A 72,089-nucleotide genomic window follows, 5' to 3' on the forward strand; every position below is an offset into this window, starting at 1 on the left:
CCCTCTAATAACAGTCATGCTGTATAGCTGAGAGGCATTGAAATAAATAAACAAATACTTTAAAAAGATGCCAGCCTGACCATGAACCTGGCCCCGCCCCCTTTTATATTGCACTATGAAGCGGTGAGCAACAGACAGACTGTAGGCTACAATCAATGATTGATCTTTGGGTTATCACATAACCTACCAGTATTATTCATCAAAATACCAGAGTGTTTAGGTGGCGTGGGGACAATAAACAGCAATAAACTTATAATGCTCTGACTTTACTACCTTTAATGCTATGGTGGTGTGCCACCACGACATGCTCTCATAGTAAATAGTGTGCCACAAGAGAAAAAAATACTGCTATAATGTACAGAATCATGGCAGAAGTAGTGTTAAATGCTAGCATAGAAGTTATGCTATCATGGTAGAGGTTATGCTTCTAGATCACTGTAATAATACAATCACAATAAACAGTAGATCTGAGGCATTTTTGCATTTATTTACTTTGCTCTGTTTTATGTAACATTTAAATGTACAGTACAGTCTCAAGAAGGGCCGTCTTTGCATTGCTTTGCTATATAGACTCGCTTGCTAGGGACACTTACATTACATTACATTACATTACATTTGGCTGACACTTTTTTACCATAGCGACTTACAACATGGTTAACATTTTAAGCTTTTTAAAGAAATTTGAATAACAATTCTAGGAAAATGTAAAAAGATAGAGTGCAGTAAGAGTGAAGAAAATAGAAGGTGACAAAAATGGCGAAATGTAAAAAGGTACAGTGCAGTAGGAATGTGCAATTATCCGGAGGAGGAATGTGGCTGGGAATGACTGCGTCCTTCTTGTCCCTGTCAAGGTTGGACACCTCAACAGGCACAATTAGGAGGTGAGTCAAGAATCAGCAAGGCTAGTTTTAAGTAGTGCTATGAAAGGAAATGTTCTCTGAAGAGCTGAGTCTTCAGAAGTGTTTTGAAGATAGGGAGCGATGTCCCTACTCTAGTTGGAACTGGAAGTACGTTCCACCAACAAGGAACAACAGATGTAAAAAGTTTGGATTGGCCTGAGCGTGCTGGTGGAAGAGCTAGACGTTGCTCGCCTGAGGAGTATGGTAGCGTATGCCTGTATGAGGGCATTCAAGTGGGAGCAGAGCCAGAGAGTACTTTGTAGGCAAGCGTTAGAGTCTCGAATTTGACTTTTTTTGGAAAGACCAGGAGCTATCAATCTTATGTGCTTGGTAATGCACTCTCTAAATAGCACTGTTAAAAATGTGAATAACCGAATAACTGTTAGTTGGCTTTTCAATATTAAGTTATTCAAATGCACATCTTTAATATTAAACTTTGTAACTAGAGTAGTATTAGGACATGAGGGTAGAACTGTGTTGTATACTTCCAGAATGTAGAATGTTGTATGCTTCCGGAATGGCCCTGGCCTGATCCTAATCGAACCCAGATTCAGTGCAGATTGCTGCCATCCGGGCTGTCTCTACCAACAGTGAACTCTCTGTCAGTGCCAGTGGCAGAGATTTGTTACAGATGTATATTTCCTGTGCTTTTGTTATACCCCAACTATAACACTGACAATGGGTGGCGATCAGATGTTTGTTTCTTGTTTGTTTTAACAATTCTTGCTACTTAACCCGTGTCTCAAGGACTAAGCATATTTCAGTGTGTTTGATATCTTTCTGACCAAATGCCCTGTCCTTCCATCCATCTATCTTATTCATATCTATGACTATTCTCAGTGATATCCATTTAACCTACCATTGCGAATTTGCGTAAAGGGGGAATCAAGCAAAAATATATATTTTCATTTGAGTAATAATGTTGTCTTTGATGCAGAAACAACAGAGGTATGGTTCAAGAAGTTATAAACACACCAGATGTAGCCCCAGACTTTAGGAATAGCATTTAAGTCTGTCTTTACCTAAAAGTTTCACATAAAGGCATGTCGAGCTGCTTGACGCAAGCCCATCAAGGTGGACTAAGAAATCAGTTGCCAGAGCTCTGTAACAATCTGGAGGCTGTTTGAAGTTTTATTTGACAAACTGCACTTTCTCATAACGCTCAATATGGGACACATTTGGGGCCCTATAAAATGTACTGTATATAAAAGAATTCATGTGCTCGGAGATCATTAAAAGTAATTGATTTGGCCTGTTTGAAAAGAAAGGCTTTAGAGATCTAGCCCTTGTCAATCTAAACTGTGCGGTATTTATTCCTGGACACATGCTTTCAATGGAGCTCCGGCCTGATTGTTGCCAAATGGTCGAAATGGAGCCTGAGTTGAATGTAAGTGAATAATGTAACATTTTGACTCTATAACTAAGGCTTGTCAGTTACGGTTAAACGTGTGACTGCAGCGCATGCAAACAGGCCAGAGCTGACTCTCAGTGCCTTGGCCTCTTCTTCTTAATCTCCGCATCTTAAATAAAGCAGAAATCATTGAGTTGTGATCTCAAAAGAACTGCTTCTGAATCCCCCCCCTACTTAATCTCTCCCCTCCCCGAAAAGCCCAAAGAAAATCACCAGGGCTCCACTCTTTTGCCTGCTTTGCCTGGCTTTCTCTTTTCAAAATCATTTGTCATTTGTTGTGCGATTAGCGTTTAAAAAAAAAAAAAAACTAGTGAGTGACCTGGTTAGCGGTCAGGGGGAAACATGGCTTGTCTCTCTGAATATGGGTAAGGGAGCAGTGGAGGTGCAGAAAGAGAGAGAGATAGAGAGAAAGAGAGAGAGAGAGTAAGAGAGAGAGAGAAAGAGGGAATAAGAGAGAGGGAGAGAGAGAGAGAAAGAGGGAATAAGAGAGAGAGAGAGAGAGAGACCCATCAGGCCGCAGACAATGGGCCCCATCGCTGCTGATGCAGCTTGACATGTGAATGACATGGTGAATGGTTGCCATGGGAACAAATGTGTAGAATTTATGCATGCGTTTTTTTCTCTCTCTCTCCCCCCCTCTCCCCCTCTTTCTCTCCCTCCACCCCCTCCCCCCCTTTTCTCTGTGCAATGGGGAGATTTGACTAATGATGTGGTGTCTAAACATTGTGCTGAACAGCGCTGCGCAGAGGGAGATCCTTTAGCAGGACTTACTGGACATTATACTTCTGGCAAAAAGCTAATGCATCAGACCGGTGCAGTTAGCGCCTCCGTGTGTATGAGAATCAGGAGATTCTGGAGGTTCCCTGGGTGGGGGGAAATATGATGATGTGTGGCCACAACAATACAACACAGGTCAACAATGCTCCAATTACCGAGTGTGATCACTTGCTGAAATGAACGGCTGTGCATGCGGCACAAGGCGAGGAATGTTTTTGTTATTTTCCCAAAGTAATTTACTCATCTCATTGAACAGTGTGGTTTACTCTGATCTCTGCTTCGCGCTGTAATAAAGGTTAGATGGCACACAGATCCTCTGTAGTCTGTAGATGTGTATTTGAGCTCGCTGGAGCCCGATTTGAGCATACACAACACCTCACACTGAGACACAGTCACTGTACTGGAATACATGAATATTGGGCTGTGGGTTAGCGAAGCTCCCCCCCCCCACTATGCACCGTGCAGCCACTACTGACTGAGAACTGAACCAGCCGCAGGGCAGATCATGTGCTGTGTCGTCCCCCCACAAAAACCTGCTGATGAGGGGGTAGAAACTACACTCCAAGAATCTCTTTTCTCTCTCTTCTTTCTCTCTTGCTCTCTCTCTCTCTCTGTGTGTGTGTGTGTGTGTGTGTGCGCACGCGTGTGTGTGTGTGCGCGTGTGTGTGCATGCGTGCGTGTGTGCATGCATGAGTTTGTGCGTGTGTGTGTGCATTCACGCATTTGCATGTTAAGACAACAATAGATCTGTCAGCTCTGCATAGATCTCTCTCTCTCTCTTTCTCTCTCTCTCTAGTTTTTTTTTTCACTCTCGCATGATAGACAGCAATTTTCATATGCTTGATTACACTATTCAAAATCATTGTCAGCTGTTATCGAGACTACTGGAAGGACGCTAGATGTGTTTTCTTTTCTAAACATAAAGTATGATAAGATGTTTCCAGACTTAACAAATGCATCTAAGGGCTGTATCATTCGAAATTGAATGAGTGATGGCATTTATGTCATCATTATGACAATTTAGTATGCAGATATATTAACCATTTATCAAGACATGGAAGTTGTTAATGGTTATTAAACCTAAGAAAAATAACGATCGTGTCACTATTTTAAAATAATCTAGTACAATTTGATCAATTTTACATTTTCATTGTAATTGAACCATTAGTCTCGTTAAAGCTTGGCTTTTGTATAATGGATATTTCCAGCCAACATGAGACTTTTGTCCTCTGTTTCATTTATCTGCTTCATTTGGGGCTCTTGTATTGATTTTTCAGCTCTGTTGAGAACAGGGTGTTGTGTTGTTATTATCATATTCTATAGCTATAACTATTGTTTACTTTAACACATGCAGTGAAATGGAGACAGAAAGAGAGAGAGAGGGGGAGAGATAAAGAGAGAGAGAGAAAAATAGAGAGAGAGAGAGAGAGAGAGGAGAGAGAGAGAGAGAGAGAGAGAGAGAGAGAGAGAGAGAGAGAGAGAGAGAAAGCACGCCATTGGATGTCCCAAGCCATTAGAACAAGGGATATTTCTGGTTGACTGAGCAATTCATTCTCAACATGTCACATTGAATTTCTTCCATTATAAAACACTGCTGCCTTCTCCACTCTTCAGGCAGATTGCCTGCACCTATTTCACTCAGTGAAATATTGCCTCGCTCTCCAATATCTTTTTTTCATCTTAAAGTTACAAGGACTTTCAAAACATAAATTTGGTTGTTTGTGGGATTTCATGCTTTTTTGCTTCGGCAAGGAATTGGAAAATACTGTTGATACGTCAAATATGGTCTTAATTTGCATAAACACAAATCATAGTTGATTAGGGTCTACTGAACAAAAAATAACAGACATACTGTGTGACGTTAGTTGTTTCAACATTGCTTTTCAGTGCACTCTCCAACATATTCATACAGTAGTAACAGAATGTAGTAGCCTACAAAATAAATGTAACCCATCTGCCACCAATGCATGCTGTGCATTTGTGGGGCTTTTTGCAGGCTGGTATGTTTTATATGTTTTACCCCAAAAAGCTCTCGTCCTGACACGGCGTGTAAAGAGGTGGACGGGGTCTCCTCCATCACCCAGTGGTGCGATCTCCCCTCTCTCATCCCCAGCGCTCTATAGCTGGTGGTTAGCTCCACCACTTCACAGAGCCCCGTGCGAGCAGCTCTCTACCCGGTCTCTGGCCCGCGCCGAGCCTCAGACAGTTCTGACAGCCCCTGCTACTCAGATTGATGTTGCCCAGATAGACACGGCAGAAAGAATGGCAATTATGTCGGGGCCGGGAGAAACATGTGTCTGTGTGTGACTAGCGAAGGCTCCCCTCTCTGTGTTGTTATCACTCCCAATAACCTAAACTGGGCCTGGGAGTAAATTGAGCATCTGCAGAAACAGAGAGACTAAGAGAGAGAGAGAGTGAGTGAGAGAGAGTGAGCAAGAGAGGAATAGAAAGAGAGAGAGAGAAGGAGAGAAAGAGTAGAAGAGTGTTTGTGAGTGAAGGATCTTTCTCTTGGCTTTGTTCTCCTCCTTGCCCCTTTCTCTTTCCTCTGCTGAACCTCATACTATCACTGCAAATAACTTGAAGCCCTTTCTCCCACGGTGAGAATGGAGGGATTAACAATAAACAGTAGAGCAGCAGAAGCATGACTGTGCTGATTGAGTTTCACTGTTACACACACCGAGCAGAACAAAAAAGGAAAGAAATCTCCAGGCGTTTGGACACACATTCGCTAACATTCGAGAATAGAAACATACAAATACGTAGTTACACGCTGACCACAAAATAGGCCTGTTGAGAAAATAAGAGACTCCGGAGTTCCTTGTATGATTATTTTTGTGCAGAGAAATAGTAACTGGGACAGAGGAAAGATGATTTATGTTTAATGTGGTGGGAGACTTTTTTTTTTTTCTTCCTTTGAGGTGCAAGTGCGCACACTATTGTGGGTTAGCTGCCAGCTTTGCACCATATGTGAGCTGCATGGTAGATCCATATTCACAAAACAGAGGAGTAGCAATTATCACAGATCCAGATTGCATGGCCCAGTGGTGGATTCTATGAATCTGGCTTGTGTCAGAGTTAATATTCACATCATCTACTTTGGCCAACAATAGCAGTGCAACCAAGGAAGGTAATTGACTGACATGGCCACTTTTTCAATGTCAGCGGTTAAGACAACACAGGACCCAAACTTGGTAAACAATGGGGGAACAAGGCAATAAAAGAGTTGGGATCTGGTCGCGGGCAGAGCTGACTATATCTAGGCCTGTGTGTGTGCGCTGGAGGAAATGGCCGTTGAAAGGGAGGGCCTGGCAGAATGTTGGCCTCGTGCCAGGCGTTCCTCTGTTTCTTTTCTCTTCGGGTTGGCCACCTTCCCTGGGCCCTTTCTCTCACACACTCTCCCTCTTTCACTCTCTCTCTCTCTGTCTCTCTCTCTCTCTCTTTTTCTCTCTCTCTACCTCTCTCTCTCCCTCTTTCTCTCTCTCTCTCTCTCTTTCACTCTCTCTCTCTACCTCTCTCTCTCCCTCTTTCCCTCTCTCTCTCTCTTTCACTCTCTCTTTCACTCTCTCTCTTTCTCCCTCTCTCTCTCTCTCTCTTTTTCTGAGCTGAACATGACACACAAGCAGTTGTGGCAGCTCCTGTGCCACATTTACCCAGGGGGTTGGGAGACTATAGAATGCTGACATTAACAATGTTGCAATAATGACGCACAAGATAACAAGCAAGCTGATTCTTGATACCTCACTTAGGTCTGTTCCTGATAGAGTTGTACAGATGCATGCATTCCATCGACACAACACTGCTACGGTATATCAAGTTCAAGGTTTCTCCTCCAATAGAGGCAAGCCTATATGAGGCACAACGCAATGATGAAATCTATATCTACACCCTACAGTATCTGCTTAAGTGATTACACTGTACAATGTGTTTCCAGGGCGATATGACTTTCAATGTTTGTGGATCTTTTTTTTTCACTCACCTCAGCTCACTGTTTATTCACCGTCCTGACAGAAAGGGCACATGAAACTAACCCTCAGCTGTCTTCCCTGTCAGAGTGGGTAATGGGAAAAGCTGACATAAATGATAGCCAACCAGATTAGAGAAATAATTAAATACTCTCTACAAATCAAAGCTCAACAACGTGTCAGTCAAAGGTGGGACAGATCTCACTTAATTTATTACTCTAAGAAATCACTATTTCTCCCACCAGAACCCATCCATATCGGTAAAGGACACATTTACATTCCAGGGAATATGGGATAACATTGGGTTTTACTGTCATGTTGACATTTGATTAAAAAGACAACGACCAAGGGGCCAACACCATTTTCAGGCCCTGGTTAATGTGTTTGAGCTCCCTGCAGTCATAATGGCCAGTCAAGATTTCATTGCAGATAGTGTTGAGTAAAGTAGATATGAGGAAGGGGGCGGGAAATAGAGCTATGTAGCCCGTATTGAGTTTATGTAAGATATCTTTGTTAACTTTATCTGTGTAGCCAACTTTAGACAAATGGTGATCAAACAGTTTATAAACTATCAAACAACTAGCCACCTTACACTTAAATCTTCAACTAAACAAAACCATAATTAAGTCTATAACCAAAACCATAACTACACCTTTCAATGCAACTCAAATTTAACCCTTGCTCTAATGCCACCCCTACATTGTAACATAACTCTAATTCCATTAGAGTTATGTTACAAGTACGTTCCATACTATTTCAACATTTTAATCAAGATTTAATCAGTTAATGTGAGCATAATTGTTATTTGTAGATTGTACAAAGTCATGAGGTTTCTTAAAGTGTCTTCTTGTTTCTATTACATCTTATTCACATGGGTAAATGAAAGATCCAAACCAGGATAGTCATTCTCAACTGTAGATAATCAACGTTAAGTAAACATGTAGCCATTTCCTTGTATTTATGACACATTTAAGCAGCAGGCCTGACCCTCTGTTTCCTGTTCTCTCTGTTGTTTATGCTCTCCTCCATTTTACAGTCACCCCTGTCACATGTTCCATTTCCCATGTTATCAGATGATATTTCCATGACGACGTGGGATCTGGACTGCTGTGGTTAGTTACTGTATACTCCAAAGGCAAGTCCCACTGTAACAGCACATATAAGTCTAAAAGAGGGAGTAGTCTGCAGTGGACAAATGATGTTTTGTCTTTCCCCCCCCAAATTCAAAGTGTAAACTCAAGGATGAAGCCCAACAATAGGAATGCACTAGAAAGGTTTTGTAGCCAATGAGGAGGATTTGTTAGCTACAACAGCAGCAGAATTGTAGGTCTTTTTCTCTGCTCTTAAAGCATTGGACTGAATGTTTGCATGGAGGAGCTGCATTAATATGCATGAGCGTTCACCAACAGCCAGTACATAAACATCAGAATATGGCTACTGACAGCCATTAGAGAGTGGCCTGACTCAAACAGAATAATCTGTCTTTGATGCCACAGGGTTATCAGCGGTACCATTACCACTGCCATTAGTGACTTGCTGTAGGACAGTGCCGGACTTCAGCAAAGTTTCTCAGCTCACTGAATCATGTTTCTGTCACCATGCACAAATCTGACGATCACCCCAGCAACATGTATGTACATGTTTACTGTTAAAGTGTGTACAGTAAGTGTGACTGTGCACTGTGCATCGCATCAACTGAATTTCCCATCTCTTGACTGCTGAAAACAAATGCCTCCATTTGGAGACAATAAAAGCCAATCTGATCTGATCTGAACCTTTGTGTGCAGAGCTCTTCGCTAGATATCTCGAGCAGGACAAAGCGGTTAAGATTGCATTTAGTTTTGTTTTGAAAAGGGACTCTCTCTTTCTCTCTTAGATGCCACTATGTGTGACTTGGTTGGTGTAGTTCTGTAGTAAAACTTCCAGCTCAAAGCAGAATAGAAACTCTGATGTTTAAGTTACAAAGAAATGTATACGTCCTTACATAAGCATATAGCTCCTGCCCACAAAGGGTTAAAATGCCACATGTGTAGGAGAAGTGGGTTATAGTGAGATGCATAAGTAATGAATACCAGCACAGTGGCACAAGGAGGGTTGACAGACAGGCTCAAATTAAAGCGTGAGTTGGGAACGATTCAGTTCTGTTTGAGAAAAAAGTCATTCAAAGTGTTGAGCATAAATCTAGCGGCAAAAGAAGGAATATTATGACAATGTAATTGATTGCAAATAGAAACTCCAATGATCTATTAAACAGACTATGAAAGGAATTGCAAATCTCTGCTAGGAAAATTGGATATTGTTTGCAATTTCGCTCCCACTATCACCATAACCACTGTATTTTATTAGACTGTGGGGCACGTTCTAAACTGTTCCCTTACAGTAGTATCACCACAAGCTTAATGTAAAACTGTGATTGCAATGCAAAAGAGATTAAACAGTTTCAGAGCATATTAAAAATCTGATCGCTCATCAGCTAATTGTGCTGAAATATTTGAAGATTTTATGGATCCAGTTAATTCATTTGCTGAATCTGAGCTTTGATGTCTGACAAGCATGCCCACACAAAAGTTCAGAGACAATTATGTGTGACATGTTGTTTGGCAAATGTTGCTAATATCCATGAGTGTTATGCCTACCTTAGAGCCAGCATAAGCTCATGTTAAATGAATAATTAATAAAGCCTTTGCTCTGAGCTTCATGGTAAACAACTGACATAACTAGGGGAGACAGTTTTATTCACCAGAGTTCATCAACACACCATCAAGAAGCCTTTTTTTTGTCAAGACCGGCTCTATCATCACAATAATTAGGTTGATAAATATTCCGAAATGCATCTGATCATCTGTTTTATGTTGATCGTAGCCTACAACCCTCTCTCTGGTACACCCAGTGAAATCTCAGCCAGAGTTTTTGCTTTGTGCACATAGGCTCAGCTGCAGATAGGACATCTTGAAAAATGAAATTATAAGGTGGCAGAACACACTGGAGCATGTAATGTAATTACTTCCCTAAGTTTCACAGAATGTCAATCACCGACATATCGCTGCATCGTTTAATGGGATATTGAAATATCCTCTTCCAGAAAGATGCAATGACGGCTCCCCCTAATTAGTATGAATTATGAGGACTGAGGTGACTAATGCTGTGGTGGACAGGTTTTAATTGAGAATAATAAAATGGAGTATCCAGTGAATTCATCGGAGCAGTGCAAAGATTTTTCATAGCCCCGTTGACATTTTTGAAAGGTGATTCATGGTAACAACATTCATCCCATTTGGACTGTGAAAGACCTCCGCTTTGTCATAGATGTATTACTTTATTGTAGAGCTAGTGTAGTTATTGGTGTACAGAGTATAATAGCAATAGCTGTTTATATTTTCCCATTTGTATCTCAGCTGTTGTGCCGAGAAACCGAGAGCCAACTTTTCTTGTGAAGTAAACTCATCAGGAAAACAGGCTGCCTCTCGTTAGCATAAAAACAAGCTGTTTAGAGGAAGTCTGATTTGAGCGCTATTGAAGCAAATAAACACTGAATCTGAGTGCAAATATTCTCAAAGAGCTTTGCCCTCCACAGTCAAGTCTCCAGCATAAACGTTTAACCGAAAATTGAGGGCTGTGTGCAGATGTTATTATTCAGCAGTGAGGATTCTGGCCAATTATGCACAGTATCAAGCCACTGCAGTGTAACAGAGAGAGAGAGAGAGAGAGAGTGTGTGTGTGTGTGTGTGTGTGTGTGTGTGTGTGTGTGTGTGTGTGTGTGTGTGTGTGTGTGTGTGTACATGAGAGAGAAAGAGAAAGGGGGGGGGGGGGGGTTAAGAAAGAGAGTGAAAGCAGAGGAGGAGAGAAGGGTTATGGCTTTAATCTTTAATCTTGCTCATCATTACTGAGTAGTGTAATAGAGGCAATGGGCCCCAAGGGCACAGCATAAATGCAAACACAGAAGACTAGAGCCTCCAAATATCCTGCAGGAAAAGGCCTGCTATGTACTTCGAGTACCACACACACACACACACACACACATACACACATATGCACACTCACACTCACACTTACACACACACACACACACACACACACACACACACACACACACACACACACACACACACACACACACACACACACACACACACACACACACACACACACACACACACACACACACACACACACACACACACACACACACACACTTACACACATAGTCCTTAGGTTTGCTTTTCAAAAACACATAATCAGCTTGGGGAAATGTTCGTGTTAGAGGAAATCAGTGAGGATACTTGCTCTAGTCTAGATGATGAGGTCTGAATCATGAACCTCATCCCTCTCTCTCTCATGTGCTGTTACGGTTGCTTATTTCTCCCTTATTGCCGGGAACGGCATATTACTGTATTGCAGAACTAAAAATACCTAGAGATTGAAATGTACATGTGAACACACATCGAGATATTCATCATTTTTTTTTTCTGGGTTACGGATGTAAGCAGCGTAGAAGAAAATAGCCTGCCGGTGTTCTCTGCTGAGCAGAGCAAAGTGGTATAAGACCCAGAAATTAGCAGCTTTTAAATGACTTTGTCTAGGACTGAGTCTCTGTGGAGTTTGGAGCTTCCTCTTGTGCAGTCGAGTTGACTCGCAGTGGCTGAGTCAGAATTCTCATTTATTTGCTTGGGATGGAACATTCTGCACTGCTTTAGAGGGAGTCTGGTGTTCAAAACTCTAGCCTATAAAAAATCATGAGAATGTTATAATTATTAGAAATCATGTTGTTGATGTTTCACGAAAGCATATTCACAGATGATAATAAACTACGGTAGGCCACTAAACTGAAAGACCAATAGCTTAGCAAAGGGTATTTTTTTACTAATTGAAAATATGCCTTTTATAATCAGCGTCCTGTTGCTTATGGCAGAGCCTGATGAAATATGTTCTTTTTTTCTGATACTGAGTGCACAATTAAGCGTTCGCCAAATCTTGTTCCAATATCTCATTTAGGCCATTTCATGCAGCAACCCATTGCCCAACAAATGTGTGGTTCATTAGCGATCAACTAATGCCCATGATTGCCATGTTTCCTGGCCACATATTCTTTTTTATTCTCTTGTATGCTCATTCAGATCCTTTTTAGTTATAAATCATACTTGTGGTATGCATTGCATAGGATCCCTACAACAGGCCCTAAACGCTCCTGATGGGTTTCATCTGGCACATAATAAATACTATAGCTGTAGAAACGCTCCAGCAATAACATGCTGATGTCTGCCACTAAGGAAAATCACCTCCTTAATTTGAATGGAGCATAAATAAAGATTATTAGGTTAATTAATTATTTTGCATTTATTATTCTCTTATACCTCCACATAATTACTCTACGCGGATATAATTGAATTTGAACCGGAGCCAGTAGAGGATAATTTGTTTTCAGGTTACCAAATGGTGACAATGTTGCTTGGCTGAGAGGAAATGACACATGGTAGCTAGACATAATTCATCTGGCTGCCACACTGACACCAAACCAACAAAAGGAAATTAATTCAGCTCCCCAGCCACACTGGCAAACAACATTAAACACAGAAATGAATAACAATTGGGAATCAAAGACCAACACAGGGACTGAGGTAGTTGATATCCAGACATATCAAATACAACAACTCCAACCAGGTGAATATGAGATACGGAGAAGCGTATTTCTGGGGGAATAATATGATGCATGATGGTCTTTTTGCATAACCTATTTAATGTGTGAGCAAGGGAGGGAAATAGAGGGAAAAGGGAAAAGTAGAACAGAGAGAGAATACACAGAGAGAGAGAGAAAGAGTGAAAGAGGGGGACAGAGAGGGAGGGAGAGCGTGAGGAAGAGAGACAGAGAGAATGTGTTTGCTTTTTTATCATGCAACCACATGTGTACACATGCCTTTGGTTAGTGTGACAAAATGTATTTGTTGGCTGAGTTTTTTCTGTCGCAATTCATGCCATATGGAATCTCTCTCCATGTATGGGTGCAACCCAGCACAAAGAAAGCAGTGGCGCACTGGAGCAAGCACAGCCATGAGGATTATCGCTTATCTTACAGCATGGCAACTGTGGTCTGGCTGGAATGTGAGTGCATTTTATACCTCTTTGATTCACTCTTTGGGGAGCACGGTACATGCAAAATGCATTCTGCGCTCACATCCACGTAATTCAATAGCACCATTTGCTTCCCACTCACCCCCGGCCTGCTTCGAGCACCGACACCGGGCTGCCGAGGCGCTGCTGAGACTGCTGTGATACAGAAACATACATCTAGTAAACACGTGTCCCACTTTCTCTCCCCGCGCTTCCAACATTCCTGCGTTCATTACGCCGGCGTGTTGTTCGCTGTTACAACCAAGCAATGGATTGGTTAGATGTTGATGCCTCTATAAATAAAAAAAATAAATAAAAAAACAATGTCATACGAGCTCTTAGAACGCTGTATGTTCTACATCAGCTGATGTTTGACCTTATTCAGCAAAATCTTACTGAGGCTACAGATCTCCTCCCAGACATTAAATCTTTCAGCAATATGTTTGACAAACACGGCATGTGCATATACTGTAAACAAACATGGACACGGAAAATGCTGGAAATGGAAAATGTATTACCTTTCCACTAAATACACATAACACACACACGCACACACATATACAGTACATACACATATATATACACAACCACACACACACACACACACACACACACACACACACATCCAACACACATATACACATGTGTATATACACAACCACACACACACACACACACACAAATTTACCTTAAAGTTGCCAAACATTTGAAGGAATATACTTAACCTTGTGATCAGAGGGCACTCAGTAGGTGGGAGTTGAAATGTGTGTCTTTGTATCAAGGACAGCATAATCTGATCAAAGCATTGTGTTAACCCCTGGTTGTAGGTTAGAGACTCAGGGACATCTGTTTTTCAGGCAACAGGCGAAATGTGGTACCATTACTGGCCCCGATGAAGCATATTAAATAATCAAAAACTGTTTTCATTTAATGGTTTGTGCCCACACTAACACACACTGTGTACCTATTTTGACTTTCCTAGCCCAGTGTATTTCTCTTGGTATTTCTCCTAGTTTATTTATCCTCGTCACTATAGTTATATATGAAATGAACCACAATGTGTGCCCTTTCCTACTGTAGCTCTCATATGTATACCAGTACAAAATAAAACGAAAGAAATCTGAGTGTGGGTAAACCAGCCCCGTTGATTTATCTGACCCTAGATTCTATAGGGTGCTGCACCTCCTGCCAGTGGACCTTAATGAGCAAAACCACAATAGTCAGAATACAGTTAATGATCCCAGGGGCTTCACAAAGTCATAAAGTGTAAAGACATCCTTTTACTTTTTAATTCCTCTGCCCCCTGTGGTCATTCTGCGGAAGGCCAGTATGCTATTTCAATAGAGAGAGCTGTTTGGCTTGGCTTGCTGAACACATGCGGCTTTGAGCTCATTTTTTCCCTGTGGCAGCTCGACTCGCTGCATATGTAGTTTTATGTAAAATTTTGTTCAGACATGTTTTCTGTGGTGAACAAAGAAAATGTCAAGCTTTGTGCAAGTATTGAACACACGTTCACTCTGTGTAGAACAAAACCGAAGAGTCTCAGGCTTATTAAATTGTCTTTATGACTTTAGATGCCGTAAACATAAAGTCTTTAATGTTTATCATTTAGATCTGTGCTGCATTCTAGGACTGTGTTTCTACTGAATACAGGTTCTGCCACTGTGCACAAACCTAAACAGATGACTAAATGAATGACTCAGTGTCCCTGTGTCATGCATTTCTATGCTTCCCTCAGTTCAATATGCACAGTGGTGTTCTTCAATATGCACAGTGGTGTTCTTCTTTAGTAGTCTTAATTATTCGTTAATTAGTTAATAATTGATTAATTATTAGTATTAGCACGGATAAATATGCAATAACATAGGTAACTGTGTGGCATCATCAATATTTGACGTGTCTCATCTTTTAGATGGATCTACTACGGTGAATTTAGAATAAAAGAACATCATAAAAGGACATCACATGCGCTATAGCCCCTTGGTGGGTCGAGATTGTTTGTCTAAACTTATCTCTGTGTTCTGAGTCTTCCTGTATGTCCAGTCATCGGAAGTGTCGCATTGTGCTTTGTAAAGGTGCATTTAGAACTTATTAAAGTTTCTTAATGAGAACAAAATTAAGTAGTCTACTGTGAAGGAAGTAATAGTGAAAACAACTTTTAGTTGTTCTGCTTACACATGTTTTGTAGAACCAATGCAGATGCTGTGTATTCAAGAGTAAGTGTCTCATTCACATGTAAATTCCACCTGCAGAGCTGGAGTCTGGTGAAGTCAACCATGTGATTACTTGTGCATCAGTACACACAATATCTTGGTGTATAACTACCTCTACTACTCTACTTACATATTTTATCACTCACCTCAAGAAGGTATAAATCTGAAATAAAACAGTGACACATTTATGTAACATGTGTTTCTTTCTTAGTTATGTGCTTTTTACGCAGGGCAGTTTTCCCAAAAGAACAAGGTTGATGTAAAAGATCTTGACGCCGTTTGTGATTTCATGCCAGTCCAGTTAAAACGACCGAGGCGAGGGTATCAAAGTCTGAAACCTCTGTATCACAGCACACTAGTGCTACACGAAGTGTCACAGTTGTGTATCTCCCAGAACGGGGAGTGGCGAGCGGTGCCCGGGGAGTGGTCCTACTTCTCCGCATGTTCCCCTTGTTCATTATGCTTACAAACTGAGCGCGTCAAGAAGTGGTACGGAGCTGATTGTGAAGGTTACCTCCAGATCAGTGTAAAACTCCAATTTGAAAGCTAAGAAGGGACAAAAACTAGCGGCATAACCACAATCCGAACCGTGGGACCTCCACAGAGGGAATGAATTTAATAGAAACTGGTGCAACCATAGGACAAACTTCTCCAAGTTTTAAAAAACTTTAAACAAACAAGATACGCATGGACCTTAACGGGCAGAAGACAGTGCTATCACTATGGGAATAGTTTGAATGAGTCTACGTTTCAGCGAAAAGTGGTTATTTTTGTAGATTCGTAATAGTCATCGTGTATTTTTCCATTTTGTTTTGTGGCACACCAGCAGGCAGGACTGTGGAGTCTCTTTTGCCGGTCGCGTGGCTTCTTTGTGTACAGCTGCTGCTTCTATGTGCATGCTGAAACACCGTGGCCTGGAACAGAATCCCCAACCCACTAGGAAAAGGTCTAACATCACACAACTGCTTTTAGGCTTTAAATCAGGAGCACCAACAAACGCCAGTGAAAGAGGATTACCTAAACTTCACACTTCGTCCCTTTCCCTTTCCCCGAGCTGTCCCGCACCGTCCCGACTACAGCCTTCTCGTCTCTCTCCATTGCTTACTGCGCGTGGATTGTAAAAAGAGAAAACAAATTGAGCTCAGTTCATTGTACAGCTGCGCTCTACACAGAAACATCATGGATGTACGCTTTTACCCGGCTGCCGGAGGGAATTCTATTCCTGGAGAGCCACCGAACCTGGATTTTTCCCACTGTTTGGGCTATTACAACTATAATAAGGTGAGATAGCTATATTTTCAGTTTGCACAGTGGACTGTGAGTATTTGTGGCACTAGCACAGCGCGTCTTTGCTGGGTTGAAGTTGATTCGTGCTCCGTCCGATAAACCGCCGTGCTCGCGGATGCTGGGATAAGGTTTGATATTTGACACGCAGACCAGTTTGGGTTGTTCATTCGTTATTACTGTAGTGATACAACAGTTCCGTTTTAGAGTGCATAGATGTCCGATAACCTGGAGGCTCAGCTTAGCCTATCTTTCGGCCATACAAACTTCATTGGCAGTTCATTATGTCATTGTTATAATGACTTAGGTCAGAAGGACTTCGTTAGGGTAGGTGGAAGTGTAAGTATTAGCTTATGATGTCACTATTATAACATGGTCGGATGCAGTGTAATAAACTGACATGTAAGGAGACACACAAGTGGTTTAAATAATTGGTTCGGGAGTAGCCTATGTTGTATCAAAGTAAAACCTCTAACCCAATCTATTGTTGTAATGGAGGGGCGCATTTGAAACTTACTGCGTGATGGAACATAGACTAATTTTCATTTCATGGCTAGTATAGGTGTACAGATCTAAAAGGTCCTCTCAACTTGGAGTGGGTTTAGGCTACGATGTGTTTGAAATCGATAGTTTGAAAAGACCCATAACAAAGACTTGTCAATAGGAGAGCTCATATTACAAGATTGATAAAAGGGCTGTGTAGACTAAATAACGATGTTCTTCGTCAATGGTAATTACTTATAAACACGTTATAATAATTAGCAATAGTCTTGCCGTTAAAGTATATTAGAATAGTGTTAAACTCGATGAAGTTTACAGATGAACAATATGCAGTAACTTCGCGCCAGCAGTTCGATACTTTGTTGGATTCGCTTGCACTTGTCGGCAGCGTCACATGCCATTTTCAATGTGAAATTGTAATAGGCATAAATGAGTGCACACGAGTTGCCTGTGCAGGCCATTGCCTCTAGAACCTGCTCGGTTGATATGCTAGTAAGATGTCAAACCCCATGTAAAAAGTCTCTGTTATCAGTGAAACACACCACTTGCTATCTTCAGTAGCCTATTTATACCGAATTAGTTGATCATGTCTGTCATTCTGGTTTATTGTTCTTTGTTTCCTGATACATTATGTATTAGTCATATCCCTTACGGGTTTGTAAAAGTTATTCAACTATGTGGTAATGTGGAAGTTATAATGGTTTTATTATGCTCGCATAATGAGGCCATGTGTAAAGCTTTTGTGAGTCGTAAACAAGTTTGTTTCTTCGAGTATCTCAATGTGAACATTTATGTTTATGTTGGCATATGCATGCAAATCTGAATTCACTCGTCATAGCCGTCAGATCTCTTAAAAATAATCATAAATCAATTTGTGTCATCATTATATAGCCTAGTTAATATATGCCTGACCTCATGTTTCAAACATGTATTGTGCCAATATACTTTCAGCCTGCATGTGATCTCAAATCTGTCCACAGTGTGTCTGATGTAAAAACAGTTCAGATTCTCTCAGGGTATGTGTTGAGTTAGCACATATAAATGGTGTGCTGTGTGTTTGTATGTGTGTGTGTGTGTGTGTGTGTGTGTGTGTGTGTGTGTGTGGTGATGGTGGTTGGGGAGGGGGGGGGGGGCTCAATCATAACACAACTGAAACTGATCAAAAGGTCGTGTTGAGTCATCACATCATCAGCATACCTTCCAGAGACCACTACATTAATTACCCCAAACTGTCTAATCAATCTTACTGCCTCATAAGGGATTTGGGGGGTTGAAAGGGATGAAGACAGTGAGGAAGTCAAACCAAAGCAATTAGTTACCCGCATTATGTGTCTAGTTAGCATTGTCTTTGTGTGCGTTTGTTGTCTTTCCCATGCAAGATGGAGTCTATCTGACAGATATGCTTATACTGGGATGCCAACAGTTGAGCTTATCACAAACAATCTTACATCATTCCCTAAAGGCTATGATGTAGACTATTTGACAGAAAAATAAAGTAGCTGTGCAGTCAGCGTTTCAAAACATTTGAGATTTTGTTGCAAATCCAGTCACAACGAGTAATTCAAACTTAATGAGGTTCTACATCCAAGGATACCAACTGCAAATAAACGTATGTGGTTGTAAGTCAAATCGACTTTCTTTGTATGGATATTATTACATTCTGGATCTAGTCATTGAATAAATGTTAGTTTAGCTCATTTTTATAACTTCTAAGCAAGCTGAGGTCATTCATTCTGATACATGAAAGCTAATTATATTTCAGGTAAGAAAGGCCTGTCCTTCTACATTATTCTCTACGCAGGCCACAACACAAAAAGAGCAATGTTCAGGAGCATTCAAACAGAAAACCCCTTTCATTCAGTGATTAGTTTGGTGTTTTTTTTTTATTTTAATTGTGCGCAGTCTTACATTCTACCAGAACTCAATTTATCTGCGTAATGGCTGTGGTTTTTACTGGCTCTTTGGTTTATACAGAGAACATGTGGTTGTAGTCAGAGAAATTTACAAGAGAATAGCTTCACTTCTGAGATACTTAAAGGAATACTTGCCCATATTATCCTGGTCGTGCCATGGGTTGATGTTAAATTACCTCACCTCACTGGGATAAAATAATGTATATGTTACATTACTTATTTTGAACGTGTATAGTTTGGATCCACCAAATGGCACTTGTATATTTTCTTAAAACAGTTCAGTTCAAATACTAGTGAAAGGTTTAGAAAGCTTAGACTTTTCTTGCTGCATCGACTGGCCCTTTCACATGAACAGGCACATTTATTTTCTTCAGTTTGAGATACTCTTAAGTGCTGCACTGCTGAATCAGTCGAGGCAGGATTCAATCAAGATAGTTGTCCAAGAGCTATTAAAGACTCCATTAGTTTACCCAGACCACTTGCTTGTATCTTTAGTTAGTGAACTGCAGTGCACTCTACTCATTTATGAAGATGCTTTGCATGTGAGTTAGACTGTTAAAAGACATATGCGCAAACACATCAATATTTTGATAACTAATTTTTTAAAACTCCAGTTCAGTCAGTCAAAAGCCAGTATGAGACAAATTAGCAGGTGGAAAGTCATCTCTCTCTCTCTCTCTCTCTCTCTCTCTTTCTCTCTCTCTCTCTCTCTCTCCCTCTCTCTCTAATGATCACCGTCATTTAGTTACACAAGCATAGATGATTCTCTTTGTGGAGTTTTCTCCATGACAACCTCTTTGGACTTTGTGTCAGAAAGTGTGTACCATGGAGGATTTATCAGAGCAGATGGTGCCTGTAAAAATATGACAAATTGCCTCTGAAATTCTGCACAGTGCATGCACTAATTTCCTTTGCTTTCACTGGGTTAGAGTAGACCAAATAAATAAAGCAGGCAAAAAAAAAAAAAAAAAGATATTAAAAAACGTACTTGATGTCAATGTGGAGCTGTACCAACTGTTAAAGTAAAACAATCCAGCCCCCTCCATTGTTGGGAGATTTGTGGATAGTGTAACATGCAAGGATGGAGCAAGCAGCTGTGGTTATCAAGAGATGTCAGAGGGGCCCCCTGTATACGCTGCTCTGGCACAGACAAAAGCTTGATTGTGAGGACTTTGGTTGGCATTGTTTCACGCCTCAGCATGGAAAACAAAGCTAAAAGGAAATGCGGAGGAGACATCAGAGATGTTAAATTACAGCCTCTTCCACTGTAAACCCACCCCAGGCAAAACTCACAGTGCATACATACCCCCTCTATCCAAACCCCCAATTCCCTTCTTCTTCTTCCACCTTCCCCCCCATTCACCCGTTGTTCTAGGCCTACTTGGTCTTCTCATTCCTTTTGTGAGATGAGAATTGAAAGGGTTAAAGTCCTCTCCAAACACTGAGCTGCATGTGCAATGTCGACAGTGTACGCAGCTGGTGCCATTTCATCACACACATTCTAAACATATCCAAACACAACTTTAAATGGAGGTACCTTGAGAAGCTGCTTACTTAGTTATTTTTGAGGCCTGATTGATGAAACCAAAGCTCCTTGCTGAAGCCCTTTTTTTTCCATGGTGGAAATGAATACCTGTTTTGTATGCTCTGAACCTTTTGAATCACCCCTTGTATGAAGACTGTTTCATCATATTTATTAAACGTGCTTTCTCATTGGAAAAAAAGGTGAACTCCTTACAGCCCTTTCTGGTTTTCCAGCCTTTCAACTATGTTAGGTTACACTTCTAGTCAAGCAGAACTTACAAAACACAGATGTGTGTGCCACCAAACATGTATTTTTCACACTCATTAGTGTTATTTTCCTTATTCTTTGACCACACCCCTTAGCTTCTTTTTCCTGTGAAGGAAGAGCTTCCTTGACAACCCTTGAACAACAGCAGTGACGTTGCCATGGGAGCCGTGCTCAGACACTTGAGTGATAGTGTATATTTGCCTTTGTAATGGTGTAAAGATATTGGTGGCCCTGAAGCAAAGGAACAATGGGATACTTGCAGGACTGAAATGACATTTCAGGCTTTCATAAACAACAAGAGAGTACACCAGATGCAGGGGCTGATTAATCATGAAATGGGTTCCTATTTTTGAGCAGACAGCACTTGTTGTTTTTTTTTTTTTGAAAGCCCAGCTATTGTATAATGTTTTTCGGCCTTCATGTCATCAGCGGTATCATGTTCCATAAAGATGAACAGATATAGAAATTGTTGACATCAAGACTTGTGGCCGTGACACCCGGAGTGGGGTCTGTTTTCACTGGATCTGCAGTACACACAGTCCACTAAGCTGACCTTCATATCGAATCACACACTGATAAACGCTGGCATGATACTGCTGCAGTCCACCACATCTGCGCAAAAAGCACTGAAATAAAATCCAATGAAGTTGCTTCTGCCGTTGTTCGTATTGATCCATTTTTTTTGTCTTGTAAGATCAACTTGTGTTCTAATGTGATTGTACCCCTCAGGACAAAGGACTCAGTCTTCCCTGAAACAGCTGAAGCCAAGCAGGCTTATTTTACCGACAGGCCATGAGAGATGTTATGCTGAACAAATTGGTAGATGATACTTAATCCTCCTGTGGTTGTAGATGACCAAGGCCATTTCGCATGCAGCAGTTGTATTAATAAATCTAACAACAAACTACCCCATAGCATAGCTGCCAACGTGTGTATCCATCCCTGAATGATCATTTTTAGAACATTACTAAAAGATACCAGTATACCTCTAAATATAGTGACACACATGTAAATGCACTTGCCAAAACAAATTGTCTCCCCCCCTCCACTGTTGAGAAGCGGTGATATGGCCCCTCGGTGTAATCTCGATAATGTGGATCAGGGATGCTGCTGAATATGTAAATCTTGAGCTGACACAGCCCATTAGCTTGATCAGATCTCATAAAGAGCATGTTTAATCTCATGGCAGGCCATAAATTGAATAGGCGTCGTCTTTTCCTCAAACAACATCCCAGAGGCCTAAACAGCGTAAAAAGAGAATTTGGAGACATGTGGAAACCCATGTTATGATATCTTCTGGAATCTTCTGACAAGCCTCCTGCAGTACAGTGCATGGTGCCAACACGTGTGACTGCAGTTTAGATAAGGCGACTGTAGTGCTGAAGAATCGGTGTCAGGCTAGGTGTCGTATTACAGCCATTTATCATGACACACCATCAGTTCTGCAGTCCTCTATTTATTATACCACTCTAACACATCTGTGTGTGTGTTAGAGACAAGAGCATGAAAGACAAGAAACATTCATCTGGAACAGCTGAAATAGTCACCATGCAATCTCTCCTTGTGAACATGTGAAACAAAAATAGACTGAGTTCTCTCTACACATGGATTGGCAATGCCACTGGTATTAGCAGTATTGCACTGTGCCTCTTTCATTTGGAAGGGCTATACATCTATTGATAAATTCTATTTGACACCCAAGGTATTCCATCCTTAGATACAGAAAGAAATACGTAAGCTTGGCGATTGCTATGATTTGACAAACTACTGTCCTAGTTTCCATAAATATATTAAATTACAATTGGATTCTCTCTCTCTCTCTCTCTCTCTCTCTTTCATAAGTGACCTTCATGTTTCTTTGCTTTAAGATACAGTTACACCTGGTATAGCAATCACATTATTGCCATATGTTAGGCAGTGTTTCAAGACCTGCACATATTTCTAAACACATGTTGAGTTAATTGAACTCTACAACAAAATGGTTAACTGAAATGTTTTTTTTTTGGCAACTCCGTTACACTAGGCTCTGCTTTCATTAAAGTCTTAATGGCCTGAGAAAGTAGAATTTTATTGTTCTCAACAGGAAGTAACCTGAGATTTAAGAGCTTTCGTTAAGACAAAGCCATGATAATGGAAACCCTTCCCAGCCCCCGGGTTGCAAACCCAAATTTGCCCCAAACCCTCACTCAGCACACAGGGGGGAAATATTTTCCTTCTGAAACCCAAGAGCCAAATGTTGTCTTGCCGTTATTGGCATCTAGATCTTTTCTTTCACCTCAGCTATGCTTGTGACCCGTACTGCCGACGTCGTGAACAGCCTTTTCCTTCGCCCAAGCTATAGTCATTACTCACTGTTTTGGTATTCATTTGCAAATGGGCAGACCGCTGACCCCAGTGCATAATCAGCTTTCATTTGCGTGCAGCATTCAACAGGGAAATATGGAGGGTCTCACATATTACATGTCAGATGAAAGAGAATCATACTGTGGTGATTATTTCATTAGTTCTTTGTTAGGGGGCTGGCTGTGGCTGAGGCACACATTCCCATAATGCTTTGTGCCACCAGGTTGTCCTTTAGGGAGTGACAATGGCAGCAGGTGTGCAAATATTCATAAGGCTCACTGAGCAAAGAGCCCAGATAATGGGAGTAAATATAAGGCTTATTTGAATGTTCAAATAGAGGGCATATTGAAATGAACCACAGCAGCAACACCATACTGTTCCTCAATAACAGTGCTACTTTATGGTTAAATCACCTCGCTGTTGGTGGACCAGGAACAGGGGGAGAAAAAAAAGCTCATTATTTAAAGGCACTTGGCCATTAGTAAACAGCTCCTGTTTCATGTTTATCATCCCTTCTCCAGCCCATCACACAGATTTGCCTATCTGGGAGGTGGAGCATTCCAGCTGGAGTCAGTGTTATGGAAATTGGACAACCATGTGTGTTCACTATTGGTTTGAAAGGTCACAGCCTAAAGATATTATAGATTTGCCCCCCCTCCCCCCCCCACACACACACATACACATATTTCCACCTCAAAGATCATAATATTCTCTAAAGCAACAGCGCAGTGCATGGTTCAAAAATCTGCTAATCCTGTACCACTAAAGAATTAACACCATGGCATTCAAAGTCATCCTCGCCCAATAAATAAAGTTTAATAGTCTTCACAAAAGCTAATATAAATGGGAAAAGCACCATCACACTGTGCCAGATTTTAATTGGATCTTTTATAGAAGTGCATTAGGCTGATAAGACTGAGGTCCTTTGTTTTCCCCAGGATTGTAATTCGACATAATTTATGTTAAATTAAGTGGTAGATCTTTCTCACTGAGGCTGCTGCCGTTGCTTTCGGCTCCCCAGCTTGTAGCTATAATACTGTGTCATTAAGAGAGACTTTTAGCTTTATGCCGCGCTGTACGAAGACGTTTGGACTTGAGCCGTATTTTGTTTACAATATGTTCTCCCTTGAAGCCCATTTGTTTGAACCACAAACGCTGATCTGTCTGACAAGGAAGTTTGATCTTTTAAGAAAGTAAACAGTGTTGTAGTTGCTCACTTTAAGCCTGGCTTGGCCTCAACTGCTGGCAAGAGTGGGATCAAATTATCTAAATCAACTCTAGGTGACTTGGGTAAATACATGGAGAGCTGTGATGTTACAGAAGAGGTACTGGAAGACCAAAGCATGTCCTCATGGGTACCACAACCTTAATATTGAATGTACATTTAGCATTGGATGACATTTTCCATTCATCCCGCAGAAAAGTAGCTCAGAGTATTCATTTTCAGTCCACTGCCAGTAATTTTAGATTCGATAGCACATTGTTTTGGGCTCCATTTATAGATTATTTTCATTAGTGAGCAAAAATATAGACAAGACATTCAAAAAACGTAAAATCAACAGAGGGAAAGAGAGAGAGGATAAAAAGTTGCACAGCTCTTGTCTCTCGGCCCGGAGACATATGGTTTCTCTCATACCGGGCCCGACTCTGATATTTATTTCATACGCACATTAAAACCGTGGAGTGGTTGCTTTGTAGACAGTTTCCAAAAATTGTCCAGTGATTGCTTCATTGCTGATGTGATTTTTACTGGCCTCAAAAGTATCTTCAACAAAAAAAGGAGTGAGTGAGTGAGCCCGCCCTTTCCCTCTGGATGTAATTGAATGTTACGTTTAGGATGTTCTAATAAAGGCCCAATTAGAGCCACATTGCAGCTGGCTTCCATCTGCTCTCTCTCTCTCTCTCTCTCTCTTTCTCTCTCTCTCTCTCTCCCTCTCTCTCTCAATGCCGTATTGATGTCGAGGGAGGAGACGCAGAAAGTCACCCTGTAGTTGGCTCCACTCCTCTTTCATTCATCCGCTCTTGATTTGAGGCCATTCAGGTGGGCTTTGGAGGTGACCGCCCCTCGGTTGTTTGCTGAAATGATGAAAGCAATAAGCAAGCAACGTGTTGATTTGGGGTGTTGTCGTTCGGCTGTCTATTTTCCACTTACAATGGTCTGAGTGTCAGAGTGAATGATCAGGTCCGCCGTTTTTTATTCGACTGGTATTCAGGACATGGCGCCACTTTGTTGGTGATATCAGAGGGAGGCAGGGACTGTGGGTTTCAGTAATTCTCCATGTAGAGACTTTTGCCGGATCTACAGTTAAGCGCAGGATTCTGACTGTCCTATATTCAGTATCAGAATAAGTGTATTCTGTTGCATTACAGAATGTCTGCGGTTACAGACCACTACAGATGGAGATGGATATTCTTTTATAGGATATTTGGTGGGAGATTTCCTGTAACAAGTGCTTTGATATCCCTTACTATAAAACTGATGTGAATTTCCTGTCAATCAACAGTGACCATTTGCTCTGCTTGCACCATATTTCATCTTTTGATATCCTCGCAAAACACAACCCCCCCCCCCCCCCCATGAAAGCTCTCCTGAAAGAGAGAGGTAGAATGATTACATTGTATCAAAGACATTACAGGCAGTTGATTAAAGCATTACTTCAGAGTTATCCAAGGTTAACCGTCCATAATGAAAGACTGTGAAAATAATGATACGCTGCATGGTTTTATGAAAGCTTGTGGCCATTCAGCCAGACTGCTCTGACCTTCACAAGTCACACGAGCTAATCGGAACGAGTCCCCCTTATCGCAGCCGTGTTTTCAGGAAGATTCCCTCTGCCTCCCGGCATGAGGTTAGGAAGACTGTAAGGTACTGGAAGCTGCAGTGCGTTTCAGTTTCGCAGGTGTTAGGGGACATTGTGTGTACAGAGACAACCTCTTAGCTTTGGGGGTGGGGTGGTAAAGTTTAGACTGGCCTTTGAAGTGTCTTATGCTTTCCCTTTGTAGGAAGATCAGTCACCTCCTCTGCCTCTTTTAGAATTGGAAGTGCGCACCTTTGAACAGGGAAATATTTATTTTAGTATATTTTCCCCCTGATCTCTCTCTCTCTCTCTCTCTCTCTCTCTCTCTCCATCCCTCTCTGAGGGTAGGATATCTCAGTGCTTGTGCTGCATTGCCTTAATACTCCTCAAAGTCAGAGCCAAAGGTGAAAGCTCTGCACCATGTCAGACAAACATCTTGGCTGTGCTTTGAGATCTCTAGCCTCGTGCTGCAGAGGTCACCTCATGTAGTGGTGTTGCACACAGCAGTCCGTCTGTAATCCTTGGACAGTAGCTTGGATCATGTGCTCGACGTTAGGTCCAAGGCTCCTGCCGCTCAATGGGGTATTGTTTTAGAGCCATTTACGCGGCATGTCCGCCCTAATAAACTACCGTCATGAAGGCATTCATCCCCTCCTGTTATCTTGGCCCAGATGTTCAGTCACAGAGGGAGTGAAACAACGCTGTTTATTCAGGCATTCGCCAAGGTCTAAATCTCTCCTCAAACAGCCCGATTCAGCCCGTGTAATTGTCATAAAGTGAAACTAATCTGAATAGTAATACTTTCAATCTTAATAGAAGTAAGCGCACTGCTGATGAACTGACATGCAGAGATGACAGAATAGAGTGAGAGGGAGAGAGAGAGAGTGAGAGTGTGTGTGTGTGAGAGAGAGTGAGAGAGAGAGAGAGCGTGGTGAGGGATGCTAACTCTGATGCCTTATTTTCATAATTGTCTCAATGACGATCTATTCTGGCTCATGTCATAAATTAGAATAAAGCTTATTCATCTGTATACTCTGTAATGATGGAGTCAATTAAGTTATTATCTGCACTTTATCTTTGTGCATTTTTTTTTGTCTGGGAAGTAGTTAGAACAAATGAAATGAAGACATAGTGCTTCTGTGGCGGACGAAAAGCTATCAAGTTGGTGCATTTGCCAGAACAGTGAAGAATAGCTAGTATTAGCCTTTCTACATTACTTGTGTATATCGCATGGGGGGAGGTGGCTGTAGACTATCATCCATAAGAAACATCTAATGAGGGGAATGAATGTGACTTGGAAGTCATACCATCATTATTACAGTGTTATCATGGGCAGAATCTTTGAACCCTTTTGCCTTTATACAGTACTGTACATCTTTTATTGGGCATTGTCTTTTAGATTGATTGGAACGCTCATCAGAATGCTTCAGTTCTCTTTGTAATTTGGTCGAATATGTTTGCTTTGTGGGATCATGACACAGGGCAGTGGGAATCTAAAGTGTACATGATGTTTTGACTAATTCATTAGTCTGTATTCTCACAGTAGGCTGATCCAGTTGGGTGGCCACGAAGGTTGAGAGCTAATTAGTGTTTTAAAAGCCAATCAGTTCCGTATGATTGCTGCTACTGCTTTTCCGAACGGCGTTCACTTGCACTCCTATGAGTCATTTCCCAACAGTCATGTAAAGCATTTTTCTGTTTAACTGTACAGGAGATTGGTAACAACAGCATTCTTGCTTTCTTACTTTGGGGAAATATTGCAGGAGTTAATTAACAAATAAGAACAATTGGTTTATCCATATTTTCAACATTAGGCTCTGCACAACAGGCAAGCCTCAAGAAGCAACAACAAAGTACTACATAAATCAAAGTGGCTTTCTTTGCCAAACGGCCCCCCTTGGGAGGTGCCTCAGTACTTAATTAAAATCTAGAAGGATCTTGTTTTAAGTGTTAGGTGACCATGCTGCATAATAATGACAAATGGTGCCCCAAAGCATTAGTTAAACATTTTGGAACATAAAAAGGGCTCCTATCTTATTTCATAGAAACTTAAATGAGATCTGAATGGAAGCATTTCCAAAATTGCAGCAGTGCATGGGAGACTTGTGTGGTTTTTTCGTTGATGCTACTACTGCTGTTGTTGGCAAAGAACCCACCCCCAAAAGCCAGAATATTCATTTCAAAATTACCCGTGTGGGATTACATGGCATGCGGGGACTTTATGAGTGCGTTTATGATGTTTATCTTTGTACAGTGGAGGTAATAGCACTGTATTTGATTCCACTCATGCATGTTAATGCAAACAACCTGGATTAAAATAGGTTATAATGCGGTGATTATGCCAAAAATGGAAAGGGGTGGTCTGACTAGTTGTGACTACTTAAATTGGGTCACTCCTGTTTGCTTCTAATTCCGGCACATTGGAAACCGGTTCATTGATTTCTGTCTCCTTATCCCTTTGACGTGACAAGAATGATCTGTTTTGTCATCGCCGGTGATGGGATGTCCCTCGAAGACAGGTCTGCCATTTTGAACTGTTGCTCTTGGTGCACACGTGTGGACAGGGGGAGTGAGAGACAACATTAGTCCTGGTTTCTTAGCCCGTTTCCAGGGGCAGCTGATAATGAGGGCTTCAATTAGGCCGACGCCGATTGAGCTCAAGCTCTCGCTGAAGTGACTGACTGATTACACAAATAAGTCGACAGATTGATGGACAGTCATACGCTGTGAACCCTGGGAAGAAAACGCTGTCGACCGTGGACTATCTGATCTGATGTGTCGTGCAGTTTTGTCCCTGACAGCTCTACATTGACCACTATGAGTGTCCCCTGATCTAACGTGGCCCTTGGTTACCGGAACGATTATAAGTGATCATCTGAAATCATTGGGATTGGAATGCCTTCGAGCAGTGATGAATGCCGTGGAATCTTTTTTTTCTTTCCTTTTTCGGCCACTGAGCATTCAGCTCTTGTGTGAAGCCCATAAAAAGGAATAATACATTAAAGGAGACACTTGTAGTTATCAGCAGAAAAACGGCAGTGAAATTAAAGCCCCACTCAATTACTAAGTGCAGGAGAACTATCCAAGGGCAGCCTCTGTGCTGTAGTCAATCAAGTCACACCAAACTGCAAGGATGGATATCCAGACGTTGCAGATTTAGGTAAAAGACATGATGATCACGCTGGGCAAAAACCTGCATCGCTTCCATCTGCTCTTTTTTTTATCAGGGCCAGTGGGAAGCATGTCTTGCGGCTCCTCCTGATCAGAGAAATGCAAAACCTCAAGAGCTGACAGCCAATCCTGCAAGCTAATTGGGTCGATCTCTTCAGCAGCGATGAATGGAGAGATTAATTCTTCCTACGTGTCCAGTAAATCTAGCACGATCTATCTCACAATAAATTGGCTGATGGCAGAATGACAGGTAGAATCTCTCCTTTTTTTCACCCCTTTCCCCTTCGACTCCAGGACTTAACTGGAATGTTCTCCTGTTATCCAGCACCCACTGTGTCGGCCACTAGACTATAGCTCTGTTTCAATCTCAACATGCCGACATCCCAGTCGTGATTGTCTAAACCTGCAATTGCGGCGCGGGCGCTAGCTGGCGCTCTGTGGAGATCTAGGCTAACAGCGCTAAGGATACACGCGCGCGGCTCCCCGAAGAGCTCGGGCATGACGGAGATGTGGAGAAGCGGGTCAAGCGCGAGTCTAATGAAGACGAATGGAGCCGAGTGGCTCTCACGTGTGTGCCCAGGATTGGGGGTGGGGGTGATAGGGGGTGATGGGGGGGGGGGGTTGGTCTGGTGGGGTCTGGTCCGTCGCATCGTGTGTGGATCCGCTGCAAAACCCATTTATTTCTAATGCAGAACCTCACAGCACTGTTCCCATTTGCCCTTAAAATAGAGGTCAGGACTCATGTACAGGGTGTGTCACTGACCCCGTTTCTTGTCTCTTCTTATTCTTCTTCTTGAAAATGGGATAAAAAATCTGGCAGGAGAACATATACATTTGCTTCGATCAAAACCAAATTGTTTTTTTATTTAAGTAAACGTTAGGAGTTTTAGACAGTTGGCTGGCTCGGTGTAAAAGCAGGATATGCCTGAAATATGCCTCCCTCCACATGTAAATAAATCACATCAGCGATGTGACACGGGAGGATTATAATGAGTACTAGATTGAGCATTCAGTCACCACATATGGTCCATTGCTTTTCCCTTCAGAGGATATTGTCCCTCTGTCAAAGTCATTTTATTCCCACCATAGATAAACCTGACAGGAGTCCTATTTGAAGCCCAAAACCATCTTACTGGGAGGAGTCGCTGGAGCCATGGTTTTATTGCACCTAGGCAATTTAAGTGGGAAAAATCATGACTCTGGTTTTTCCGTTACATATCCATACCCTGGCTTGTGGTTGTAATGTGTATTTGAAAAACTGGCTTTATGACTTAATGTGATTGACACATACCTCAGTGCAGAAAAGTGTGGTGGAAAATGTACAAGTAGCGTGTTGTTATCCTGCAGGAAATCCACAGTGGGAAACATTCCAACTGGTTGGAGCTTGCTAGAACATTTGCATCATCAAAAAAAGAAGTAAGATTTTTTTTGAGGGGGAGAAAACACAGTAAAGTGCCATTTCTGAGTAGTTTATAACAGATGCATTGGTCTTTAAGCAGTGTGTTTTTTTCTTCTCACGAAAAGGAGAAATCTTCTGAAACATGGACCAACTCCAGTAATTCTTAAGGGTTGTCATTTTTTTGCAGGTGCCTTTGATCTCTGAGCTGTCTCCCCACATTGAAGGAATGGAATAATTTCACTGCATATCTGAATAAATCCTTAGTACGGCTTTGTTCGCCAGCTTTCTAAATGTCACCATAATGATGGGAAATGAATGGCTCAGATTAGTTATTGTAATTATTCTACACTAGTATCATAATCTTCCTCTTCATTTGAAATGTAAAACGTTTAAAAATGACAATTTTAGGAGTAAATACAGAAAGAATATACTAGCAGCACACAGAATGGGGGGTAATTCTTGTCAAAAAAAGAACAACAACCCCTACGTGTGTTGAAAGGAAGATGTAAGTGTATCTATTATCAAGCTCCCAAGGTCCTTTTGTTAGAGTGTCAGTCAAGCTGATGAATGGCAAGTAATTGGTGAAAACTCAGTGCTTGAAATAGTTAATTGTCTCTAATGTTTGGGCAGGAGATCAGAAGCTGTCTGACTTTTAGCCACAGAACCGCCTTCACAGCTGTCCCTCCATTTGTGTAATGTAAAAATAAAACACACCGTTACATAAAGCATCCTTCAAGATGTGTGTGTGTGTGTGTGTGTGTGTGTGTGTGTGTGTGTGTGTGTGTGTGTGTGTGTGTGTGTGTTTGTTTGTGTGTCTATGGCTGCATGCCTTCTTTGCACTCTCAACCATGTGTTGCCTGGTTACATTTAAAAGCAGCAAAATACAGGTAAACTCCAGAGACAAAAAGACAGAGCAAAAAAAAAAACAATTCAAAATAAACTAAACTAAAGACAACACCCTTATCCTTGCATTTTCATAAATCAAGCTAATTTGCTCCACTCACACCGTTAATCTTTGTGCGACCTGTTGATCGTTAGTTTCCAGACACATTTCTGGAGGGGCGCCCAACAGTATTTGCAGCAGGACCCCTGTCAGAAGCGCCAAGCAACACAGCCACAAATTGGAATGTGGTTTCGGCTCTGGGAAGGGAGCCAAGATTTAAATTAGACAATAACCTCTGCTCCCTTCCTCTGCTTCTCTTCTTCCAGCTGTAGGCACATCCATTTGTTTAATACAGTCAGCCCTGCAGTGTGTAATAGACTGATATATGAGTCACCACTCAGCAGTTTGTGTTCCTGAGATTTATAAAGGCCGAACAACTGGTCAGGTTTGTACTAACTGGAGCCTTATCAAGAGAACATGCATGGGGAAAGACATGTATCCTTTTGTGTGCGGAGGAGCCTCCCCTCGCCTGCCTCCGACCATATGTTGCATATCTTTCCGCGGCGTAAACATATGGCATGTATATTTAATTTGAGGCTCATTTACGGCATGTGTGTTTATTTCACGACAAATGACTGCACGGACAATTATAGCGATGCCGCGGAGTGCTGGCATGGTGAAAGCGGTCAGCACTGACAGATGCCATTTAACAAATGCACATGGAGACACCGACGCACAGATCAATGAAAGGCACACAAAGAAGGACACACTTTAAAGGAGACAGTTTGTAAAGAAAGTCATGTTCGAAAAAACAACATGTCCGGGAAAAAAAACAACATATCTAGCTGGAATGGAATGCTTACGTCAATTGGAAAATGGAAAGGAAGGAAGAGAATGCATACCATGCATGGTAACATTTAACTGAATTCCAGTATGTTATCTGGCTTAGTAAGTATAGCGGCATGTTTATACTTCCTAGCAACAAGCACTGTGTGGTGTGATGTAGTTGTGTGTATGTGTGTGTGTGCTGTGTGCCTGTGTGTTAAAAAAGGTGTGTTATACTTATGTATGTCCCCCTGCACCCATTTCCCTGATGCACTGTCGGGGATTAGATGATTACATCCTGCGCTCTGACCTCCACAGTGCCCTCTCTTTGTTATCCGCAGACATTTCCTCTGATGGCTACATTAGCCAGTCATAATGTACAGAGAGAGCGAGGAGAAGGAGCGTGCCTGCCTCACACTATCAGGCCCGCGAGAGGAGAAAGGAGAGGCCACAATCCCTGCCTCGCTCGCTTTTTTTTTTTTTTTTTTTTTTTGATGTAGTTTCGTCTTGCTTTTAAGTGACTGAGGCTGATCGCAACTGTCAAACAAAGTGCATTAGCACCGCGTTTAACACTGCATGCTGGGCAAAACTGTTTTACTTCGCCAGAGCTTGACTTGCATGTCCCATTGAACGCAGTTCTTTATCTCTGTGCTGCAAGGGTTGTGTTCTCTCTCTCTCTCTCACCACTGGGAATTGCCTTCCCAACCACCACCACCCCACACACACACACACACACACACCAAAATACCATTAGCATACTCTACTTAAATGTTCTTTGTTTCAAAATATTCTAGTGGTCCAAAGGCAAAAGAAATCAAGGATTCAAGAACAACACCATAGGAACATGGCTAGCATGTTTAAAGGCAAAAGCCTGCATGAGTAAAAGAATTCAAGGATTCAAGAACAACACCATAGGACCATGGCTAGCATGTTTAAAGACAGAAGTCTGCATGAGTAAAATAATTCAAGGATTCAAGAACATCACCATAGGAACATGGCTAGCATGTTTAAAGGCAAAAACCTGCACGAGTGAAATAATTCAAGGATTCAAGAACAAGAGCATAGGACAATGGCTAGCATGTTTAAAGGCAAAAGCCTGCATGAGTAAAAGGATTCAAGGATTCAAGAACAACACCATAGGACCATGGCTAGCATGTTTAAAGGCAGAAGCCTGCACGAGTAAAAGGATTCAAGGATGCAAGAACAACACCATAGGACCATGGCTAGCATGTCATGGTGAATGTCCCACTTGTCTGAGTCGGTTCATCTCATTCCGTTAAAGTATTGCGCCATTTGCTGATGGGGTCATGAGGGCCTTGTGCCTGTAGTCATTGTGGGAACTGTGCCTCATGTTTCTGGAGCTCGCTCTCATGTCTAAGCCCCTTTGTGGCTGAGGTCCAATAGCTTTTCACCCCGCCAGATCAAAGATGAAGCTGCAATCAGCCAGCACTTTCTTTCAGGATTTGCTCGGAAAGGCCACAGCCCCTGACTTGAGCCTTCAGTAGGGGTTAGACGAAGAGCCAGGAGGGTTGTCCTTAAATCGGTGATGGTTAGACAGGATATGGTGGGCACATGTAAAGGCCAGTCCAATCAGGCAATGGTAACGGAGGCTCCAGGCCTTTTCCTGTGGTGGTTTTCGGGCTAATTCTATTCCATGGCTTCATCAAGGCCAGTGAAAGTGGTATTTGTTAGGTGTTTTTAAGACTAAAACCCAGTCTCACTACAGGCCTGGAGATACAGTTGGGTGTTTCACAAATGCCTTACTTCTCTTGAAACTAAACCCCAGTCTCATTTTCATACATATGTTTGCAATTATAGTTAAGCTCTGAAAACAGTTTCTTGGTATGGAAATAGATTTGACAACAAGTATTGTTTGGTTGGAATTTTGATACAGCCATAATGCGTTTCTTAGCTTGGTTATTTTTTCAGTGAAATTTTGTTTGTTTATAGAACATTCCATGCATTCCAGAAATAAACAAAGTCTAGTCCATGTTTTGCCAGGACATAACATTTGATTTAATTAATATAAGCAAGGAAACAAGGAAATTGAATTTCATCACTGGAATTGGTTTCAGAGTACATTCTCCAAACAATCTCCAGACTCTTTTCAATGTTGCAGTGGAGCTCATTTGTTTAACCCCCAAAAGCTGGCGGGACACAAAAGCCCCTTTGAAACATAGCTCTCTCTACATGAGAACTTCAGGAAAGCAAAGACGTCTTAAGTCACCCACATTTTTTTTTCTAATGTGTTGAAATACGGCAAAAAGAAAACATCTTATTTCACGCACTGCATTTTTTGCCATTGGGAAAAAGTCCCTTTTTAGTTGAAAAATGTGAACACTCATATTTCATAAAGAGCTCACTCAGGTGTGTAACCCACTCATATAAACATGTCCTTTAAATCCAGCCCAGTCTATCGCTAAGCATGGAGACCAGGGACCAAAGAGCTGCTTAACACACTCTAACCTTTTACAGAGCCCTGTGTGCAGAGGGGGAGGGGGGACAGGTGTTCTTTCATCACCATGTTTCTCTCTCTCTCTCTCTCTCTCTCTCTCTCTTTCTCTCTCTTTTTAAAACTCCAGCAAAGGGTTAAGCAACTCCTTCAGCTCTAGCCCCTTGTGAAAGCAAACAGGGCCTCCCAACACACAATGCGGTGGCACAGCAGACAGCAGGTACAGAAGGAGACTATCAGGACAGAGCGCTGAATGAAACTGTCATCTCACTAGATCCAGGTCCCTGATAAGAGCATTTTGTTCCCTTCTATTTCTTTCTCTCTCTCTCTCTCTCTCTTTCTCGCTATACTCTCTGGCCGGTCCTTCTTGAGTTTTAATCTGTTGGTTTTGACTGTTGCAGCGATAGAAGGAGAGAAGTGTGTGAGAGAAGAAGAGAGCAAGAAAGAGAAGTAGCGAGAGAGAGACAGAAAGAGAGAGAGAGAGTCAGCTTTAATATTTGCTTTTCTGTAGTCCTCCAGAGCAGCTGCGGGTGGGGGGGGGGGGGGGGGGGGATCTGACTGCGCAGTACAGGGGTGTAATGATTTTGGCTTTAAACTGAATATTACCGATTGATTGAGCTCGCAGATCACACTCGGCTCTGCAACCGGCTGGGTGGACACACTGAGCAGCAGAGTCCGTTTACAAATTGACTACAACATGGCTGTGTGTGTGTCTGTGTCAACACGAAAGAGTGTGTTTATGTGTGTGTGTGTGTGTGTGTGTGTGTGTATGGAAAGGGTGGTGGTGTTTTTTTTTTCTTGTTCTGTGGCCTCTGTGATCATCCAGAAGCCCGATCTGCCAAGCAGGGTTGTAAATGAGGGTGGATTTGGATGGGAACCTGTGGAAGTGCAAGGCAGGCTCCTCAGAGGGCTTTTGTGCCCATCTCCTCAGCAGTCACTCAGGCAATTTAAGATGGAGGCCTGCCAAATATAAAAGGGAAACTGAGGCAGGCAGGAAGAAAAAAACTAAACAAAGCAAATTACCTCTGGTTAGCGCGAAACCGCGGGCTTTTGCTGTAACTGTGCTATTTATGCTCCGGAGCGAGGACTGGAGAACACATCAGTGAGACAGACTCGGGTTTCAGCAAACAGAGGCCTCCCTGTGATTGCAGGGCTCAAGCTGAACTGTAAAATTGCTTGTCAGCAGCTGATAGGTTTCTGCCAGGAATATGGTCTTGATTGAATTAGTTTTTTTTTTTTATATATACCAGGGGTGAAATCCCCATGGTGTTTAACTATCTCTCACCATGCCGGGTAGATACTATAATTAATGCTCTCCTGTCTTAGGGGACTGTATATAACCCGAGCTCTGTAGACACATGGAGAGGTCAGGTCTGTGGATGTTTTTCCCTGGGTATTGACCACATATTCACATCAGTACACATGTAACATGTAGTGCACTTTTGTTCAGACGATTTATTTTAGTCGACTAGACATTCGCCCTCAGGAGCCATTTGTGGAACTCGAAGGCCTGATATTGTGTGTCACAAAATGGGAGTCATAGCCAGAAGGGGTCCACACTGACAAATTTAAAAATAAACATCTATATTGTGACCCCCCCCCCCCTTCCCCCACTTTGAATGTTTCTGTCAATGTTTTTTGCCCTCAAAGAAGAATCTCCTCATAACCCCTATGTATCTGCTCTTAAGGAATAAAGCCTCCCCCAGTATTGAGGCCAAAGAGTTTGCGAATGTTGTGGATTAAAAGATGACCCATTGTGCAAAGGCGGTTTGAACCTCAAAAATATTGCCTGTGTGAAGGGGCTGTCTTTTTTTATATGCTGCGTAGTGTTAAAATAGTCCCCTCTCCCCCACCATTCATATTACAATCTCCACAGTCTCTCTCTCGTCTTTGTCATCCAAAGCCTTTAATGCTTTATCTCAACACACACAGTGCAGGGCTTTCAGTGGCCAAGCACCGCTGATACTCAAAATAGAAGAGCATTAACATGAAGTTTATTTTCAAAATCCTCCCTAACCTATTTATCAGACATGTTTGTGGGCTAGGTTTCTCTGTGTTTGGGGTTTTTGACGTGCTGAGAGGAGCAGTTGCACAAATTCAGGTTCGGTTTAGGGATTCATGTGAGACTCACGTATAAACAATTGTTTCTGCCATGTCTGAGTCGACATTGGGTGCTGAATATGATAATATATTTTTTGAGGATTTGCAAATTGTGCTGTCCTTCTCACTTTAACATTTTCAAAACACTCTAGCATCGAGAGAGTCCCCTTTGCTTGATATAATTCATGTTCACTGTTACACAGAAGTGCCAAACACGCTGTAGAATTATATGCCCTTCTACTATATTTGTGTGTGGTACAGATTGCTCAAAGGCTCGAATGTAAGTGTGCCTTGCGTTTCACAGTTAACATCTCTTTTCCTGCCAGCATAAACTGAAATAGCATCTGATGAGAAAATAATGACACAGACAGAGTTCAGTAACATAAGCCAGCCCATGCTGCTCACAGTACAAGGTGCTTTATTTGCACTTTAAATATACTGTATTTACATCCACCACCATCACATCTACAGCAGCTGTTTCTTGTGTTGCTGCCTCTGAAAACATGCTTTATGCAAGCTTAACGTGTTCCTTGCCTATTTACTGATAGGATCAGGCTGGCCTCTCTTTCATATTGGGGGTGAGCTGGGGTCACGTTGGTGTAATATTGTTTGTGCCCCAGGGTTGAAATAATTTTGTATGTTGTAATAGCTGCCAAAACCTGCTTATTTCCCGCTGGGCCAATTCTCATAAGAATATTCTTGTGTTGTTAAGGTTATGAAATCCTGTCCAGTTGAGGCATAAACATTGAAATGAAAACTCGGATCAGTCAGCCCATGGATTACAGTACAAAATAGCGAAATGGCTACCATGACCTTGTTGCATTCGTTGATGTTGTATGTAAATTATGCACAGCGTGTATAACATCAAATGCCTCAGAGAGCGAATACTAAATACACACAGAACATGAGCTACTACCATGCCAGTGGAAGGAATGTAACTGCTAAGGAAATATGTTGTTAGCATTGCAGCCTAGATAAAAGGGACACATGGCCCCTGGTGCCTCTATCGGTTGGTCGTATTTGTTGTCTGCATACTTGTCTTCTCATGTTCCAGAACACTGTATAATTGCAGCCATGGAGACCAGGGCCTTTTCATTAAAGCGTGCTGTCCTACTGTAGCTGTACTTAAGAGAGTTCCTCTCACAGATCCATGTCTGTTTCCTTTAGCCTAAGACCTCCTGAAGAGAGAGAGAGAGAGAGAGAGAGAGAGAAGGGGGAAGATACAGCTAGTACATGTACCAATCATCTTCCCAGGAATGCTGAGCCTAGGTGTTTGGAGCTGACTAAGTCATTACTTGTCTCTGAAAGGGGAAGGCTGTGATGCTTTCTCCTGCTTGTGGTTTGTGGTTCCTATTAGCATTGTATCAAAGCAATGCCCCCTCCTGAAGCGTCAGAAAATATCTTTATACGCTTTCTGGCAATCCATCATTATCTTCCTCCTCCTTTTCTCTAAACGGTCACTCTGGCCATTTGGCAGAGCCTTTCTTCTGACCAGAGTGCTTTCAGAGCACTTTTCTGCTTTTGCGTCGTGTAGGCTAACCAGGCCGGACAACTGATCAGTCAGCGTGGCCCCGACGCAGCTCCGCTGCTCCTTTCTCTTTAATTACAGAGAGTTCATTGTCCACGCTGACCCATTTTTAAAGCAGTAGCTGCCATTAGCTGCCGAGACCCCTCCAATCACTCTTAATTTCATTTGGCGTTTGGCTCTGGTCGGGCCAATCATCGACATGACTATTTCCGACGCATGCACACAGACACAAAAATTCGGCAGGAACTGTTTGTCGCAAGACCCTTTGGTTGGTATCCACTCAGCGCTCATCACGTTCTCTCCACAAGGTCCTCCTGATCTCCCACATCCACAAGCTGACCAGGAGTGATCCCGGTGTCATTATCAGAGTCGTTCCTGAAAGAACGTCCACTTTGGAACGTCTGGGGGATGTAAAAGGCACACATTAAGCCTCCCGTCTGCTGAAACGCAACCCACTTTGTGCCGAGGTGCGTCGCCCTCACAGGTCCTCCGAGCCGCACCATTGAAGGTGGATGCGTCCCCATTGTATACTTCCCTCCCGAGTCATTTATCTAAGGCTGACACTGTGGGAGGAATTAGAGCGGGCTTTGGTTCTCTCCTGTGTCTCGCCACTCTATTAGGGCATTTGTTCATTGGCGCGCATTTGTTCGCGGACAGGCTGGAGTTAATATTCATGAGGGTTGAGGATTGCCATGTGTTTCGAGCGCAGAGGCGAAGAGGCCAAACATGGCAGGTAATTGGATTGTGGGAAAAAGGGGGAGGATGTTGATGGTGTTAATGAATAACTTAAACCCTCGGATTGGCGATGGCACCTTAGCCTACTCGAAAGTGCACCCCCCCCCCACCCCAACTGCAGCGAAAGAGAAAAAGAAATATGCATTCGCTTCCCTTCACGCTGTTAGCATTATGCAGTGCCCACATTGAGGATGAAATGAAGCATTCACACTCTCATGGCCTCCACTGTCCTTCCCAGAATTCTCAGTGAGAGATAGAGAGAGAGAGAGAATGAGAGAGAGAGAGAGAGAGAGAGAGAGATCTTTCTGTCTGTGGCTTGGGAGCCATTGTTTGTTCGCCCCACTAAAGTCTTATTCACATCCCGGGAAACAGAGAGAGAGAGAGCGAGCGAGAGAGAGGCGAACGGGAGAGTGGAGTAGAACAGAGTCGAGTGTAGCCTTGCTATCTCTTCCCACATCGGCACAATGTTCCCTGTGTTTGAATAGAGAGGGATATCTCCGCGACTTCAATTTGTAATCTAAAAAGACGAAGGAGGACGGGGTAGCACTCCACCGATAAGCCGCTCGTAAGGTTAATTACTACCCGAGTACTTCTCAGAATGACTGACTTAGCCTCACCAAGATGGCAGGGAGCGAGAGAGAGAGGAGAGAGAGAGGAGAGAGAGAAGAGGCAGAAGGGGGGAGGGGGTGGAGGAGGATACTGGGGAGTTGCTGTGAGGGACGTTGTCAGGTTTACTCCCGGACAGATGTTTTCTCCGCAGAGGTTATCAGTCTTGTTTGGTGTGTGTGCGCGCGTGTGTGTTTATAGACCCCGAGCAATGGAGCTCTGAGCTGCAGTTTAGAGGAGAGATGGTTCCAGGTAAGAGGCGGCTGGAACCACCTGCTTTGCCAGCTGCCATCAGCCTACTGGTCCTGGCTCAGTCTAGCGTTACGCTGTTAACATTGCCGCCGATTCTCCCCTCTCCCTCTCCAGGGCATATACTAATTAATGGATACCATTCGTAGTTGATTAGCCGCAGTTCCTTCGGTAATTACATTCGCATACTAACCACTCTGAAGAAAAGAAGAAGAAAAAATAGGAAGAGGGGGGAGGTGGGGGGTGGAAAAATAAATTAATGCACTTCTCATTTTGCTCTGATCTTAATTTGTTTCTGCTATTGTTTGGACTTGAAAGATAATACACCATTTTTTTCCATCATGTGTGTGCATACAGGCCTCTTATTCAAGTTACTTTGCATTCATTATGTCTGTCAGCAAGTCTTTGTAATGAATACACAAAAGACGATTAGTTTAGTTTAGCTCCGTTTAGACAAGCCTCTAGAAATTGTGGAGGGAGAGTCTCTCTCCTCTTATGTCCTCTTTCTCTTTCTCCCTCTTTATTTCTCTTTCGTTGTCTCTCCAAACTCCTCATGAAGATGCAACCCAAAGTTCTCGGTGTCCCTGTTCTCTGTCCTGTGCTCCCCTGGCGTAGGTTGGGGTTTGTGTTGCTCGGTCACAGAGAGGCCCATTGTGCTCCAGAGTCCAGCTGCCGTCCCATAATTCTTCATTCTGTGTCCCATTGTTCCTACCTGTCAGTGCATTTGTGTCTCAGAAGAAAGGAAGTGGCTGCCATTCTGCTAGGGGGTTGTGTGTGTGGGTTTAAGAGGGAACGGGCCTGGGGACGAGGGGTGTGTGTTTCTGTGTGTGTGTGTGTGTTTGAGTGTGGGGGGATGGGGTGAAGCGGGTGAAGGGATGAACAGCCTGTGAGGACCATGCTATTCCTCCATTTGCCCTCTTAAGCATGCCCTGTTTTAATAGCCCATCCACACCAAACCCTTCTGCAGCCACTACAGTCTGGAACCCCAAACCGCTCCATGTTCTCAGGATGTTTCTCCAGTCCACGCTCCCTCATCATTGTTTTTGTTGCTCGGCCGAGTCACCCACCCACCCCGCACCCCCCCACCCCTTGGGTTACTTGAAGTTAATAACCTGCCGGTGCATCTCGATCCTTTGCTTTGTGATGCAAACCCGTGCTTAATTGGCATCCCATAAGGCATGAATACTGAGCCCAGATTCTCATTACCTTGCGCTGAATTGGCCCGAGCCTCTCATGCGTCTCGCGGGCCACAATGGAGCAATGCACCGGCTCTCTGCCCATGTGCGAGCAGAGCCAGAGGTGAACATCGTATGTAAACACGGGAGAAGGCCGTTACTAGGGTCGTCCGCGCGGATTTATTTTCAGGGTGCGCTCCTTCAGCTGGAGCTTAATTGCTTGTGGCCGTAGTCCCTCAGAAGAAAATGAATGTCTTAAGTGTGAGTCATTGGGTAAACATCGTTCTTAGAGGGCCACTAACATGTGTTTTTGTTTTTGTTCTCTTCCCTCACGCAGTTTGCAAACAACAACAACTACATGAACATGGCCGAAGCCAACGGTGGTCTGCTCCCGGGTGGTGATGTGAGTATTTATCTTGTTTATTAGCGTTTCATCCCTATTCCAGCACGGCATTTTCACACCTCGTTCAAAAACAAGTTACCTCATTAACCTCACACAACACCTCCGGCTCAGCATCGTCCCCGTGCCAGCAAGAGTCGCTCGCCAGGTACAAACGAAAGATCGTCAGGTTCCCTCTCTTCACAAACATCACCCCTGTACGACCTCTCTCTATCTCCATCTCTATCCCCCCCCCCCACCACTGCCCAATCCCTCTCTCTCTCTCTTGACCCTGAAATGGAGAGCGGACCTCGGGCGCCTCTTGAAACACGTTTGCTCCCAGATTGCCCGGTGTCGGGAGCAGCAGAGGCGCCCTGGCGTGTGGAGAGGTCACACACACACACACACACACACACACACACACACGCTGTGGACAGCAGGCGCTACGGTCTGGGCCTGGCCTGGGCGGTGGGTGTATGGAAATGCGATGAGGAGGAATGCAAGTAGCAACAGCAGCAGCAGCAGCAGCAGCGGCGGCAGCAGTGCTGGCCTTTGTCAGGGAAACATAAGGTGCGTCGCAATGTGCGGCCATCTGCTCACAACGCCAACACAGCGACATGTGGTCGCGTCGTCACTGGGAGATGTAAGGCTAGGGGGCCCCGCAGTGATAAATGATCTTCCCTCAACCAGCGTCTTCCTCCGCTCGGATGCTCCGAAGCTGTGTGTGTGAAGTGTCCAAATAAAGCAAAGCTGAGTGGAAGATGCACTGATCCCATTTCTGTAGGGCTTTGGGTGTGTGTGTGTGTGTGTGTGTGTGTGTGCGTGTGTTTTGCGGAGAGTAGTTTCCCCTCGCCTGACCCCGTCTCTTCATATAGCCTCCATCTTGGCGGCGCAGTATCTTAACACCTCTTTTTCGTGATGTCACGGCTCGAGAGCCTGGGAGGTGTGTAGGGATGGGATTATGGGTGTTCGTGTTCAATTTGAGTTGGTGTAATATCATGGATTTTGGAGGAGGAAGCGGCGTGAGTGTGTGTGTGTGTGTGTGAGTGATGCATCTGCCTTGACAGAACTCAGCCGTCAGAGCGAGCGTCTGTAAACACCTGTTCCCAGGCTCGTTGGGAGAAGTGATCAAGGAGGCTCTGCTGATGCGTGTGTCACTGACTGCTCCCCCCCACCCCCCAAAATCTCATTTTTGGCATTTTCTGTCATAGGAGGGTTGCCTCAATTGCCAGCTCCTGTCATTAGAGATAAGTCTGAATAATATATGTGCGCTACTGTAAATCAGTGCGCTAACGTCTGAAAAATACATCCTAAGTTCTCTCTCTCTCTCTCTCTCTCTCTCTCTCTCTCTCTCTCCCTCCCTTTCTCTGTCCCTCTCCCTTTCACTGTCTTGAATGGTTTTTTTTTTTGTGTTTCATCCTTCCTCTCCCTCTGACTCCCTGTCTCGCTGGGTTCGTGTCCTCCGGAGGCTGGAGTGAATTATGATCCAGCTGTGTTCAAAATAGACTTTTTGCTCCCCCTTGGCCCGCGTCGCAGCTCTTGCATTGACGCTGGAATAGTGACAGAAACGCCGGCATCATCTCATCATCCCATCTCATCTGCACTTCAACAGCTCTGGCCTATACTGTTATTCCTTTTAACAGAAAGAAATGATCTTACACAAGAGAGAGAGAGGGCTCTTTTTTTTTTGAGCTGACACAGTGATTCAACGCCCTTTGTGTTGCTGTATTCCACTTTCACATAGCAACCATTGTTAACAAGCCCAGGCATTGCGCATAGTGCTTCCTTCCCCGTCAAAGCATTTCCAATGCAAATCCCAGGTGGGGGGGGGGGGGGGGGGGGGGAGAGAGACCTTATAGCATCCATACGGCTTCGCCTCGGCAGCAGTATGGCCACAGTAGTCGAGCCTCGCGGTAGCTACGGCCGAGTTCCTCTCCGATTCGCGGCTGGAGCCGTGAAACTGGACCTGCCGGGGGAAGTACAGTATAATTTTACCCCCGTGTTAGATCCAACTGGCTGCATCCCTCCGGATCGGAGCGCTTCTACTGTGCTGAGCGCCGGCCAGCCGGACCCGGAGCTGTGGCTGTGGCTGTGAGCAGAGGCAGGCAGCCCCAGCTGTGAAGGCCTCTTGTGAGAGCGGTGGGGGCTGGGTGGACTCCACAGAACAGCCCCCCCCCCCCCCCCCCACACACACACACACACACACACCGCTCCCACAACTCATTTGCATTTTATCAAAAGGAACAACTGTTTCCTCTGTCATGGTGCAGATGGTGTTGCACTGTAGCACACGTTTTAAAAATTAAAAGTGCAACGGCATCAGGGAAAGAGGTTTCATTTCTGTGTTTTTTGTTGTTGTTGTTGTTGTTGTTGTTGTTGTTGTTGTTGTTGTTGTTGTTGTTGTACTTTCTAACTGAAAAGCTGGGGGATTTTTTGAGTGTGTCTGCAAAGCATTGTTTCTTGTAACCTGAGCCGAAGTGGTATTAAAAGAGACTTTCCACTCAGCGTTGTGTAATTTCACACTGAAATGAGTTTTCTCTCCACTGTAACGCTATATTAATCTACTTAATGTGTCAGCCCCCGGGTCCTGGGTGCAGCGGGTGGAGGAGGGCAGGAGTCTACACCAGCTACAGCCAAAACGCAATCTGACTCAGTGACAAATGCCTGAATCTGTCAGCAGTGACATCTCAAAAGATGGTGCTCATGTAGCCATTGTTCATAATTCCCCCCTCCATTGAGAGAAGTGCTTAACACACGTGTTTTAACATATTATCTCATTTCAGTCTAATGGCAATGAGCCAGTTCTGTATCAGGTCATTTGTTTATTTCTCGAAGCTTAGTTTGTTTACTTAACGTTGATCGTTTCGAAACACATCTGCAAAAGGAAAAAATAATAAAAGCTAAGCTGAAATAAAATGTTTTGCTTCTAGAAAGCGCGTGGGTGTTTGGGAGGGATCGTGTATCACTGTCTTATGCACTTGGGCATGGTTGATAAGATGACCTTGGCTCCCCTACCCGAGAGTGTACGTTTTAGCAGGGAGCCGTTCCAAAACGGAAACCGATACGCGCAGATCGAGTTCCGTCGAGCAGTATCGCTTGTCTCAAGCAATCAAATTAGACACATGTAATTACTTATAAATATGCTGAAATGGATTTTGCGATGGCAGAAATTTGAGGTATGCTCATTGCCGGGGCCCAGTGGTGATGTCATCCAAAGCGGCGTAGCTCTCCGCCTCACCGATATTGGAAACTCGGCTTCGTCCCTCCTCTATTGATCCCCAGCCTATTATGGGCTGTAATTGCCTGCTGCTCCCTCTAACAAGTCCCAGTTATTGCATCGTTGAATCGGATTACAAACTTTATTGAGAAAGTGAGGGTATTGCTTCAAAAAAGCTCTATCCCACCACTTCCTCTGGTCTGGAAGAGGCTTGGATATGAGATGTCCAACTCATTCCTCAAACTCTCTCTACGCTCAGTGGCAACTGACAGGAATACTCATTCGCTCTGGCCCCAAATTCAGATTTATAACTCGGCACTTAAGCCGGCCAGCGGAACTCAACAATTGTTTCGTAATGTCCAGTTTGCCTACCTCGTCATTTGCGTAGGTACCTGTTTTGGGCAGCAGCGGTTATTTCACGCTGAACAGATGTAAGGGGGATTATTTGGGGATGCCCGTGGTGGCTGTTGAGTTATGCTGATGGTTATGGTGGCTCGGGCGAGGGTTTCAGTGCCACCGCTGGGCATGTCTCTTATGACTGCAGTCCTGCCATCCTCTCTGCCTCCCCATCCGAGCGGCGCGTGCCAGCTGAACCAGCCACAATCAGCAAACACTCCACAAACACAGATACACATCGCATCAGATCGCACGCACGTGCACACACACACACACACACACACACACACACACACACACACACACACACACACACACACACACACACACACACACACACACAAACAGACGTTGCCATTCACACAAATTACATACACACACACACAAGAGACATGCACGCACACACACACACACTCACATTGCCAGGAACATCCACACACAAACAAACAAGTGAAAACACATGCATACACACACACACAGACACAACCCAACCCAAATCACACATGCGAGCCAGCCAGCATCTGGCCCTGCTGCATGCCTGCACTGAGCTTTCAGAACAATTTAAATGGATAATCAAGCCGCTGACGTGAAGAAAGTGGATTGTGCATCACTTAATCTCAGATCAGTCCCCAAGCTCCACCACCACCACCACAAAACCAACTCATGAGCACACACACACACACACACACACACACACACACACACACACACACACACACACAGACACACACACACACACACACACACACACACACACACACACACACACACACACACACACACACACACACACACACACACACACAGCAGCAGCAGCAGCAACAGCGTCCCTAAGCTGCTCCCAACGTTAGAATTAGGCAGGCTTTATGTGAAGTGACACTAGGCAGGCAGTGTGGTACAACTCTGTCTCAGCTCCACCAGGCGATATCCTTATTCTTGCACCTCATCCCCGCGGAGAGGGACTTGCGCTGACAGCTGACACCTTCCGCACACTCCAGACAAGCCCAAAGTTCACATCTTCATTTTCAGGCCCCCCTCCCCTCCTCCCCCTTTCGTCTGTACAGATGTTAATTTAGATCATCATTAGCGACGGGAGATGGAGAAACTACGGGGGTCCTCTGATAGTCTTTCTTCACTCTTAGCTTTTATAATATACTTACCTCCACCCACCCTACACATTCTTCCCTTTTCTTTTTCCCTCTGGCTCAGAGCTGGGCTGTAGAACCTTCTCCACCCCACCCCGCCCCACCCCACCCACCCCACCCTACCCCCACCCACCCCATTTTGTTCTTGCAGAGGCAGGTCTTTGTTTGTCTAAAAGGTCAGAGTCACATTTGTTATGTTTTGATTCTGAAGAAGCAGAAGAAAAGGGGGTGAGGGTGGAAGAAAAAAAAAAGAGTCCAGGAGAAAAAGATAGAATGAAAGAAAGAGAGAAAAAGAAAGAAAGAAAGAAAGAAACTCACCTAACCTCACCTTGTTATCTCTGCATGTTGTATCAGATCTTTTGTTTATGGCTTTTATTCAGGGCCCTCTGAACCAGGTCACGGGCTACTGTTCCCTCAGCTCTGCCCTCTCTCTCTCTCCACACTCCCCGCGCTAGCCCGCCGCTGAACAAGAAAACCTGCTTTTCAGAGCAACTCCCCATCTCTCGCAGAGAAGGAAAAGGTCACGGAGTAAAGCAAATGAATGTGACTCCCCCCCCCCCTCCTCCTCTTCCACCTCCACCTCCTCCTCCTCCTCCTCCTCCATCACCTCCTCCCTTTCGCTAGCTTTCCTTTTGAATCTATCCCCACGGCGGGTTGTGGGACGGGGCCAAACAAACAGCCGAGTGTTTCCCCAACACGTCATTCTTTTCTAATGACAGGTTCAACACTTGGCGCCGGGCCTGCTATGATCTGATCCCTGATCACTTCCATGTGCCGGTGCTGCTGCTGCTGCTGCTGCTGCCTCCTCCTCCTTCTTCCCACTACTGAGTCACGCCTCGACTTTTTCCCCCCATTTTCGTTCTTTGCATGCATAGTTCATAGCCCCCCTCCCTGTTTCGATTAGCTCGTTTGGTAATTGGGGGTAAGGTGTAGGGATGGGGATGGGAGAAGGAGCTACTGGGTTTAGTAGGGAGATGATGGTGGGTGCGAGGTGTGCGTGTGTGTGTGTGTGTGTGTGTGTGTGTGGTGTTGGAGAGTGGAGTCCAGTGGAGAGTGAGGGGTGGGCCATGGTCTCAGTTTCAAGTGCTGCTAATGTGTCCACTGCGATCTGCAAGCCTGCAGGCGCGGCGGAGTCGACTCGAGACGAACATGCCGCACCGCGCTACGCTACGCTACACTATGCTCCACTCTGCTTGGCCTCAGTGCAGAAACCAGAGACGATTTCACAGCTGGGAAATAAAGTGTCAGAAAAAGTTAGACTTGGATGGAGCTGTAACAGAAATGAAGCAGAGAGACAGAAAGAGGGGAGAGAGAAACGGAGAGAGAAATAGAGAAGGAGAGAAAGAGAGAGCGAGAGAGAGAGAAATAGAGAAGGAGAGAAAGAGAGAGAGAGAGAGAAAGAAGAAGAAGAAGAAAGGCACTCCACTCTATTAGCTGCCACCACCACTGGAATTCATCAGGCTCGTCAAGGCGGCATTTGTGAGGAGGCTGTGAATTAGTTTCAAGTGTCTGTGTGCTAAAGCAAGCAAGGGGAACATTAATACACTCTAATCAAGGGCTGTGCTGGCATACTCCCTCTGCTGCCTACACAGTGTTTTTCTCCTCTAACAACTTAGGCTGGAGTGAGAGAGGGAGGAGGAGAGAAAGCCTCTAGATGTCCTATCTGGCTGTAATTGACAACACTGAACACAGAGCGACAGCAGGAAAAGAGAGGGATGGAGAAGGAGAATAAGCGAGAGAGAGAAAGAGAACTAGCGGTTCTAACTGAGCTCATACTAGTGATGCATTACGCCCAGCAAAATGATGACTGAGCACTGTCTCACAGCACACATGGATGGGGATGATGACACTGTGCTTGTATGCAGGACTGATACAAACTGAGACACAGACACAAACCTGTTCACCAGCACCTGTGTCTATGTATGCCCGGTAAACACCTACCCCTAAAGCGGACTTACAAGGCACTGTACTGGAATGCTATTGCTAGATAAATAGAAAGAGAGAGAGAGAGAGAGAGAGAGAGAGGGAGAGGGAGAAAGAGAGACTGCAGGAAGTTGTAGAAGACAAGACCAGAGGAGAAGGTGAGCAAGTCCCGCCTTGGAGAATCCAAACTAAGCAAATTAAGTGTGACCAACAGCTTTAATTCGAAGGCAGCGGGATTAGCGTGTTTGATGAGCAGATTTAAGAGTGCAAGCGACGGGAACAAAGCAAAACACTTCTGGCCAAGCATAATAATCTGGAGAAATGTTCTTTAAGCCCATCTCCCTGTGACATGTAGTTTTCTCTACACTTCTGCCGAGCATCTCCCAGCCCCCAGATTAAAGGCTTTTATCGTGTTTCTCCCTCTCCCATGATGGCTGGCCGATATTTTAGCGCTTTGACACGTCTGCTTCTAATATCCCCCCCATACCAGGCAAAAAAATCATGTTTTAAGTTATATTTTTGTCAAGTGTATTGCGCGTTTATTTTTCACTGTCTGCATGAAACGCATTCACTTGAGTTTGGTGCCGAGGGGTGTTTTTCTATGCTGTTGTATGCCTTCGTACTTTAATTAAACTCGTGTCTGATTTATCCCTCGTCCTCCCTCACCTCCCCACCCCACCCCACCTTCTCCATCACCTTTTCTACCCCTTTGCAGACGTTCCACACCCCCAGCCTGGGCGACGAGGAGTTTGAGATCCCCCCCATCACCCCTCCCCCGGAGACGGAGTCTGGCATGGGCCTGTCAGAGGGCGACACGCCCTTCCCCAACCTGCCCGAGCCCCCACCTCCACAGAGGGGCAACTTCACCCCCCAGTTCCCCCCTCAGAGCCTGGAGCTGCCCTCCATCACCATCTCCCGCAACATGATGAACCAGGACGGAGGCCCGTTGCCCATGGTGAGCTCTCGACAAACACAAACAGACCTGACACATCGGCTCGCGCTTAAACCAAACACATGCAAACAAACATACAGGCGCATTCATAACGGATATCATCCTGACAGCCTGGGAACCAAAGATCCCATTGTGTCTCGAGTTTAAGAAAAAAACAAACCAGCTGATGCTAACGTAGCGTTGTGCTGCCTTCATGACAGACCTCATCCAGTTCTATTAGTGAGACGTGAGCGTTGTGCCTCAGCTACCGTGTACCATACGCCGCACTCATACATTATTGGTGGGGATTTCTAGAAGCAACTGTTGAGTGCTGACACAGAGTTCATTTCTGCTGCAGCCACGTGAAGCGTTACCAGAGCTTGTTTTTGCAGCTGGGCGCTGGCATGAGTGGCAGGGCATTGTCTAGACCTCCAGCGTTTTCCAGAGCCAATAGCGAGTGTGGTCTCTCCACGGCTACAACACAAGGTACCACTAGCCACGAGAAACATGGGTTAGAGAGCTCAGCCGTTTATAGCAACGATGTTGACATTGAGCGAGGTTTCATAATAACAGTCCAAATAATCACTTACATGGTAACCATAACATTTAATGTGTTTGGGGACTTTGGGCTATTGATTTTTAAAATAGAGAGACTTTTCTCGAAATGCCACAGACTCGGGTAAGACGTCTGAGAAAGAAGAAAGGAGAAAATGTCACAGTCTGTCTGGTTGCATTAAAAGCACTGTTTCAGAAAGGCAGCCACTGTCAGAAGGAATGAACTAGCCTGAGCTGAGCCCTGGTTTGGGAACTATGTTGTGCTTTTGATGTTGTGAAGGTTTTGTGGGGAAAGGCAGACTCTGACATTTCTGACTAGCCTCATGATTACTGTATTCATTTATTTAAATGGGTCTCAAAAACTCACAATTCCACACATATGGCAAATTGCGCCCTGATATTAGGCATATTTATTTACATTCCAATATGGGCAAGCACTATAAAATTTTATAGCTTTTTTCCCCCACCTTCCGTGCTGCTGGCGTGTAAAAATAATTGCAGCTTTTAAAATATCTGCCCTGCATAAGTGAGTCCCTGAAGGCTTTTGCCTAAAGAATTTTCATTTCATGGTCAGTTAAGCTTTCTACATCTGGAAGAAACGGAACCTTGACACAATTACGGGCGCTGTCTGTTCTCACAACTCGGTGCAGGATTAGATTTGATTCTCAAACATTATTCCTCCTTTAGCGCCATTTGCATGCCTCATGTCTCTGATTGTATGGAGACTCTATTAAAAAGTACGGGAGGAGAATGGGAGGCGCGGCGTTCCTCTCTCTCCTTCGCCTGGTGGCAGAGAGTCTGTTGCATGGGCTCTGGGCTGCCACTTTATCACCCATCGCACATTGAAAAAAAAAAAAAAAAAAAAAGCCATGGAGAGGCCTTCTTCTTCTTCTTCTTCTTCAGTGGCATTCATTCAGACGAGCAAATGGGATTGATTCCCTCCAAAAACCCCTCCGTCCAAAAGACAATGCCCTGAAATCCCACTGATTTCCCTCATTGTCGCACTCATGAAAAGGCAGAAAGATTTGAGCAATACACTCCAATGCCCAATAGCGAGGGCTTTCATGTGCTATCCAGCGGGTTGACTATATCAGTCGTGTTGCAGCCAAGGACAACATTGTGTGAGCAATCTTACATTGCTCACATTTGAATTCTATTTTGCTCATATTTCAATCTGATTTCGAATCTTACTGGGCTCACATTGGAAACCCGAAGATTGGCAGAAAGGGGGGGACACAACAACCATTCTGCTGCGAGCTTGCCATGAAGACTTCTCTTCGGAGAGCCCAGCCTCGTTTCATTAAAGCTTCAAAGCGACATTCTTGTGGCTTTGAGAGTACGCCGGGCCGTGATACAAGCCATATTGTAACGGGGGAGAAAATAAACAGTGTACCTGTGCTACTTTCACTTGCCCTTCTGAGCGACCGTGCTGCCAAGTGTTCCGCTAATTCTGCGATCCCTAATGCCCCGCGTATGTCTTGCAAATTGGCCACAGATGCTGTGGCCCCTACAAAGCAAAATACACTTCTCAGCTGCGGAGACGTCTGGCAAGGCCTGAATCTGAAGTCATTATTTATTTAATCTGCTGCCCTAACAAGCTCCTGACTCTCATTTTTGTCTCCCAGCATGAGTCCCTCTGGTTTTTTGATTCGGTTTCAGTTGTGCCCCCACTGCTTTTGCCATTGGTGGTAGCGCTGCCAAGATTGGTGTGGACAGCACTCACTCTAACTCTCTATCTCTCTATCCCCCTCTCTCACTCCATCTCTCTCTTTCTCTCTCTCTCCCCCCCTCTCTCTGTCCCATGCTGCTTGTTCCGTGGAACTAGACCTGTTAATTTATTTTAAAGCCCATGGCATTGTTTTATACACAATATGCCTTCCTCTCCATGGGATTACAGATTATAAAAACATTGTCTTGGACCGGCCTTGAAACCCTGCTCCCCGCTACTTCATAAGTGTATTCAGATGCAGTGTTTGTGCAAGCCCAAATCAAACACGCACATCTTGTTTTTATTTCTCCGCAACAATCCTAGTATTAGTCTGCTGGCTTGTGAGATGTTTGTCGACATGCAGCAATTGCCATCATAACAACCCAGCTGGGCTGTTGTAGATTTATGTCATCTGATTTGTAGTTGTTTGCAGACTTGCAATACATGGTGATTTTCTCTGTGTTTGCTACCTAATGGGCTATCGTTGCCTGTCAGAGTACACAAATAAATACTCTGATTTTGGTCTGGTTTGTCTGCAAATACAATTCCCTCACACAAAAACCCTGAGAAGAAAGCGACAGGTCACAGGCTGCACTATCTCAAATAAAATGGAAAATATGACCGGTGTTGCAGAAACCATGTTTTTTTAACACCTCTGTTATCTCCCTTCCAAGCTGACTAGCACTGACATCAGTTGTACATCAATTTCAGAAAGTGGATTTTTTCCCCCCACCCTTGCTCTTCTCTCTCTCTCTCTCTCTCTCACTCTCTTTCTCTCCCTCCCTCCCTCTCCCTCTCTCTCTCTCTCTCTCTCTCTCTCTCCTGCTCTAGCAGACAGCTATTGTGACATATTGGGTCAGTCAGAAATGAGAGATATTCATGCAGGCATGCAATACTCGTAATGAAGTCTCAGGCTGACCTTCTGTGTGATTGATTCTGTAATTTAGTTTTCTCAGGCAGTGCTTGAAATGAAATGAAATCATGTTGAACAAGTTTTAAATACCCACAGTGCACCGGGAGAGAAGAGAGAGAGAGAGACAGAGGGGGAGGGGAAAGAGAGAGAGAGAGAGAGAGAGAGAGAGAGAGAGAGAGAGAGAGAGAGAGCGATGGAGCTGGTTTGAGGAGGGAAGGATAAAGGGAGTGTGGGGGTTGGTTGTAGAAAGAGAAGGGGGTGGTGGAGGCGGTTGTTGTTGCTACCCCAATGGTCAACCGGAGGAAGGCAACGGAGAAGGTAGAATAGCGTTTCTCTAAAACATGGAGATGGAGGAGGAGAAGGGGGAAGCACAGAGAGGATGGAGAGCATGTGAGGGGCATAGAGTATGAAACAGGGGAGTGCAGAGAGAGAAAACAATTTATCTTCACACTATTATAGCCTTTGCCAGCATTCAGAATTCCATTTTTATTATTTGGCTGAAGCACTGACTTCTGCAGGTAGCCATAAATGGGGGGAGAGAGAGAGAGAAAGACAGACAGAGAAAAAATAAAATCGTTTTGTAGTTTAAAAAGCACAGTAAAGGAATATGTGCAGGGGACTGATAAACTATCTTTAATAGGACTGACCTTTCATGCTGGCAAAAGTTACTGGGGGATTCATCCTTATAATTACCATATAGATGATTTTACCCCTCTCCTGCAATGGAACATTTCCAAGAGCACTGCGGCTGATTGAATGGAAATTGAACTTGTTAACATTCTTTTCAGCCTGTTACAGCTCTCACAGTGCTGCTTTTAATAAAAATTCTCCACCTCCCCAAATCTTTTAGAACAGACCCACGGCTCCCCCTTTTTATTGACATCGTTCTTTAGATTTTTATCCGCGTACTTTGGAGTGACTAATATTACATTTTTCATTCCAGCTGTTATGTTTATTAGCCTGTGTGTTGTGAAGGGGAGCTGTGACCATTGTAGCTGGCCTTTGGTGCTGCTCCATCAGCCCTTGATATAGGGGCAGTGGATAGTATTTGAAGTTTGGGGGCGAGCAGTCATCTATCAAACTTGCCAGTGTGTTTGTCATGGCTTGGGCAGTTGACAGGCGATTGTTGCTGTTGTTGCCCCTGTGCTTGCAGGTTTCTATAGCAGCCTCAGACTACACCATTTAAAAGCATTGAGTGTGCTGTGCTGTGTGTGCATCCATCTTCAGTATTTCCATTACAAAAAACCTCTGTTATCCAGAGCAAGAGAGAGAGAGAGAGAGACGTGTGCACATGAGCACACACATGTATACGTATTGACACGTAAACACCCACTCCCTCCACCCGACATACTCACACACACACACACACACACACAAAGGCACTGCAGAGGAGGAGGAGAGGGTTGGGCACATCTGGCCCCTTTACACTGAGGATAAGGCCTTATTTCCAGATTTATGATGACTATCAAAGTATCTATTTAGATGTCTGCTGTGACTCCCGTGTTCCAATCAAAATGCAAATGGAGGCCGAGGCGGGAGGACATAAATAAACAGATCTGTTACAGGCGCACACCTCACACACTCGCAGAAAAACACTGTGGCTAAAGAAAATGTTCCGCCTCAGAACCCCCCCACCCTCCCGCCCCCCCTCGCTGTTAGCACCCATGTCAGGAAGCGACGATTTCTGCTCCGGCGTTTCTCATTTCCATATCAACCGCGGCCGGTGGAGTCAGTGCGGCGAGAGGCTTTAATCATAATATTAATTACTCTAATGATTTTGACTCACTTGACAGAGTGGCAATTTTTTTTCCCTTAGTCGATCATACTGAGGAAACCCATCAGTGACGGTAGTCTATAAAACAAGCATGGCCCATTTAGGATAATTAAACTGTTAGTATACCACAGAGCCACACACACACACACACACACATACACACACACACACACACACACACACACACACACACACACACACACACACACTCACACACACACAAACACGCACACACTCACTCATTCTCACTCATAAGCGTGGGTCTGCTTAAGTTAAAACAAAGACAAGAGATTATCTCGACCAATTTTTACCCCCCGCCCCCCATAAAAAAAGTGCATTTTACCGTAATTTGCACAATGTGTCATTGCTCTTAGTGGAATGGCACCACTGGGGCTGTGCAGAAGTGCTTCTCTACAGATGGCCACTGCTAATGAGCACCGAGCGCAGCACATCTTTGATGTTCTCTATGAGCCGAGACCTCGGCTAGCCCTCCAGTGCTCCCCGCTAATGGGAATGACAATGATACTATCAGATCAAGCATGGCACTTTAAAAACTGGAGAGAAGTCAATCTCGGTCACTCACGCTAATGGCCTCGCTCCGCTCTAATCAAAGTCATCGATGTGCTCGCCATTGTTGTGGAAATTTGTGGCGAAGCCATGGTTCATCCCTCGCGCGCCTTGTGGTCGTGTGGAATCTTTTTTCTGGAACGCCGTCAGAACCATATTTGCCTTTTGGAGATTGCGATCACGATCAAGTCATGGATTTGGCATCTAAGACAAGAAAGACAGCAACTCCAAATCCAATATGCTTTTTTTTTATGTGTTTGTCTGAAAAGGTGTTAGAAATATTGTTTTTGTATGTGTGTGTGTGTGGTGCGTGTGTGTGGTGTGTGGGTGTGTGTGTGTGTGTGCGTGTGTGTGTGTGTGTGTGTGTGTGTGTGTGTGTGTCAGAGGAGAGTGAGTTCATGAGGTCTTTTCAATATGGCCAGGTGCGTAGCTTTATGATGTGTTGACATTGGGGGAGATTGAGTTTGCGCTGCTGAATGCCAGATGGACGATGTGCTGAGGGAGAACAAATCACCACTTCTTTTCTTCCCCTCTCATTCCTGTTTTTGTTGTTGTTGTTGTTGTTGTTGTTGTTGTCGTTGCTGTTGTTGGGCTGGGTTATTTTGTGCGATTCTTTGTCAGTACCACTGCCCTCCTGATCGGTCTAAGCTGAGCCAGAGTGACAGGTTCTGTAATTTCACTCACCGTGCAATCAATGCAAACATTTCACCTCCGCACTCCACTAAGAGCTTTTCTCCACCAAAAAGCTTCATCACAAATCATTTAAAAACCAGGAGGAGAGAAAGGGCAAAACAGACAGTGGAAAATGGCAGAATATTATACTCCACTATTATACGAATGTGGAAAAAGAAAATGAGTATCTTTCAGTTCTCACATCTTATCCTTACATATATATCAAATTGGGGTTTTGACAGCGTGATATATGACTGCTGCCAGAAGAATGTCAACCGTATTTGAGTCATCCGTATTTGAGATTTTATTTGGTTCCTTTGTCACCAACTCAATGCTCAAGGCTCTAGGAAGAATTCACAAAAATTATACACGCTGAGTGATTTCTGTTTGTAAAACACAAATCCAAAAGGCCTCCCTTGTACTTAGTGTGTCTGCATTCTGTGTTTCACTCTACGTGTCCGGGCTCTTGGCAGACAGGACTGTGTTTCAGTTTGAGTCCCAAGGGTGTGGCAAAGAATAACCCAGAGCTATGGCGAGACTTCTGTGAAAAGCTATTACTTGGAATTCTGTTAGTGTTATAATGTAATGGTTTGGCAGTCCAGTAGCAACAGAAAAAAATAAATGGCGGATTCGTTTTCTCTAGGAGCTTTCTTTTCTGTGAAATAATAAGATTGGTGATATGAAAAAGAGCATCTCTTCAGATGATGACAGGCAGCCGTAAATCAGAGGTGATGTATGCTCACATATTTTTGCATTTGTCTTCCTCTCTCTCTTGCAGAACATTGGACAGGCCCACCTTCGCCAGTATGCCCCCAACCCAGCCATGGTGATGAGGTCCATCATCAGCATGAACAATCCCAATGGCATGATGTCGCGGAACCAGCTGACCACCATCAACCAGTCCCAGCTCAACGCTCAGCTGGGCATGAACATGACCGGGCCCAACATCGCTCACACCTCCCCATCCCCGCCTGCCAGCAAGTCGGCCACGCCCTCCCCTTCGAGCTCCATCAACGAGGATGAAGGCGATGAAGGCAACAGAGTGAGTGACAGCTCTCATGACCACTAGTACTCAAGAACAGAATTCCCTAACTGATGTCAGTACCGCTCCCTTCAAATACATGCGTAGATATTTCATAGATGTTTCGCTTGGAGTGGTTCTTCACCGCATTCAAGGGATATCTTCTGACTGATATTGTGGCAGTGATATTTTAGAGAACACAGGAAAGGTCAAATCGACTGTGTTATTATCTGGTTTGCCAAAGTCATTGTGTTTGGTTGAAAGGGACATTTACATGGTGCTGTTTTTTAGATGAAAATGTTACGACCACATATCTACGGGTGGAGTAAATGTGATGGGAAACAAACATGTTCTGGATAATATTTGCCCAAGAAAATCACTAACATTCTACATATTAATCTTCTCTACAGCAGATGACCGGGGAGAAACGTCCAGCCCCCGATGCCGGGAAGAAGCCCAAGACCCCCAAGAAGAAGAAGAAGAAGGACCCCAACGAGCCCCAGAAGCCGGTCTCGGCCTACGCGCTGTTCTTCAGAGACACCCAGGCCGCCATTAAGGGGCAGAACCCCAACGCCACCTTCGGGGAGGTGTCCAAAATCGTGGCCTCCATGTGGGATGGTCTGGCAGAGGAACAGAAACAGGTACTATTTGTGTGGCTGTAGTTTTTTCCTCAGTTAGCCTAAAAGCCTATCTCTCTACTGCTACTATCTTTTCTGTGTTAAAAAATAAATAAGACAAAAAACAATACAACATACTCAGTTCCCAATAACTCGAGACCTGAATCCTCAACAAAATGTACATGTTGCCCTTAAAATGCCCTTGATTCTGTCATTCTGTTGTTTGACACCAAAAAAATAACTATTTGGATGAGGTTTCTAGCTGTGTTCTCATGTACTGTATAAAACCATTTAGCAATACTAGGCCCTGTACGTGTCAGATCTTCAGGATTTATTAAATCGGCTCCTAATTGTGTCCCTGTTTAAATCATTTTGCAATGCCACAGCCTCCAGGTGGAGCAGATCTAAACACGCACACACACTACAAGATGATGTGCTGTTAATTGCCTGTTTTTCACACCAATTTCTTTCTTGTCTTCTCAGGTCTACAAAAGCAAAACAGAAGCTGCCAAAAAGGAATATTTAAAAGCCCTCGCAGCCTACCGTGCCAGTCTGGTCTCAAAGGTGAGATCCTTTCTCTCAATTTTTTTTTCTGCTACTGTGGAAGTGCAATAATAGCAAGTAGCGAATGCATTTAATGAACCTAAATTATAGATTCACATTCTGCCACATGCCTCATTAACTCGCTGCATCTGTGAGGTATTCGGCAACATTTCCATGCCCGCTGGTATCTTTAATGTCTTCACTGATATTTACATATTCTAAATGAATCCATATCCTCTACATCATCTTCCTGTAATATCCATATTTATCTCCTAGCTTAATATCGAGGCACAAACATTTCCATAAAAATGCACCCAATACATTTATGTTTAATGCATATACACTATATTAAAAACATGTCTGTGCGTATGGTGTGAGTGCAGTGGTTTTCACTGCAGGTTGTTGGTAACCTATACAGTTATACTGTATGAGAATAACTTTGTGATATTAAATTATTTGTCATTTAGCTGACTCTCTTATTCAGAGCGAATTACGGTGAACTAATGACTTATGGAGTTCCCCAGGGATAAGTTTCTAACTCAGGGGTACAATGTTTCATATCGAAATCCAGATAACTAACCACTTTTCCATCACCACCCCATGTTAGCGCATCTGTGTTTATAAGATGTAACTGTTTACAGTATGTGTGTTACGTCAAGGAATACCCAACTGACGTGTTCTTGTCCATTCGCCTCCAGGCGGCAGCGGAGTCGGCCGAGGCCCAGACCATCCGCTCTGTCCAGCAGACGCTGGCCTCCACCACCCTGTCCCCGGGCCTGGTGCTGCCCTCGCCGCTCAACCAGCACCCCTCCATGTCGGCTGCGGCCGCCGCCGCCGCGGCCCTCCAGCAGGCCCTGCCCCGAGCCATCGCCCCCAAGCCCCTGCAGATGGGCGGCAACCAGATCGTCACCTCGGTGGCCGTGGCCCACCAGAACATGCCCGGCGGCATCCCGTCGCAGCTGCTGGGCCAGATGGGTCCGGGCGGCAGGGCCATGGGAGGAGGCGGCGGTGGCGGCGGCCCGCCGCAGGTGTCCGGGCCGGGCTCGCAGATGAGCCCGCCCATGCCGGGCGTGCAGCAGCAGCAGCAGCAGCCCGCGTCCCTGCAGCAGCTCCAGCAGCAGCAGCAGCAGATGCAGCAGCACCTGCAGCACCACCAGATGCAGCAGCAGCAGATGCACCACCAGCAGATCCAGCAGCAGATGCAGCATCAGCATTTCCAGCACCACCTCCAGCAGCAGCTGCAGCAGCATCACATGCAGCAGCAACAGCAGCAGCATCAGCAGCAGCATCAGCAGCAGCATCAACAGCAGCATCTGCAGCAGCAGCATCAGCAGCAAATGCAGCTCCAGCAAATGCAAATGCATCAGCTGCACCAGCAGCAGATGCAGCATCTCCAGCAACAGCAGCAGCAGCAGCAACAACAACAACAGCAGCAGCAGCAGCAGCAGCAGCAGCAGCAGCACCAGTCTCAGTGTTCCCCTGCCCAACACTCCCCTGGTACCCCCCACTCGTCCACACTAGGCAGCCCAGCCCCTGCCCAGGCCTCGGCCCCCCCGCAGCACCACCCCTCGCAGATCCAGGCCCACGCCCTGTCCCAAGTTAGCATTTACTGAGCCAAAATGCACACACACGTGCGGTCAATCCTATTTCAGAGTGGAGGAATAGAGGAAGAAAAATAAAAGCATCATTCCAAGTTGCTTTTCTAAGTTGCACTTAAGAAGTGTGTAAGAATTAGAATGTTTTACAAAGAACTGTCCATTGTTCTAGACGGATATTCAGATGTGTAAAAAAAAAAAACGAGAGGGTTGGGGAGGGTGGGGGAAATATCTTAAGCTGGACTTTGTCTATAAAATAGGCTGCGCTATGAGAAAGCTGGTTGCTGAGTGCCCGATTATTGTTTGTATGTACTGTTAGTCTTGCTCTGTTTTTTCTCTCGGTCGTCGATTTTAAAAATGAACTTTTGGGGCGAAGCTTGGTGAGACACAGACAGTGATATCCATCATGGACACATGCCCCGGTTTTATTTAACAAAGCTTTATTTATGAGGTCAACGTTGATGCCAGTGCTTTTGTCCAGCTCTTGGCAAAGCGAGCGGACCTCAAACTGAAAACTGCACAGGCTCGACCTCGGTGGATGACACATCCTGAAGGAGACATTTTTACATAAAAAGGGGGAACACCAGAACTGAGTTTTAACAACACAGGTACAAAGCCCGGTGGTCGACACGTTTCTTTTTTTTTTTCAAACGGTTGTTTCCTCCTTGGCCAGTATGTTTTGTCGAACTTCTTCTATATCTCCCTGACCGTCGATATCCTCTCTCTTAACCGACCCCCCCGTCCCCGTCCCCCCCCACCCCCCACCCCACATTCCTGTAGATCTAGCTGTTCAACAGTTACCTGAGGGGACTCAATGATCAACTCAAAAACGCTTTTCAAACCAAGTGACGTATGAGCACATTCATCCTCTGTTATCGAGTGTTGAGGACAAAAAGGGAACTGAAGGACAGTGTATGGTGTCTTGCTGGTTAAGAAGACTGGACATACTGTAGGGTCCAGAGGCTGCCATAGATCATTTCAGTCATCGTACATCGGCAGACTTGTACCCCATACCTGCTGTACCGCTTGATGTATGGAAGGGAGAGAGAACAATCTGAGCAGGTCTAAGCTTATTTGCTCAAAGGTGTGTAAATGGCACTCCAAAAAGAGAAATAAATCCTCCTTTTATGTATTTGTCTTTACCTCAGATGTTTAATGAACTTAAATTATGTTTCTATTTGTTTTCATTTTGTGAAATAAAGTGCATATTTTATGGGGGCGGGGGAAACAAAATTCCAGTTGTAGGTTGATGATGGTTTCATGATTAATGTATTTTTACACTATTCCTTGATACCACAAACTTATCTTATGGCAGAAGAAGAGAAAGAAGATACTTAGCTGAGACATTTTGTTGCACTGTCAAAGCCAACAGAAAAAGGCATTGGAGGTATTTTGTGCCAGCTGTAATGGATTCTGTAAAAATAAAAGAGAAAAAGATGTACATTTTTCATATCACCTTGTGTAAAGTTTTAATATGTGAGGCTTTAATTAAAACATTGGTAAACTGACCTGTGGATTGCTATATCACATAGTGCATTTCTGCTCTTTTATACTTTTTTTATGAGTTACATTAGCGGCAATTCATTTGTTTGTATTTTGCTTACAGATTTAAAGAAATCAACTGCTTTTAAAAAATCTATCCATAGAATAAACACATTTCCGTATGGAATCTGATATTTTTGAGCTCTCAATAGGCAAATTTATTTCAGTTTTGCTTGGCCACTCAAGAAACAAGAGACATTCCGTAACTAATGTGATATTAGCCATAATTTTGTATGGAGTATTATATATTTCTTTGTGTCTCTTTGTTTGCAATTAAAAAAAAGAAAACAATCACAAATATTTATTTCAAAGAATCAGTTCATTTCTAAGATGATATTAGCCATAATTTTGTACGAGGCATCTCATCCTGTTTCCATGTTGGCCATTTGAAAATAAAATATAAATAAAATGTCTATGCTTAGCACCAAAATCACTTCAGAGCAAGCCAGAGGCAGCATTTGTATGTTTTCTATAGAGCAGCACTCTGCAAAGGGTTCATGTTGCCATATAATAGTGTGTACTGTTTATCTCAGTGATTACAATTGAGTACCCTTGTAATTGTGTGTGTTAAAAAAACAGTGTAGAGACTGGACAGGGTCAGCATGTAACTGCTACTTGTCTCAATAACAGTCCCATTCTCACTGACCAGTGATTCTGAATCCGACTCTTCTTTCTTGCTCTGTTTTGAATTGCTACATTTCTAAGATGGCCCCTGGAGTGGGGGTGGAGGAGGGCGTGTAGTGGTGGGGGTAGGGTGTGTGTGTGGGGGGGGGGGTTAGGGTTGTGGGCGCTCTGGGAAATGGTGAGAGGGGGAGGGGAAGATAGCAAACACTAATTATCATAAATCCACAATAAGCATTTGGAGCGGGTGGACTTGGAAAGGACTTGGTGTGGGGGGTGATAGGGTTGGGGGTTTATGGGGGGTTGGGGCAGTTGTGAAATGAAGATACAAAAAAAAAAAAAAAAAAAAAAACATCAAAAGCATGCAGTGGAAGGACTTTATTTTTCAGAGACACACACACAAAAAATGTGCCTTCACATATTTCACCGCAGCTTGACAGAATTTACCAAAACTGAATTTTGTTCTCAATTAGTTGGTCTCCAAATGCGTTTGTAATTTCGGATGAGGGTCAGTCCGGCATGAAGTGATTGGCTCTTCAGCTCAATGTGGCAGCGATGCCCAATTCTCTTCCCTCCGTGATTAATTGCGGCATCTGTCCTGTCAGGAGTGGTGCTGAAGAGGTCCACAGGAAAAACTGAAAATAAATGCTGGCAACACATCTTAAAGCGCTTATGATGAAATGAAAATTAAAAACAGCAAGTGCTGTGCATGACCTGAATCTCAATGGGGGAGGGGTGGGGGGGGAAGGGGGGGGGGAGTAGTGGGGGGAGGAGGAGGAGGAGGAGGGGGTGATTCTGAGAGTGGTGTCCATGGCGACCAAACACATGCTTTAAAAACACACAGTAATGAGGCTCTGGGAAATGGCTGTTATTATTCCGAACAGATTCACGGTGGAAGACATCAATAATGCATGGAGCGGCTTGTTATTCCATAACCCTTTAGCACTGTGGTCACCGAGTGTACAAATATCTCACAGCAAGGGCCGTAGCTCGGGTTCTGGTGCACTTCAATAAAAAAGGTTACTGATATTTTCACTAAACACGGAGACATTTGCAATGAACGTTAGTGTGACCTCCAGTTGTGGTAATACTGTGATGTTAATGATTTCTGCCAGCACGTTTCAAAGGGGAAAAAAAGGAATATTTGCCTCTCTGCAATCTAATCTATTCACTGCCACTCATGCTTCTCACATCATCAGCTACACTTAGCAATCCATTTTGCACGGACTATTTTGTGCCAGCAGAATGCTATCAGCCTATATATATATATATATATATATATTTATATACACACACATATAAGTACATATAGATATAGTAGCCATGCATAAAACATCTATATGTGTCAAGCTATGTTTATAATGATACAAAATGAGTACACTAGGGGTGGATATTATTGTCTGGCATCAGATGAAGATCAAGTGCTTCTTTTGTATGGCTGTAGATGCCAGATGTGGGTGCTGTATTGAACTACATTGTAATGATTGATTTGCTCTCGTGTTTTCCTGCTCATTGCACAGACACAATGCAAGTGCAACAATCGTCCTGCTGCCAGCGACCTACAAGCCCAGACCACAGCCACTCACCACTCTGCTTGGGGCAGCGTCAGGGATGTGGATCGGCCATATTGCGCATTCTCTGTATTGTTCATTAGAAATGTACCCCCCCCCCCCCCCCCACCAAAAAAAAAAAGGCACATGTAGCCTTTGACCTAACTAGAGACACCTGGTCCTTGCAAGAGCAGTCCACCAGTGCTACGTTCAGTGGCAGGCTTTGTGAAGCGGCCTGTTGAGCTTAGCACAGTGGATCCCATTGTTTACAGAACTGCTGACCTTTAACTTCAGCTCTGAACTTTGTGTGGGGGATTCTCTTTGCTCTTTCTCTCTCTCTCTGTTTCTCTCTCTGTTTCTCTCTCTCTCTCTCTGTTGGGGTTGTCCACTTGAACCAGGCTCTTGGTAACCTTTGCATGGAAAAACTTGACTTTCAGAGGGGTCAGTTGATAAAGGCATCTAATGACTGGAAAATACATAAAGTTCTCAAGAATGATCTTAGTTATTTTGGCGTATGAGGATCACAGTAATTTAGTAGGATTGCAGTTGCCAGTATAGCATTCGGTTCCCCAAAAATAAGTTGGCATTGACCTTTGTAACAGTTGTCTCTTGTCACTGCCATTAAGAGAGATTTTGGTAACACTTTACTTGACGGGTTCATTCATAACACATTCATAACAGCTGTCATGAACTGCACATGAAGCATTCATGACTGATTCATGAGACGTGACTCAACATTCATACCAACACTTTCATGAATGTGGAAAACAAAATGACGAAAACTTGTCAAAATAAAAGTCCAACAATCTAGTAATCCATATACAGGGTATTAGGAATCCTCTCCAGCGTTTGTAAACATCTCATTAATATTTTATGAAGTCTACTTCAAATGTCACTTTACTATACAAGTTGTGAAGTATTCATCATACTGGGAAGTGAACTAGGCTACTGACCATTTGTGGACCTCTGAATGGTTGGACATTCCTGTTTTATATATCTATTTATAGACAATATTGCATTCTTCAGAGGTTACTATCATAAAATAAACAAACAGACAAACAGACTTCCCCGTTGACTAAGATGTGACATGATCAGGTTGGCTAAAACAAAAAAGACAGCAATGCTCCTTTGCGATTGTTGGACTTTTATTTTGACAAGTTTTTGACGTTTTGTCTTCCACATTCATGAAAGGGTTGGTATGAATGTTGAGTCATGCTTCATGAAACAGTCATGAATGCTTCATGTGCAGTTCATGACAGCTGTTATGAATGTGTAATGAACGAACCCGTCAAGTAAAGTGTTACCGAGATTTTATATAACAATGTTCATCAGGAGATGCTTAGAATTTCCCAGTGGGTACACATCATCCGTGAGTTGAGAGGCTGTGGTTTTACATTGTTTATCAAATGATATTCACAAGATTAGCTAATAGTACCACATCATATAAATAAATTGTTAAGAATTCGGCGTTTTGTAACATAAATGTTTAAAAACCAAGGCATGAGAGATATCCCCTTTCAAGATGTAACCCATGTTTGTCAGTATAAGCAGCGCTCCGTGCAGACACACTTGGAGTGAAGTAAAGTGAAATAATCCTTAAAAAGGGTTTCTTATGATTGCAGGATACGTGTGTGGTTTTGTTAATGTCAAGAGAGATTACGGTCCTAACTTCATTTCAAGCTGCTGTTGGAAAGCTGTTTTTTTTTACTGCGCTGCATACAAAATGTGCAGGAATTATTCATTTCACTCAAAAAAAGAATGACTGTTCGCACGCAGACTAATGCACAGGCGCACGCATTTCAAATATTGTCTCTAAATCTACTTAGTAGGCCTACTTTGGTTAAACTCACCAATCACAATTTATTCATTCATGATTTAAAAGTTCAATTATTTCAATTCGAGACAGGCACCTGATCCAAGAGAATGTGTTCTTTCCCTTTCTAATGAGTCTTACACTGTCTTTACGGCATGACCTGGTAATTTCACACAAAGCATCCGTTTGACAGCGATGACAGACTATCTCATAGTATTGCACTGATTCATGTAATACAGTCTGTGATAAACAATAGCAGGGAATCATTTCTGTGAGAGCTGACAATGGTTTATCTTCGCTCTGGGCCATATGAAACTGATAGCACAGACACTTAGAAGTCTGCCTGCATGTAGTTAGCGTTTGAACTAATGCACTACACCAGTGTCAATGTGGTATTTGTTTTGTATTGAGTTAGAGACTCAAATTGAAAATTGCTCTGCAGGCTGTCAATGATTTGAGAACACTTGCTTTGTTGTGACAGACCATGAAGCCCCAGAGGTTGACGGATGTCCTCAGACTTGATTAAAGAGGGACCGGTTTCACTTTATCCGCTCGCGCTCAGTAGTGGAATATAAAAACCATGCTTATTCGGCCCCATTGTCACTTTCCAATTCCCTTCATCAGTATTTTATGGGCTTTGTGTTCGACAGAGGGCCTAGCTCTGAAATTGCCTTTTATTGCGACTTACTTAGCCTGTTAATGTAAGCTATTACTGGGCGCACAGGTTTCTATAGCAACAAAACTGATAAAGTGTACCGGGAGACCAAAGTGATAGATTACATGTGCACAGTGTGTCATATCCAATTAGCTCAAACTGACTGTACGGCATATTATGCCACTCCTCCAAGAAAAATCAATAAATATGGACAGTGCCCAACAAGGTCCCCTCTTGTCTTTCCTATTTATTTATTTACCGCCCCCCCTCTTTCTCCTCCTCCTATTCAGTCCAGCAATAGGGAGGGAGAGACGGATCATGCCACGAGGATGTCTCTGTGCAGCTACAAGAGGCAGGTGCTGTGTAGACACCATTCAAAACTTGGCCTATTCAGTCCAAACTCCTCTAACGCTCCATTCATGCATAGCTAAACGCCATCTGCTCCTGTTTTGCCTGAAGCAATCACAGCTGACCAAAAAAAACATGATAACAGCTGTTGCCAAACAAAAGCCAAACAAAGGGGGCAGGGAAAGGTTAGACATAAGTTCCAAACAGAGGAAAAAAAGAGAGAGAGAGAGAGAGAGAGAGAGCTCGGATGAAAATGTGACAGAAACCATAGGCTTGTTAATCTAATCAGTAAAAATTGTACAGATGAAGAGAACAAAACATGCACATCAGAGGAATCTTTCCATTCATCACAGGAATAAAAGACTATTTGGAAGAATAAACAAACAGTGTGGTGAAAATATATTTTCAGGGGTGAAAAAAAAATGCTGTACACCAGTGAGAAGCTCTTACTCAATTACTGTCGGTCCATTATTTGCTGGAACAAAACCAAATCCACTATCAGAAAACACTGAATGGTTCATCAGGATGCTCTTAGTGCTGCATGTGTTGTGCCATGCTGCTCTAGACAAATGTGGAAATGATTATGAGCATGTTGTGTGGCTCAAATCCACATAGCAAGATGGAAAAACTGAATTTAATGTATAGAGTTTAATGTATATAGTTGTATATAGTAAAAAAAAAATGCTGCCCTATAACATGTTTTTAAAAATTAAAATCATATACTGTATGATTTTCTAGTCCAACCTCCAAAGCAATACTGTACACACAGCAGCCTGTGCACTCGCTCTGACTCTGTGCAGGTCCTGAGACCTTTATCAGAGAGCTCAACAGGGGCAAGGGCATCTGCTTGTGTATCTAATGAGGCCCCCATTCTGAATGCTCTGTGTTGGGGTGTGATTGGCACCAGGCTCCCCGAGCCGTAGCCGCAGCCGCGGCGCTGATGGAAGCCTCTGGTACAATACCGGGCGCACGGCTGTTGACCTGGGGGAGGAGTGGGCGGCCGGAGGAGGATGTGAAAGACTGCGAACAGCTTGCGTGCCTTCAGACCCCTCCGCCTGACGTTTTGCAATGAGCCAGGGCCTGAACCCACTGGTGGAGCTATAGTCACAGGCCTGCTAACGCAGCAGTAATAGCGCATTCATGATGCAGCCACCACGCAGGCAGAGGATCACCCCACCTGACAACCAGCTAATGCTAATGCTAAATGCTAATGTAATGCACAGTGATTATACATACTGCAAAAATACAGGGAAAAGCCTAAGTATACAATGTATGCATAATCTTGTGTTTACATTTTCGTGTGTGTGTGTGTGTGTGTGTGTGTGTGTGTGTGTGTGTGTGTGTGTGCATACATGTTTATATGCATTTGTGACACTTAAGCCCATGACTGAATATTTACTCCAAGATCCTTCATAAATGCATAATCAATGCATAAAACAGAACAGCAACAAGCGAAGCCAGAGTTATTTGGGCTATTTAGGCACCCGCTTGTCTACTTTGGCTATAAAAGGAAATTCAGAGAAGCCGGAGGTCCATATTAGAGCAAAACCATGTGAAGGACAAGCCGAATCCAGCGAGGGAAGCTGTTTGTTACCTGCCTCAGAAAACATTTGAGGTCAATCAGTCTTCCGCTTCCTTTAATCATAAATATTCATCTGTGCACTGTGCTGTGGCTCATATGAAGGACAAAGTGGGCGAGTGTGGGGGGACAAGCTCTCTGTATTCGCCATACTCTCTGGTGAAGTGATTTGTCTGCTACGGCACTGATTTTTGAGTCCAGCGTAGGTTTTTTTTTTGTTTTTTTTATCAGTTTAATGCACAGGCAATGTTCATTATGTCTCTGGCTGGCGGGTCGGCCTCTCTTGAGCTGAACAAGTGTGGGTTGTGTTTCTGTCAAAAGGGGGGGTTTCAGTGCTTGACCTGCGAAGCCATTCAGCACTCAGAGTGAGCCATTGTTTGTGTCCTTTCTTTGTTTGGACTTTGCACAGAGAGAGGGAGAGAGGGAGAGAGAGAGAGAGAGAGAGAGAGAGAGAGAGAGAGAGAGAGAGAGAGAGAGAGAGGATGGTGGTGGTGGTAGGGGGGGGGGGTATAGGGGGCCACTGCAGGGGGAGAAGAAACTGAGGGCCTCTGGGTGTGCTAGACGTTTGCAGCACACACACACACAGACACTCACAATCATACAAACTTGCAAGCACACACACACACACACACACACACACACTACTTTTCATTTATTACCTCATCGATTCATAATATGCATCTTGCAGAGTCAGATATAGTCCTTTTTTTTATCTAAGCAGAAACATGGCAGGTATATATGCTCATATATTGCATGTGAATGAGGTTTTCCTAACCTAAGCTCTTTTAAAGCATTGGTTTCGCTCAGGCTGCCCATAAAAATGTGACATTTCCTCAGTGTTGAAAAAATGACGCTGTTCATCATCAACCACACAGAATGGGCAGCCACAGACTTGCACCAACCCTCTCTCTTCTGACCACACCAAAGCCAGCACAATGGGACACTTAACAGCTCACCTTAGATAGCATGCCAACAAAACACGTGAGAAGAAACACATCTAAGAATGCGCGCACAAGCTTCTCATCTTGCAGTTGCTTTATTTGTATTTCATTAATATAGAGCATGTATTTCACTGCACTCTGCCTGTGCAGGTCTCATCCATTAGAGTAAAGCCAGCCTTTTTAGCTGTCATGCAGTGGCACTGTGCTGAGCTATTAAAATAGCTACAGTTGGTACAAGCTAAGCTGATTTGGGAGGACAGTGGTGGCCTAAGGCAAATAAGCGCCAGGCTGTCAGGCTTTTATACCATTGCAACCCTAACACGTGTATTTCTATGGAGAATCATCTCGTCAATATGAACCCGATGTTATCCTTATATAAGTTTCATCCATATATGACTATTTTGAAAAACAAAATACACTTACTCTGATCAGGATTTAAAAAAAAAAAAAAAAAAACAGAGAGGTCATATCAAGAGCATAATTATCGACTATATAATATATGTCAGATGTTAGTCTGAAACACTCCTTAAAAGGCAGAGCAACATGTACGTATGAAAAAGGGGAAGGTTAAGATGGGCAACACAACACAGGGCGGGCTACTGGGCTCATTCCAAACAGATGTGCCTGCGTTGGATGTGTTTGGATTAAAGTGCAGATGAAGATGTAAACAAGTGATAGAGTACAACTGGAGGACAACTTGATACCCTCTCTACTCAAGAGCTGCTTTCCAGCTGGTAAATTGGGAGAATTAAACAGGAGGCCAAGGAGTTACAAACCGGAGAGGTGCAAATTTGATCAGGCAGCAGGACAACAACGTAAAGGATGCTTCTGAGATTGCAACAACTATTTGTTGAAGAAGCAGGAAGGTATAGAGCACTATTTTAGATGGAGTGACTTGCACAACTGTTTTTGCTTTTCACAGCTAGCATTATTTAGCCATGTCTAATATAATAACATGCTATTTCTGCTGACGATTGATTTTTACCCTAAAGTAATCAACATCATGTTGATATTCTGCAGTCATATGTAAGAGATGTACCTATGCATGTTCTGTCCTATGTAAAGTGGCTTGAAAGCCTGCATTTCATTATGCAGGCTTGAGCCACTGAGCTTGAAAAAGTGCCATAATATGGGCATTGCTTACGTCACATGACCCAAAAGATAGCTCTGACAAAACATCAGTTTTATTACACTGAATACATCAGATATATTCCAGTATGTTTACTTCTACGTATGCTATTGCCTACAGTATGTGTTTACTTCTCAATCTATTGAATTGAATCCCATTATTTGAAAATTCGACCCTCTACCTTGTACCCACTATGTCTGAGGGTTCAGCTGATTGGTTACAGTCAATTTGTATTTGTAAGCGGTGGTGGGTCTATTTATCATGCTATTTCTTGTGTGTTAATTCTGTGCTCACAAGCTTCAGTGGTTTCATCGATCAACGTCAAGTTGACAGAACCCCCTCAACCCCCCCTCCATCCACACCCCAGCCCCAACACAGGTTCTTTTCAAAAACGATTTGCATAGCCTAAAAAGGGAGGGCACTTTAACATGTCCATCGTTTCAAAACATCACTCAGTTTTAACTGCGTGTTGGTAAGTCATAACTCAGAATCCTGCCTGAATAGCCTGAACAGGAGTTCCAGAGGCAAACAAATAAAAATATATATCAAATAACTTAAATGTGTGCGAGTCACACATTGTTATCCGGGCATGTGTTTCACCAGGCTTTCCTCTGGGGAAATGAAAAGATAGAGGATCCTTATTATCTCGGTACAGGTACACCAGGTGAAGGCTCTGCTTACACAAGTAATAATATTTATAAGGCAGATTCAGATGTTGATAGAAAACAGGCACATACACACGCACGCACACACACTTACACACAGACGCACACACACACACACACACACACACACACTCACACGCACACACACACACACACACACACACACACACACACACACACACACACGCACACACACACACGCACACACACACACACACACACACACATTTATTCTGGATGACCATTACATTGTGGAAAAGTGTGTATCTCGGAGATGGTCAAAATTGACAGCACACTGTACCCCCCCCCCCCCCCCCCTTCCTCCCCAATTTCTCTCCCTCAGGGGTTCAACTGTAAATTATTTCTTCTGTGACAAACAGTTCCAGACTCTCTGAATTATTTAGTTCTCACACTCTTTTGCTAACAATGTTTGCCTCCGCCGTTGAGTGTCACAGGAGCTCGGCTCTGTGACACACTCACGCCTGCAGCAGCCGCAGCAGCAGCAGCAGCGGATGAAACCGCACTTTTTTTTTCGCCGGCTCCGGTTGTAGCCTCGGCGGGCGGCAGAGGGTTTTTAGAGATTAAAGGTGACAAAGCTAATTCGGCAGATGGACGGCCCAAAACATGAGCTCTTGCTCTGACCTTTTCACTGCCTATGAGAGCAGGGCACCTCACAAGAGCAACTATATTAAAAAGTAAATGGATGGGCTTTTTGGAAAGGTCAGGACACATGTTTCTGAGATGTCTAGCATTAGCCTTTTAGCAAAGACGCTATGACTTTTTCATGATAGTTATATGGGAGAGAGGTACATTCAGATGGAATATCCAGGGCACACACACAGAGCAGCAACGTTGTATTCATTCACAACACATTGTCTTTGTTTTTTTGGGGAAACCTCTCTAATATTCAGTATTTATTTTCTAGTTTGCCGGTTTGAATGTCAAACACTCAGACTGCACCGAAGTGTGGCAAATATTATTCACATCACCACTTAGGTAACTAACTACACAGTTTGACAATAATTCACTGTAACATCTGCGAGCCCCTTCTTTCTAGTCATTTACCTGCCAGGACAAACACTGTGGCGTGGGCCAAGGCAACACAAACAAAAAGGCACAGTCCTCCGCAGTCAGGAGGCTTGTACAGGCTGGGGGTTTACACCCAAACTCTCCCCTTCTTTTGACTGCACTATGCAACACTTACGCCACATTTCATTTAGGGGTCTTTGCGCGCAGCCACGGGTCAGTGACTCTGGCAATGGTTCGGGCCACTGCGGCAGGCCAATGTGCTGATACAATGGGGGTGGGGTGGGGTGGGGGGGTATTCTAACAGCTGCACTGTTCACAGTCTGGCAAATGAACTGACCAAGCCATGATGAACTTTAGCCATTGTTCTCTTCTATAGACCCATGGCTCTCTTTTCTCCTTTTTTTCTCTCCTCCCCTTTATTTGGTTTGGGTAATTTCAAATCATGAGGCCTTTATTGGACAAGGCATGCAATTGGCTTTTCAGCTTAAGCTGTTTTCATAGTGCGTGATTGTTTCTATGCCTTGTACAAAAACAATGTTGCCTGGAATTTGAATTAGGTTTGCAGACTCATATGGATTTCAATTATGTAATTGGAATTGAGTGAACACATGACTTCTTTGCTTATTGGTCCAGCTAGCTATGTATCACAGGGGGTTACCCATGAGCTTTTGCTATTACGTTTGTGGATAAGGAAACACGATTGTTATTTATGCATTCAGACTGGACTTTTATTGAATTGCAGGGTTTATGGTGAAATATGTAAGATGACTACCCATTCAGAATTGCTCTCATTGAAAATAATCTCTTCTTGTCTTCTAGACAAGACGAATAGGTCTGAACTAGCAAATCTAGCAAAAGCTTCCAATGTCAGATTGCAGTTTTCAGGAACGGCTCCCCATTTCAGCATCCACAGAAATCTGAACATGCTGGGTTATATATCTGACAAGGCTATCAGGATAGAATGATTGAGTTGAGGCCATGTTGTTCATGCATAGTAGGTGCTCGGCTCCTATTTCTGTCGATTGAAAGGTAATAAAACTCTAGTGTTTTGATGTTGGCAGGATGGGAGGCAGCACATCAATACAGCTCATGGAAGAAAAACAAGACACTTGAATTGCAGATATCACATCTAACCACCGA

The 72,089-nt window shown here is 43.8% G+C and overlaps 1 protein-coding gene across 1 annotated transcript; it reads left to right on the top strand.

Moving 5' to 3' along the window:
* The first annotated feature begins 15,879 nt into the window (after positions 1-15,879).
* Positions 15,880-59,271, top strand: tox3 (TOX high mobility group box family member 3). Its single transcript, XM_062549883.1, has 7 exons — positions 15,880-16,648; positions 41,459-41,524; positions 48,897-49,136; positions 56,080-56,343; positions 56,733-56,963; positions 57,423-57,503; positions 58,181-59,271. The coding sequence occupies exons 1-7, from the start codon at positions 16,547-16,549 to the stop codon at positions 59,093-59,095; spliced, it is 1,899 nt and encodes a 632-aa protein (XP_062405867.1). The 5' UTR covers positions 15,880-16,546; the 3' UTR covers positions 59,096-59,271.
* The last annotated feature ends 12,818 nt before the right edge of the window (positions 59,272-72,089 follow it).

The sequence above is a fragment of the Sardina pilchardus genome, chromosome 11 (genome assembly GCF_963854185.1).
Source record: "Sardina pilchardus chromosome 11, fSarPil1.1, whole genome shotgun sequence".
In the NCBI taxonomy this organism is placed as follows: domain Eukaryota; kingdom Metazoa; phylum Chordata; class Actinopteri; order Clupeiformes; family Clupeidae; genus Sardina; species Sardina pilchardus.

Bases quoted from the DNA above. Each gene is read 5' to 3' on its own strand.
- tox3 (XM_062549883.1), top strand. From the start codon at position 16,547: ATGGATGTACGCTTTTACCCGGCTGCCGGAGGGAATTCTATTCCTGGA. The intron at 49,137-56,079 runs GTGAGCTCTCGA...TCTCTCTTGCAG, and splicing joins ACGGAGGCCCGTTGCCCATG to AACATTGGACAGGCCCACCT. The intron at 56,964-57,422 runs GTACTATTTGTG...TTGTCTTCTCAG, and splicing joins TGGCAGAGGAACAGAAACAG to GTCTACAAAAGCAAAACAGA.